Source organism: Impatiens glandulifera, chromosome 1 (genome assembly GCF_907164915.1).
Source record: "Impatiens glandulifera chromosome 1, dImpGla2.1, whole genome shotgun sequence".
In the NCBI taxonomy this organism is placed as follows: domain Eukaryota; kingdom Viridiplantae; phylum Streptophyta; class Magnoliopsida; order Ericales; family Balsaminaceae; genus Impatiens; species Impatiens glandulifera.
This window is the reverse complement of record NC_061862.1, coordinates 103,767,823-103,839,911: the sequence shown is the minus strand read 5'-3', so window position 1 is coordinate 103,839,911 and position 72,089 is coordinate 103,767,823. Positions and strand designations below refer to the sequence as shown.

Sequence of the window (72,089 nt, the reverse complement as noted above, 5' to 3'; positions counted from 1 at the left end):
GGATCCAAATGTATGAAGTTAAAAAAATGGTCCGAAGACTTGAACCTATTGAGTAAGCCAAAAGAAACTGCACAGATATGGTTCAAGCTCTGGAATATACCTACACATATGTACAATTCTGAAGCCCTTAGTCATTTTGCAGGTTTATTGGGTGGACCATTATACATGGATCCAATTACTGAAGGAGGAGAGCACCTAATATTTGCTGAAATTAGCATTGAGGTGCATCCTAGAAGCACACTGCCGAAAAGTATGACAGTAGTAAACAGAAAAGGAAAACCTACTGTCATGGAAATTACTTATGAGTGGAGGCCAGATAGATGCTCTTTCTGTAATATTTTCCAACATACAAGCCCAACATGTGATTTGTCTAAGGAAGAAGATCAGAAAATTCATAATGGTCAGAAAGTAAAGATACAGGAAGACAATACAAATGTGTCTATTTTTAAAGAGCAAAATGTGGTTAAAGAACAGGAAACGGAAAATAAAGAAAAGTATGTACAAGACGAAGAAGGAGGTGGATCCTCAACCTAATAATGTTGAAGAGATAGTTGATGATTCTCAATCAAATCAAGTTGAAGTGGTTGCTGATGAAAATAGAGAGGAAGATACTCAAGTTAATCAAGAGGAAGAAGAGAATTCCAATGTTGATATAGAGGAATCTAAAGTTGTTGAGGATTCTAAAGATGAAGCTGAAAGAATTAAAGACAATGATCTCGAAATTCAAGTTGAGAACAACAAGGTGAAGAGCTCAAAAATTCTGAAGAATGATTCTTTCTATCAAATAAGAACAAGTTCATATAAAGAAAGAAATCAAGATGAGAATATGCAGTATTCATCAACCTCTTCAGTTCATCCCCCGTTCATTGCAAGAGGAAAGGGAAGGGGAAGAGGAAGGACAAGGGGAAGAGGAAGACAATATGTTGAAATATCAGGTTGGTATGGAAATAAAAATCCTGATTGGGATAATTATGATTTGATACAGTTTATAATCTTTGTTTGTAATCTCTATTTATTGTATGTTTGATTGCTAAAACTTATCTAGCTTTGATTCTTGACCTCTCACTTTTGGGATTTTAATGAAATGATTTTAACCGTTTTTCCAAAAAAAAAATTAATTTACAAATAAAAGAAAATAACATCTAAAAAATCAAATTTAGACGTTACTTAAAATAAATTTGCAAAAATAAGATTCTAAGGAAAATAATTCACCAATCACACGATTTCTTTAGGGTAACTCCAAGGACAAACTCATTTGAATTCAATAACAATGAATGATGAATGAGAGAAAGATGAACAAACCAATTAAGCAGTGTAAGAAGAATCTTTATTCAGAATTATGAGCGGCAGTTAAATTTATCTTTGCTTGAGAGTTGGTAACCAACACCGGAAAAAGTTCTTCCAAATGATATCTAACCATATACAAATATGATTAAAATAGTGAGAAATTCATTGAAATCATTAGAAGACACATGTAAAAGAGTCTTAATATGAAAAAATAATTCCATAAACACCTTAAAATAAAATAAAAAAGAACTTCAGATCATAAAATCATTTCTTTTGATGCAAAGAAGGAGATGAATACAAACTCGATAAATGGTCACCAACAAAGTTGAAGGGTATAAGTAGCAGATAACTCACCAAAGATATTGAGTATCATTTGGATTACAAAAAAATTTGAGATGACTAATGCGATCTGGATAAATAGATTGTTGTACCAAACAAAACACAACATTAATTCAAATATGAGTGGTGGAAAAAGAAATAAGGCCCCTTTATGCTAAAAAAGTCACCGAATGCCATAAGTAAAATGATTTTTCAACTTTTCAAGAAATTTATTTTTTTTTCTAAAGAAAGAAAATTATAACTCCTAACATTTTGAATATTACCCACATTTGTTTTCAAACTATACATCGACAAATTCTACAATTTTCATGTTCATAAAAAGAATATAATACCTAATACAAAAATAATTCCTTTTAGTTTTAGTGATTTGTTTATAAGCTATCAATATTCATTCAACCACGCAAACAATAAAAATAAAGAGACACGAGCTTTAGGATGGAAAACCCCTTCAACAAGAGTAAAAAACCGCAGGACTCTTGCGTCGCTTAAACCATCCACTATAATATTGTTTATAATGAGTAATACAGAGTTCTTACAAGATAAGGTTTACAATCTGAAAGATTACTTAAACCTTTAAGAACTATCTATAAATAGAAGTGAAAGTAGTTGAAGAAAAAGAAGTTTTTCTTTCTAACGCAAGCCTTCGTCTTGCTCTTTCTGTCTTGTTTCCCTCAAACTTGTGTGTTATGATTGGAAACCCTTAATGTCTATTATAGTATAGAATACTATATAATAATATAGAATACTATATAATAATATATCAATATAATATAATATAATATAATATATAATATATCATTATAATATATAATAATATATAATATATATTATTAGTCCAAGCCCAATGGGCCAGACATCAAAAAAAATTCCCCTTCCGGCTTATATGGTGGGGTCCAACAAGCCGTTATTCGTTGACAAGCTTTAAGTTTTTCACTCGACAAAATCTTCGTCAACATGCCCGATTAATTCTTACTGGTGTGCACTTTTGCTAAGTGCAATTGCTTTGTTTCAAGCATGTCTCAAATCCAGTGATATCGCACATCAATATACTTCGATCTGGAATGAAATGACAAATTCTTGGAGAGGTGGATAGAGATTTGTTTATCGCTAAACACAACAAATTTCTCTTGGTTACAACCCAACTCTTCAAGAAATTTCTTCATCCACAAAGCTTATTTACAACCCTCAGTGATTGCAATGTACTCAACTTTTATGGTGGACAACGCAACACATATTTGCAGTTTTGATTGCCATGAAATAGCTCCCCCTGTAAAAGTCATTAGAAATCCTAAAATAGACTTCCTATAATCAATATCACCTACCATATATAAATTTGTATACCCAACTAGCATAGGATCACTATTGCCAAAACACAAACACACTCTAGAAGTACCTCTTAGATACTTAATATCCACTTCACACTTCCTAGTGCTCTTTACTAATATTTGAGAGAAATCGACTAACTACTCCAACAAAATAAGCAATATCAGGCCGAGTGCAAATCATGGCGTACATCAAACTACTGACAGTAGACGAGTATGAAACTCTACTCATTTATTCTTCCTCCTTCTCACTCTTAGGACATTGCTCAGAAGTGAGCTTGAAATGACATGTAAATGAAGAACAAACTATCTTGGCGTTACTCATCTAAATCTTTCAACAGCTTTCTCAATGTAGTCTTTTTGAGATAACCAAAGTTTTCTATTTTTTCTATCACAAGAAATATTCATGTCGGGTATCTTCTCGTCGGTCCCAAATCTTTCATTGCAAAAGATTTGCTCAACTCTCTCTTCAGCATATCAATTTTGGTAGTGTCATTGTTGATGATTAACATGTCGTCAAAAAATAAAAGAAGAATAATTAAGTCATCTTTCGAGTACCTTTTGACAAACACGCAGTGATCTGACGATGTCTTATTATACTCATGACTCATCATAAAAGAGTCAAATTATTTGTAGCATTTCCTTGGAGCTTGTTTGAGACACTGCAGGCTCTTTTTCAATTTGCACACAAGATGCTCTTTTCCCTTGACTTTGAATTCCTCTAGTTACTCTATATAAATTTCTTTTTCCAAATCACCACGAAGAAATGCAGTTATCACATCAAGTTGTTCTATCTCTATGTTCAAGCATGTTACTATACCAAGAGCAACTCAGATTGAGGACATCATCACAACCGGAGAGAATATCTCTTCAAAATCAATACTTTTCTTTTGACCAAACCCTTTAACAACCAACTGAGCATTGTATCTTGGTTGTGAATTGTTATTTTCGGTCTTAATCCTAAATTCATTTGTTCTTGGGAGTCTTCTTTCATTGTGGCAACATTACCAAGTCATAAGTGTGGTTCTCATGAAGTGATTGTATCTCATCTTTCATAGCTTTTAACCACGACCTTTTCTCATCAACAAAAATTGCCTCTTGGTAGGTTTTTGACTCCCATACATCTATGAGCATCACATGCTCACCTAAAGGGTACCTCGTCGAGGAATGGCGCTCTCTTCATATCTTCTAAAAAAAAGGTTCAACTGGTTCATTTTGAACTTCTTCATCAACATTTTCAGTTGGATCATTGGTCGGCGGAATTTCATCATTAGCGATACCATCACTATCATTTGACACATCCCCTATGATTAGGATGCGATGCATATGTAGGAACTGAATCTATCTCAATAGAATCATCGTTATACTTCTAAGATGTTTCTATTTTATAAATATCTGGTATGTTCTAGTTTTCGATAAACAGAGCATCTCGACTTTTAATGAGCTTTTTCCGAATTGGATCATAGGATCTGAAACCAAACTCATCCAACCCATAACTAGTGAATACACACTATCTCGTCTTTACATCAAACTTATATCGTTCAACTTTCGGAATATGAACAAAAATCATGCACCCAAACACACGTAGATGATCATAAAAAACTTCCTTTTTCGACCATATCTTGTCTGGAACCTCAAAATCCAAAGGAACGCATAGCGTGAAATTCAATACATGTACCATTGTATTCAAAGCCTCAGCCCAAAAGGATTTCGGAAGATGTGATTGCGAAATCAAATATCTCACTCTTTCAACTAGTGTTCAGTTCATCCTCTTAGCTAAACCATTTAATTGATGTGTCTTCAGAGGTGTTTTTTTATGTTGAATTCCTTGATTCTTGTAATACTCATCAAAAGGACAATATTACTCACCACCATTATCTGTCTGAATACACTTAAGTTTTGTACCAGTCTTCCTTTCTATAAGAGCATAAAATTGTTTGAAAATATCTAACACTTGATCTTTGGACTTTAAAGTATACACCCAATTCTTTGGTCGTCAATAAAAATAACAAAATATAAGGCACAACCAAGTGTCCTTGTTTTCATAGGACCACACACATCAGAATATACTAAATCAAGTATACCTGGTTTTAGCGAGTGAGGAACATTCTTGAATGAAACTCTAGTCTGCTTCCCCGCTAAACAATGAGTACACTTCTTCAAAGAATCATTCTTCACTCTAGAGAGAAGACTTTTCTTAGCCAATATCGTCAAGCCTTTTTTACTCATATGAGTAAGTCTGGTGTGCCAAAGCTCAACATTTTCTTCATCCTCAACTGCTTTGACTGAAGAATCTGCAATCGTTTCCCGCATCATATACAATGATGAGAACTTTTCTCCTTTTGTAAATATCAACGAGCCTTTAGGAAGCTTCCATTTCCCATCACGAAAAGTATTGCAAAATTCTTCATCATCGAGCTTCCTAGTAAAGATCAAATTCATACAGATGTCGGGGATGTGTTTCACATTCTTCAAAACCAACATGTTTCCATTTTCAAGCTTTTGGCACACGTTTCCAAAACCAATAACTTTGGCAATGCCATCATTACACATTCTAACACTTCCACAATCACTAGAAGTGTAGGATGTGAAGAAATCCCTCTACGATGTGGCATGTATTGAAGCGTCGCTATCAATCACCCAACTAGTCTCCTGGCAAACGAGATTAACATCATCGTCATACAAACTAAATAAATCATCGGTGATAACATTGACTTTCTCATGTTTGTCACCGTCATCGAATTTCCTTTCTTTATTATTTGTATTTTTGTTCTCTCTTAGGAACGTTCGGTAAAAAAATTTGATGCGCCCATTTTTGATATATTGATAAAACAAAGTATTAGAATTATTACCAGATCTACTTTTGCTTCTACTCTTCTAATTTAGGCCTCTACTCTTAGTCCTCCCTCTTCTTTTAGTAAGTATGACATCAGAATACGAAGAAGAACTTTGAGATTTTCTTTTCATCTCTTCATTGAGGACGCTACTCTTCACCACCTCCATAGTACAAATACTATTTACGGTTGAGTTAGACATTAACGTTTTGAACATCTCCCATGAATCTATAAGTGTACCAAGAATCCATAACTCTTGCACTTCATCATCGAACTTGATACCCATTTCAACTAGTTGATTAATGATCCCCTGAAATGTATTCAAGTGATCGGATATGGTGTTTCCATCTTGGTACTTCAAGCCCATCATTTGTTTGATCAGATACAATTTGTTGTTACCAGTCTTTAGAGCATATAACTCTTCAAGTTTTCTCCATAGACTCTTTGTGTGTATCTCTTCACTAACATGGTCAAGAACATTATCATCTACCTATTTTCTAATGTAGCCACACACCTAACGATGACTCAAGGTCCATTGCTAATTAGTTTTATCTTCTAGCTTTTTATCAGAAAACATAGGTAAATAATAATTTTTGACGTAAAGAAGATCTTACATCTTCCCTTTCCACACATGATAGTTAGAGTCATTACAAGTAATCATTCTACTCGTATTGCTCTCCATTATTATAAACAGTATAAAGACTACATCTCGCTCTAATATCACTTGTTGATAAAAGAACCTAATGCGGAAATGATTCTTTTTAGTTTTAGTGCTTTGTTTATAAGCTACCAATATTCATTCAACCAAGTAAACAATAAAAAGACAAAGACACAATCTTTAGCATGGAAAAACCCTTCAACAAAAGTAAAAACCATGAAACCCTTAGGTTTCTTAAATAAGTAATACATCGTTCTTATAAAATAGGTTTACAATCTGAAATATTACCTAAATCTTTAATAACTATTTAGAAAAGGAATTGAAAATAATTGAAGAAAATGAGTTTTTCTTCTTAATACCTACATTTGTCTTCTCTTTTTTTTTCAAATTTGTAAGTTGACTGAAAACCCTTAATATTCTAGATATAATATAGAATACTATATAATAATATATCATTATAATATATAATAGTAGTACAATCACATTTGACACTCCCGACAATTCAATCAATACGATTTTAAATTTAGTACTATATCCTATTTAATTTTTTTTTAGAATGACATATTTGCTGGTTATAAATTACACTGGTTTAATCTAACATAAAAACAATTGTATTAACTCAAAACACGACCATAAAATAACTCCTAACGGGAAATTCAAAACACTAACATATATATATATATATATATATATTATTTATATATATGTGTTAAGAATCTGAAAATATATGCCCCAACATTCAAACCAAATAAAAACAATGACAGTTTAAAAATTATATAAAAAAAAAATCCTTGGAAGTACTTAAAAGCGAACACATGTTGTGTATATATATATAAATATAATAAATAATAGTTTATGTTAATTTCATGATTTGGATTGGATTTTGGATCATGCAATGAAGACACATAACCCTCATGGAGGAAATCAAATTGAACACCTATCCGTTAAAATATAATTTTATATTTATTAGCTACATAATTTAGTACTAAGTATGCCTCTATCTGCATCATGCATGTATATAATAACTTCCATCTACTCAATTTCCTTAATTAATGAAGCATTATTGATCTTTTTATGTTTATTTAGTATGCTTGATGCATTTAGTTGTCCTTTGTTACTTTTATATATCTAAATCTTTTAAAACTTATATTTGACTTGTAATCAAGGAGATGTTAGGATGAACGTTCTAATGTATTCATATACAGTATTAGGTTTTCTGAATATCTAACCATATATATGCAATCATTTATATTAGAGGAGTGATAAGAGAAGGGAATTTAATAGAGGGAATGATGTGTCATTATCACTAGTTGGAAAAGGGATAAAAGGGAATGAGAGAGAAGAGAGAGAAATTTTGTTATTTTTTTGGCTAATCAAATTACGACACATTATTCTCTCCCTCAAATTTCCTCTCTCCCAATCATTTCTCTCTATATTATAGCATGTTTATAAAATAATTGTAACTAATTATACAAACAAAATTAAAAACAAAAACACAAGCATAATAACAACTTTTTAAAAAACTTTTATTAAACAAAGATAATAAAAATTAAATCTATAAATAATAATTGTTTAAAATAAGATTTTCTAGCTAAATAAATATAAGAATATATAAATAATCATTAAAAGAATAAAGTTTTTTAATTGAATAAAATTAATTAAATTACTTAACAAATATTATAACATTCAATAATAATTCAAAAACAATAAAAAAAATATAATTTTATTTTATTAATATACATACTTTTTCTCTCATATTTAAAATAATTTCTTTTATATAATAATAAAAATTTATATTTAACTAACTAGATGTTATAAATTTTAACTAAAAACAAAACATACAAATTTTAATGTTTTAAATTGATATATCTTCATTCATCACAAACTAAGTAATATATTTTGAGTATGAATTACATTGATTCAATTATTTAAATAAACTATGTATATCTGACAATTATATATTTATTTATTTTATATAAAAACTCTATATTTTGTTCTATATTCAATTAATTTGATGTTTTTAGGTTGGAATCGATTTGAATGATTCCCTCTATTCTGCATTTCAATTAAATTGTGAGAACTAATATTTGATAACCTAAATTGTATTTGATTTGTTTTTCCTCCTAAAAATGTGACTTTTATATCTATCGTAGATGAACAAAGAGTTCCCATCATAAAAAAAATAAAAATAAATTTGACATAGACATCTTACCAGATTCACATTTGTTAAATTGCAATCAATTACAAGGGATGGCGACACCATGATGGCATACATACAAGAAGGAAAAAAACAGCATAGGTGCCCATGTATATACATAAATTATAGATATGTTTGGATAAGGAAATTAAATTAATGATTTTTAATCTTAATTTCAAAAAAATCATGAATAAACTTCTCTTGTTTTCTCAAGTCTGACTGCCCTCTTCCACATGGGTGCTTATTGAGACATTTATAAATATTTTACTAGTAGTTTAAATCGTGTCATCATCCATTAATTCATTAATTATTAACAACCATATATATTTAATTTGTATCATCCCACATTTGCGGAATAATAAAAAGAATGATTAACCACCTGTCATGATAATATGATCATTTGGATTGAAAAATATTGTGAATTGTATAATTTGATGGGGTTGTGTTAGATAAATATGAATTTATATTTTAAATGTAATGAATATATATAAAGAGCCGGTGAGTTTATACGTTGTCATATTTATTAATTGATTGAGTCAATTATTTTTTATGGATTCTTATATATAACCTATCTTGGTGATTAAGAATTAAGAGATATCTTTTATTTTTATAAATAAACTCCAAATACTCTTCCATTCATTTTTCTATACTCCACATTCTTTTACACAAACATTTCCACAAAATAGTTTACACTACATTATATACATTATTTTGAGAGCAATTCCATACAAGTCGTTCTAAGATCTTGCCATCCAAGTGAAGTGCAAGCAAGATTAAATTGTTGAATCATAGAGATAACCGCCATAAAATCCACTGCAGCGAGTAATTTACTTGAGGATATAGAATCATTCTCAAGGACAATGTTTATTAGCATGCTTCAATCGATTAGTGTTTTTAAAGATAAGTCTTTTATTTCTTGTTAATTCTAATACAAATAATAATGATGTGATTTATGGGATTTGCAATATTATTTTCCAACAGGGTGTTGATAGGTTTAATATTTTGTTGAGATTTCTTCTTCTTTTTTAATGTTGGATAGCGATGTGGATGGAAGGAATTAAAGACTAAATAATGAATCGATATGGCTTGAAGATCAACAATGATATATATCCATTTGGCTGGAAGTTGATCTCAATGTTTATAATGATCTTGATCTTCTAAATGATTATTGATGTTTGTGTTTTTATTTCAGCCATGCACCAAATTATGGCATCTCGATATTGATATAGTACTTCCTTGTGATATTGTTGATTCTTTTATATTGCGACTTGTTTTGAGTGTTGTTTGTTATATCTAGATTAAAATAAATTAATGCATTTTATAAAGTAAAAGAATGCTAAAATTATAATCGCAGTTGAATACCTAAATTGGAGGACTAACCCGTTACAAATGATTGAAAGTTATTTCAATTGTTCAAAATGATTTTTTTTTTTCTTGTTTTTCTTAAACCACCTTTTTTTAAATGAGGCAAAACTTATTTATTTAACATGATTTAAATTAGTCCATAAAATTTGACAAATCAATCACACATGAATTACCTAGAATTATTTTAGATTTTTCAAAGATTCATAAAATTCATTAAGCTAAGTCATCCTTAAATAAATAAATTGGATTCATAGTGGGGACTTCAAAGATTTGAGCAGACTTTATAGAGAATTTCTTATGATATAGATCCACCTATCTTTTTAAATTTGTATTGAATGATGATATATATATATATAAAGATCTTGATCTACTAAATGAATAGAGATATTTGTGTTTTTATTATATTTTTCTATAATTACAAGGATTTTAATCAATGCACCAAATTATGGAAACGAGATATTGATGTCGAATTTTCTTATGATATTGTTGATTCTTTTGTTTCGCGACTTGTATGGAGTAATATTTGTCTTAATGTTTTATTCTTTATTGTATATTTCTTATCATCCTAATTTTTTAAAATTTTGATAGTAACAATACAATACTGATCCATTTGTAACTTACTGATAAATTATTTAAATTGTTTAAAATGATCCCCTTTTTATTGTTTAAATGATATTATGAATGAAATGAAACTTATTTTACAAAAATTATTTAAAATGATTCAAACTAATTGTGTTTTGTCATTAATTTGATGTCTTCCAATGATTTTCAACTAAAAGAAAGTACAAGTTAAGACTAATACCTTGGTCATGACATTTGCTAGCGAGGATGGCCTAATTCACCTCTTTAATCGTCATGAAACGAAGCTTAGATATGTTTAAAAGATCTTTAAAAAGATAAGTCGAGAAATCTTGAAATTTCAAGAAAAGGTTTTAGAAAAGGTATGTAATTTGAATATGAAAAGAGTAAAGTTGATAATCACATCATGTTTTACTATGGTCTATGGGTGCTAGTTTCTCGTGAACGGATTTAGAAATTTATATTGGGGTAGACTTTAAAAAATTTAGGATAGTCTTAAAAAATAATATATATGAAAATTATGAGTAAAACAAATAGATAAAAATAAATTTTGTCCCCATTTTATATAAATTAGAGAAAAAAAATAGTGAATTAAATTTAAAAAGTTTAAGAGATTTAGAGAATAGTCAAATTTTCACCTCAATAAAAGATAAATGGTTTTTTTTTGTAGTGGGCTGAATACGTAAATCCGCCTAGTTGCTTATGTGCAAACTCCACATTTTCCTCTACACCTTCTAGAATTTAATCTTTCGTTTAAGTTGTCACCTTCTAGAATTAAATCTTTCGTTTTAAGTTGTTTAAGATGGAAAAATTTCTTTGAATTTGAATTCAATACGATCATACAATGGGATTCAAAATATAAACTTTGTGAATTGCATCATTAACATTTCCATGATGCAAACACATGGTAAGATAGGACGAATATATGTAAGGAAGCTCACCCGAAAAAGAAAATTTACATTACAAATGTTAAATTAGCACCTAATTTTTTTTAAAAATTCAATATAATTAATTATTTTGATTATTTAATTATTAAAAAATGATAAATTTACTTTTATTCACTCATTTTATCCAAAAATTTCTCGTTATTTATTTAAGTTTAACTTAAATTTTTTCAAGTTCACCCCATTTCCGAATTCTGAGTCCGTCCCAACTAAGATCTTAATTATTGTAATAACTAGAAATTATGAACATATCTTCGTGTCTGCATTAACAAGAACATGACTATTTTCAAGAACAAAGAGACAAAATTTGGAAACAAAATTAACCGCATATTCTTGAATTGAATAAGGGAGATCTGTATCTAGTGCTCTTACAATAGAAACTTCAAGCTCCGCAACAGCAAGAAGACGGGAAGATGGATTACTGGATTCAGATAATCATCAAATTAAGTTATTAATCTGTTACAACACTTTTTTTTACTTATATTTTTTAGTATGGTTAACTTTTATATCAAACATTTACAAATATTCATATTTAAAATTATTGATATTTGTAGACATTTATTTTCTACTCCCCAATTATATAATTTATATAGTTTATATATTTTAATAAATTCCGAGTCTATACAAGCTCATTGCACGGATTAATAAACAAGTAATTACTTTTGGAGTATTGTCATGTCAATTTGACTACAAAATATTTAATTTCGAGGTTTAAATTAATTTTTCTTTATCTATTATTAATATATTTTGAGTCTACTAAATAATAATTGGTTTTGGAAAACTTTCCGTATTAACCGTCGTTCGGAAAAATATAATTTCAGTTAATAATTAATCAAAATATAAAAATAAAGGATATGTTAATATATATTTGGTGTTTTTGAATAAAATAAATAAATAAGAATGGTGTGACTTTTTAAGATCTAAAATTAAAGTTGAGGGGTTTTATCGTGTACAATATTGTTAGAAAATTTACATTTTTAATTTTGTTTTGGTATATTAATTGGCTTATTCAACTCAATTTTATGTTATTTTTAGCTGGGTTAATTTTTGGACTAGCACTATCTTCCAAAATTATCATATTTTAAATTTAAGTGTTTTATAGAAATGGAATATAAAATGTTTGATTTCTAAATTAAGACTCGTACCTAATTATTTTAATATATATATATATATATATATATATATATATATATATATATATATATATTCATTCATATTATGTAACTTCAAATCGCTCCACAATTGTACTAATCACTATCACCACTTTGCAAATCCAACAATCATATATACTAGCAATGGGTATATTTGCCCCTTCATCAACTAAGCTCTTATTATTTTGTTTGGTATGTTATTCTTGTTGTTTTCTCTTTATTTTCACTTTGCACTTTTGTCAATTATTTTCAGGTATGAAAATGTGTTTTGAGTTGGGTAGATCAATTATGAACCAAAAATTTTGGATCAAAATTGGGTCAGAACTAATTTTGGTTGGTACCCATTTATTGACTCAAATAGATAGGGGCCCAATTTTTTTAAAACAAATTATTCAATTCTAGTTTTGTTATAGGATGAAAAACTTTCATATTTATTTTTATAAATTAAAAAAAATATACATTTTTTATCTATGTTATATATATATATATATATATATATATATATATATATGTTTTATAGTTATATGTACTTCAAAATTTCAACCTTTATTTAAGATATATTTTAAGTGAGAATTGAATTTGTGAATTTTTATCTTTTAGAAATCATTCTTGTTATTTGAGTTATCTTAATAATAGGGTTATCATCATTTTTTTCGTTCATTCTTTATTTTTATTTTCCATCTCTAAAGAAAATATTTCTTTTTTTAAAAACAAATAAAGAGTTACATATATAAATTAAATTACAAAATAACATCAAGAAAATCAAAAACAACTAAATAGATATTTAGATGTTAAATAATATAAAATTTTATAATAATTAAATTAAAATGAAAAAATTCAACAATTTTATAATTTTTCAGAATGTCTCCAAAGATCCGTAACGATAAGTGATGAAGTAGAACAAACCGAACAAACTAATCAATCGGAATCCAAAGAATTTTTATCAAATAATAGAGCGCCAGTGAAAATTGTTCTTGATCGAAATTTAGTAAACAACGCGTCTTATGTCAAGTAATAACTAATCATCTATATATAGTTTAAAAAAAATGAGAAACTCATAAAATAATAGAATGATATCAGTAGGAGGCTTCCAATTGAAAGATTTGTTTTTATAACTCTTTGTTGAAAAAAAATTTAAATTCGATAACTTTATCTTTTTTTGGGGGTTAAAAAGAGAACAAACAAGAACTCGAGAAATGATCATGAAGACAATCGGAGGGTACGAGAAATAAATGATCCACCACTATATGAGAATATAATTCGAATTATAAAAATTCGGAAATAAAAATCCGATGTGACTAAAAAAATTCTGAATCGAACAAAACATAGGAAAGAAAAAAAAAATAGAATTTTTAACTTATTTTGAATGTTTTTTAGAGAGTGAAATATTTTTTTAGAAAATTAAAAAATATATATATTAATTAAATTATATTGTGAAGTAATTGAATTTTTTATATTATTATATTAATATTTTAAATATATATTAGGAAAGTTTTTTTAATTATATATTTTATTTTTATTAAAAAATTTAATCAGTATAATTTTTTTATTTATATAGGTCCAAAATATTTTTTAAATGGGACCTTCAACTCTCAGGGCGGGCCTGGGTATTGAGCAGACACACCCTAGGTCCAGTCCAAACTGTTGACTAGAATAATCCATTTATTCTTTTCCCCTTTTCTTTATATATCATTTAATATATAAACATTTATTTGTATTCATAATATGCAACATCTAATTCTAATCCCTCTACAATTTCTTATATATCAGGAATAAAACTCTGAAGAACAAACTGAAAGACATTACATTTGTACACTTAAATTTTGTAAAAAAACAGCAGTAATCAATGACTAAGAATTTCAGAACTCGAAAAAATTAAATGACAAAGAGTGTTTCAAAAGTAAGAACAGTGGAGTTTAGTTGTGGTGATTTCATTTATCCGAGGAAAAATATATACATTCCTGAGATTATCTTGATTCCATCCTAACATCTTTAGCAACCCTTGAAGCTTTGAATCTGCAAACAAAGACTAAAATCTTAGTGATCCAAATCTGACAAACATAGGCAAGACAAAACAAAAAAACCAATTATATATACCTTGGCAATAACCTTGGCTAGTGAGGATGGCCAAATTCACTTCTCTAGCCATCTTCTTTCGAAGGATAGATATGTCTAAAAGATCTTTAAAAGGACATGTCGATAAATCTTCATATGTCAACAATGTCATTGTCCTCTCTATATCTTCCAGACAGCTTGTCTGGATCATATAAAAAAAAACAGTTATTAAAGGCTAAAAATCATTCGAATGTCGAAAAGGTTACACTCGAAAATCACATGTTTTTCTCCTATTGGTACAAGTTTCTTATGAGCAAATTCCATAGCTTCCTCCACCTCTCCATCTAGAATTAAATCTATAGTTTTCAATTGTAGAAGATGAAAAAGCATCTCCTGATTGGAATCCATTATCTGCACATATATAATCAGATTCTAAATGAGGGTTCAATAACATATAATAAAGATGATGATCATACATTGGGATTCAAACAATTAGCTTTCTGAATTGCATCTTCAATATTTCCACATAGAACTGCTTGTTTTACTGCAATTCGTTCTTCAACTGTTGCAGGATCCATATCGACTAAATATACATAATGTAAAGAAGAAAAGCAGCAGTTTTCTAATCTCCAAGAAACAGTGAAAGGAATCAATATAATTCATGGAAGAAGAAGGATACGTTCTGTTCCTGTCTCTAAATGAAACATTTGAGCATTATCAAGAAAACCTTCAGTAAGAAAAAAATTCATCACTAACTTGTTCATATCTTCTTTCTTAATCTTGATAGCCTTAAGCTTTTCATCCCAATCCTGCAATGAATAACCTTTTGGCTTGGGCTCCTAGATGCAAACAAATGGTTAGATCCAGATTATGAACATCTCCAAAACTCATGAATGATACAAATCAAGCGATAGTTGAAACCTTGGGGTTTAGATGAGAAAAATCAAATGAGGGAGATATTTATCTATGTTCTTACCATAGCAGCTTCAAGGAGGACGATCAAGAACAATGAAATCAAAACATCTTGAAATTTAGTTAGAAGTTCTTCAAGTTCAAGAAATTCAAAGAAGAGGCAATCAAATCAAGTGATTAATCCGTTATAAATTAACTTCAAACCAAAACAAGAATTTGTAATTGCATAATTTTAAATATTCAATCACTTCACTAAACAGACCACACACTAGGATATAACAAAAAAAAAAAATCACTTGTTCAAAATTGAAATTAAATTCATTTTGTAAAGATTAACTTTATTTATGATTTTTTAATATCCAGTCAATAAATTTATTTAAAATATTTCTATACAAACTTATTCAACGTAAATTTAATAATTAATTTTATATTAATGTTGTATGACATTAAATTTATTATTATAAATATTACATAGTTAAATAAAATTGTATCACTTTTAAATATTTGAGAAAATATATATATATATAAACAAAAATAAATTAAGTAGATAAACAGAAAAATGGGTTTGGCCATGGTTTGTTTAAGGTGAGTTAAAAGCTAATAATTGTGTTATGTTGTATTATTTTAATCATGGAATTGTGTTTATATGATTCATTGTTTACTTGTGTTTTCAATTCATTCTTTTTTCCTTTGTTTGGGTCTTTTAATGAAATAATGATAAGACATTTTCCAAAATATTTATGAAAGATCTTTAAATATAAATCGGAAAAAACTAAAATCACATTATTATTTTTATAAAAAATATAATATGATAGAAAATTAGTATAACACCCTACAAAAATGAATTCATTTTCATTTAATAACTAAATCACATGATCAAAAGAATTTATCAGACTTTGAGCTTCAATAATCTTAAAAAAATATTTAATAAAAAAATTTGGGTAAAAATTAAGAAAAAAATAATTAAAACAAAAAATAATATCTATCAAAGTGAAATATTGAAATCCCTACATAAGACTCAATATTGATTATCAAAAGTGCAAGAACAAAAATATACTCCCTCTATTAAAATATCCCCGTTACAAAAGACAGATCATTAATAGTTGAAATATTGAAATTAATATTATAACGTCTTTTTTTAAAGGTAAAGAGATCTTTCAAATTAATTTTTAAAATTTTACTTATTATTTTTCTATTTTTAAAAAAAAAAATTAGAAATTTTTTATTTTTAATTTCTAACTGTTTAAATCATATAACTTACTATTCTCCTGTCGTATATTGCAAAAGAATGAGAAACGTGAAGGATAGATTTGACTAAAGAATATTTATTTTAAAATTAATTCAGCCATTTAATTTGTATTGCGTGCAAAAACGCATTTTCATAAAATAATGATTTGGTTTTATGTTCGTTGACAATCGGGAAATGGATGGTTTCCCAAAATAACTTTGTTTGGCGTTTCTTTTCCCAAACTAACCTAATTTGTTAATTCATTCTCAAACTAATCTAGTTTACTATTTAAACTTAGTTTTTTTTTTGTTTTTTTTTACATTTAAAATTCATTATATATAAACTAAATTATTTATATTTTGATATATATTTTAAATTATTATTTATATAAACTAAATTATTTATATTTTGATATATAATTTAAATTTAATTATTTATATTTTAATATATATATATATGTATATATATATATCAATTATTATTTATATAGTGTAATAAATATTAAATAATTTTAATAAATAATTAATAAAAACTAATAAATTTAAAAAAAAATTATCCATAACAATATAATAATTAAATATTTATAAAAATATTTTAAATTTATCAATTATTTATTAAATATAATAACAAGATTATTATAGAAATAGTTAAAATATGATAATAATCTTGTTATAATATTTAATTAAAAATGTTATTATATTTAATAAATAATTGATAATTAAATTTTTTTTTATGAATATTTAATTATTATATTGTTATAGTTAAAATATTTTAAATTTATTAGTATTTATTAATTATTTATTAGAATAATAAAAGGAATATTTATTACACTATATAAATAATAATTAAAAAGTAAATATATATATATATTAAAATATAAATAATCAAATTTATAAAAAAAATATTAAATTTAAATTATATATCAAAATATAAATAATCAAATTTATAATTTAAAATATATATCAAAATATAAATAATTTAAATTATATATCAAAATATAAATAATCAAATTTATAAAAATAATAATTTAAAATATATATCAAAATATAAATAATTTAATTTATATAAATAATAATTTAAAATATAAATCAAAAATATAAATAATTTAGTTTATATATAATGAATTTTAATTGTAAAAAAAAAATTGAGTTTGAATAGTAAACTAGGTTAGGAATAAATAAACAAACTATGTTAGTTCGGGAAAGTGAATGCAAAACAATGTTACTTTGAGAAACCATCCATCGGGAAATGGCGTTAGAGCTATGTCCTAATCCCTCGGGAAATGGCGTTAGAGCTATGTCCTATGTGCTCGTCCAAAGAATGGTCTCTACTTTAAAATTTTAGCCATTTAATAAAATTGATTTTTGCTTTTTATTTTAATAAATTATTTCCCAAAATTCTAAATATGTGTATAGGCTTGACATTTTAATTCTAAATAATGATTTGGTTTGATGTTGAATATAGTAAAAAAGGTATTTCAAAAATATCAATTAAAAATGTTAGATTTTACCGCAAATAAAACCAGTTCTTAATACAATATTTGTGTGTGTTTTTGTTTTCAAAATATTTTAAATTTATTTTGGATATTTTAAAGATCAAATACCACCTTTAAAATGCTAAAAACATTAAAAATAATTAAATTGTAAGCAAATAGGCCCAAAGGGTCGTTTGGATCTAAGTTCGTGGGTAGCGGGCTCTTGGACGCGGCCTGACCCGTGGTCAACACGGTTAATTGAGGGAGACAATGCGGGAGTCCTTCGGTGGGAAGAGGAGCTACGTGCACAGAAGCGGGCATTCTTCGGTCGAATTGGAGGCCAGGTGCACAAGAAACCTCGGTCGCTAGGGAAGTTTCTCGGTCCGAAGGCAAACAAGACTTCATCATCTTTAACCTAGGGATGGAAATGGGTACCAGTATGCCCGATGCCTATGGGTATCTGATAGTCGGGTTCAGGGTCGGGTTGGGCATGGGGAGGGGGAGAAGATACTCGGTCGGGTACGGGGTCGGGTATAGGGATTGTGCAAATCTCAAACCCAATACTCGATTATATTAATATTAAATTTTTTTTATTAAAGTTTAATGTGTGACTTTTCAAACGTTTCATCATTACAATTATATCATAAATATATCATTTTATTCTATCTTATACACATCGTCATAAATACATTGCACTCCAACTTTAAATTTCTTACATTTTCAAAAAGAATATTTTTTTTTATATTAATCTTCAACATCAATTTTTATTTTAATAAAAAAATATTACTTCTCTCGTATTTTTCATGTTCAATCTCTAATTTTTTTTTATTCTAATTTTTCTCCACTCTAGTTTATCTTCTTCAAGATTAGAAAAATAAGTATGTAGGTAAGTAATGTTTTTATTTTTTATTTGTATTTTTTGATAGAAAACAGAGAAAAGAGAAACTAGGGTTTTATTATACATTGAATATATATTTAAAATAGAAAACAATAAAAGACTTATTTATAAGCCAACAAAGGGACTAAATAATAAAATATATAAAAGTAAAGGTCTAAAATACTAATATCCCCCGTCAAACTCATGATGCAGCAACAATGAGCATTGAGAGTTTGGTAACAAAAAAACAAAAACGAGAAGAGGATAGAGCTTTGGTGAACAAGTCGGCGATCTGCACAGAGGAAGAAACAAATGGCAATGTGATGGTACCGATTGCAAAGTGATGTCGAACAACATGACAATCAATCTCAATGTGTTTCGTCCTCTCATGGAACACCGAATTACGAGCAATCTGGATGGCACTCTTATTATCACAGAACAACGAAGTAGGCTCATGAAGAAAGACTCCCATGTCGGCAAGTAACCATCGTAACCAAACAGTCTCACAGGTCGTAGAGGCCATAGCACGATACTCAGCTTCCGTGGAAGATCTAGAGATCACATCTTGTTTCTTGCTCTTCCATGAAATCAAAGAATCACCAAGAAATATACAAAACCCTGTGGTGGACTTGCGATCGGAGGGATCACCAGCCCAATCAGCATTAGAGAACACTCGAAGATCCAAGGAAGAAGAGGAAGAAAGGAGAAGGCTCTGAAACTGAGTTCCCCGAAGATACCGGAGAATAGGAAGGACAGCACTCCAATGAACTGTAGTAGGCGCAGTAACAAACTAACTAACAATGTGTACAACATGAGCAATATCAAGACGGGTGATGGTGAGGTAAACCAATCTGCCAACAATAGTACGATACAAGGCTGGATCTGGCAAAGGTGAGCCATCAGTTAGAGAATATCGAGCATTGTTTCAATTGGAGTATCCACAATCTTATTATCAGTAAGACGAGCACGATCAAATATATCACCTATATATTTTGACTGAGATAAAATATATCCCTTTGGAGATGAAGCAACCTCAATCCCAAGGAAATAACGTAACATCCCCAAATCTTTCATCGCAAAACTACGAGCCAACTCGGATTTCAAGAGCCCAATCCCGTCAATATCATCACCTGTAATAATCATATCATCAACGTATAAAGATAGAAGAATACGACCTCGATCTGTACACTTGATGAACAATGCCGAATCATGATGACTACGATGAAATCCTATTGAAGTGATCACAGAAGAGAATTTATCAAATCAAGCGCGTGGTGCTTGTTTAAGCCCATAGAGAGCTTTCCGGAGCTTACAAACTTCACCAGGTTTGTGAGGGACACCAGGTGGAGGAACCATAAAAACCTCTTCTTGAAGATCTCCATTGAGGAAAGCATTCTTAACATCCATCTGAGTTATATTCCACTTACGAACGGAAGCAACAACAATAAGAGTGCGAACTGTTGTCATTTTCGCAACTGGGGCAAAAGTTTCCTCGTAATCCATGCCATATTCCTGAGAAAAACCCCTCGCAACGACTCGGGCTTTATATCTCTCAATAGACCCATCAGACTTGGTTTTTATTTTGTATACCCATCGAGAACCAATAGGTCGTTTTCCTGATGGTAAGGAAACCAAATCCCAAGTATGTGTTTGATGTAGTGCTGCAAGTTCCTCAGCCATAGCAAACTGCCAAAGAGGATCAATAACAACTTCTCGATAGGACGATGGCTCATACAAACAATGAATAGATGCTAAAAAGGAAGCAAAAGATGTAGAGTAACACGAATAAGAAAAATCAGGAAGTTTGGTTAACTTACGTATACGGGTTGACTGACGAGGTGGAGGATCCACATAATCGGGAGGAGATTGAGAGACCGTGGAGGGAGGAAGATATGTGTCAGGAACTGCAGTACTAGAGTCTGTAGTAGGAGGTGTCACCTCTGTAGTACTAGAATCTGTAGTAGGAGGTGTCACCTCATCATCAACCGTAAAAGGATCAATTCTAACAAAGTCTAGGTGAGTCATATCATGAGAATTTATAGGAATGGAAAAAAATGGAATATGCTCAAGAAACGAAACATGACGGGAGACATATAATTTTTGACTGACGGGATCAAAACAACGATAACCTTTCTGTCCTATCCCGTACCCCAAGAAAACACACATTACAGATCGTGAAGTCAATTTGTTACGCTCAACGTGTGGACGTAATACAAAACAAGCGGAACCAAAGACACGTAATGAGGAATAAGCAGTAGCATATCCTTGAAGCTTTTCAAACGGTGACAAACCTGAGTTGTGAGATGTTGGAATCATATTAATAAGATGTACAGTAGTGAGGATGGCTTCACCCCAAAAGACACTAGGAACATTGGCAGACAATAAGAGAGAGCGAGCTGTTTCAACAATATGTCGATGTTTTCTTTCTGCAACGCCATTTTGTTGAGGGGTGTCTGAACAAGAACTCTGATGAAGAGTTCCGTCAGAAGCAAGTAACCTAGAGAAATCATTAAAGGTGTATTCCCCACCCAAATCACAACGAAAACATTTGATGACAGACGAATACTGAGTTTTGACAAGAGCTCTAAAAGTATGAAATATACCTAAAAATTCAGAACGACGTTTCATAAGAAAAACCCAAGTATAACGAGTACAATCATCAATAAACGAAACATAATAGCGGGAACCCCCTTTTGTAGGTAAAGGAGAAGGTCCCCACACATCAGAATGAATTAGATCAAATGGAGCAAAAGATGAAGATAAACTTATTTTAAAAGGCAAAGCCGAAAACTTAGCAAGTTTACAACCACTACAATCAGAAACATCATCAGTTTTCAAATCACCTAAAACTCCAGTAGAAGCCAAAAATTTTAAACGGGATCCCGAAATATGTCCTAAACGAGAATGCCATAAATAAAAGGTAGAAGAAGAGCGACTCAAATGAAAAGATGTCAAATCCACAGTAGAAGCAGCACTAGTAGCTATTTTTGGTACTTCGAGTTCATCCAACACATATAATCCTCCTCTCCTATGGCCTGTCCCAATCAGCTTCTGAGAATGTGGATCCTGCACATAACAAGTGGAATTAGAAAATAAGACGAAATATCCCAAGTCACACAATTGACTAACCGAGACAAGATTTAAGGTAAGACTTGGAATGTAATAGACATCTGAAAGAGTTAAATTGTGTGTATTAATAGAACCGACTCCTACTAATGGCATATGGGTACCATCAGCTGTTGCAACCGAGATAGACGAGTTTGGTGACAAAGAATCAAAAGAAGACAATTCAGGAGACATATGATGAGAGGCCCCAGAGTCTAGAACCCAAACAGAAGAATATATACCTGAGGGAGCAGAGGTATTGGAAGAAGACAAACCGACATGAGAAGACGCTGACATGGCATGAGGTTGCGAAGCGAGAAACCTTTGGAACTGCTCAATCATCGATGGATCTATAGGAGGTGGAGTCAATACACTACTAGCTTGGAATGCTTGACTTGTAGGTTTCCATGGGGGCAAATGAGATGATGATTGTGGAGGGCGTCTTTGTGATTGCTGTTGTGGTTGCGATTGTTGTTGTTGGTGCGGTTGTTTACCTTTATTGATTAACAAAGGACATTGGCCTTTCCAGTGACCCTTCGTTTTACAGAAAGCACATTCATCCATAGCCACTCGTGAGTTCAATCGATTCGGATGATTACTAGAGGGATTATGTGGAGTTGCAAGAACGAATGAAGTAGATGTTGGGTTATGCTCTTTGTCAAGTCGAGTCTTGATTCGTATCTCCTTAGCTATCAACTCATGGACAACCGAATCAACTGAAGGCAAAGGGTTCCGATGCAAGATTGATCCACGCAAAGTCTCAAAATCAGATCGAAGAGCAACCAAAAATTGAACTAAGCGTTGTTGCTCTCGATGTGTGATGTAAGGTGCCAATACCCGTAATTCCTCAGACTCGGTAAGAGCCAACTGATCCCACAAATCAGACATGGCGGAATAAAAATCTTGGATACACAAATCATTCTGCTTGAGTGCACGAATGTCCGTTTCCAACTGAAATTGTCGGGCAAAATTAGACTGTGTATAAAGACGAGCAAGATGGTCTCAAACGTGCTTGGATGTATCGTACTTTGCCAACTGAACCCCAATCGAATGTGTGACAGAATTGTTTATCCACGTGATGATCTTCGAGTTATCGGCCTCCCAAACATCGAGCATTGTTGCATAAGTCTCTGCAGCCTTATCAGTAGGTGGTATTTTTGTACCCGTAACATAACCCCACATCGATTTTCCCTTCAAAAAAATTTTCATCACATAGCTCCAATACGAATAATTTTTCCCATCCAACTGTACACTAATAGACTGAAGAGAATCGTCTTTACGAACAGCCATAACGAACAAGCAAATGAGATCCAAGCAACAAAGGAACCAAACAAACAAAATCCCCAATTCACAAGCCAACAAACAAACCCTAGGAGCTGTAATCAATCAGTGCGGAAGCAAAACAAGAGACATACCGTAACAGATTAATCCTTCGGTGTAGAAGCATAAGAATCGTTGCAAAAACCCTCGATCCCAACAAATCAAGCCCTATAAATGAATGGTAGCTCTAATACCATGATAGAAAACAGAGAAAAGAGAAACTAGGGTTTTATTATACATTGAATATATATTTAAAATAGAAAACAATAAAAGACTTATTTATAAGCCAACAAAGGGACTAAATAATAAAATATATAAAAGTAAAGGTCTAAAATACTAATATTTTTAACATTTCTATATTACAAATTTTAAAATTATTTATTAAAGTTGTGTTTTTTTTTTCAATCTTGATAATCTTTAATCGGGTATTGGGGTACCCGTCGGGATCGGGTACTTGACGAATCGGAAATGGGGATAGAAGTAGAGATACCCGTCGGATTCGGGGTCGAGTAGTGAAATGAAGGGTTTGGGGATGGGTACTTAACTACTCGTCGGGTAGGGTACCCGTTGTCATCATCCCTACTTCAACCTCCCGATGTCCTTTTTTCATTTTTCATTGGAACCTTCAATCCAAAAGCCAAACATATGGAAAGCTTCCTTTCGACATTTAGAACATGTTTACAACTTCCCGAGGCCATCATTCATGTTGTCAAGTCCTTGTCGGAGTTTCAATGGAAATCAAAATTTGACCTGAAAATGAGATTTCCCCAATTCAAATCAAAATCAATTTTCAAGCTTATAGGAAGCTTCATTTGATCAATTAGAACCAAAAGACAATCATAACAAGGAGTTTGACATTGTTTTTAATCGTTAAAAAAAACTCAAATCCTAAAGCTCTTTGATTTGTATGAATTCATTCAAAATTTCATCAAATCACTTGGGATTTATTTTAAAATGCTCCTTATAGCATTTAGAAACTATTATGATACTTCTTGAGTTTCTTTTCTTAAGCTAGAACTATAGGACAACAACCCGATTTTCTGAAATTTTAAAATTCAAATTGAATTAATTTTAATTTAAAATGATTAATCAAATTCAATTCAACAAAAAAATATTATAAATGATCTTAAGGTCAAATTCCAATCACGAAATTGAATAACAATGCGTTAGTGAAGAATACAAGAATTCAAATGCATAAATTTCGAGTTTTAATAGAGTGTTTGGCTAGATTAGAATCATGCTTTATAACTTCTCTAAATATTTTTAGAAAAATAGAAAAGCTCGAAGATTTTTTAGAATGGCGGATTTTGATTTAGGTATCATGGATTTGTAACCCCGAAAAACTCTTTTGTTCTGTGGCAAACTTGAGATTCGAGAATTTTAACATCGGTCTGCGTGTTAAAATTTTTTTTAAAATAAAATATTATTTTAAAAGATTTTTAAATAATTTCTAATTAGTTTTGAAATTAATTAAAAATAATTAATTTATGTTCAAATTTAAATAATTTGGGGATTTGCAGTATTTAAATTATAATTTGATTTTTTAAATCCTTTGTTTTAAATTAATTTAAAAAATTAATTTAAGAAAATTTTTATTTAAAAATAAAGTCGCCAATTGATTTTTGAAAATTAATAAACTGGCATACGTGTACAAAAGTATTTTTAGCTAGAGTTTCTTTCAGTTAGTAGTTTGGTAATACTCGGGAAAGATCTTTCGCGTTTCATCCTCTATACCCGTTTTAAAAATGGTCTCTCTTATAAATCTATTTTTAAAAACCAGTTGTATAACATTTTATATTAACCGATTATTCTTCATGTCTTAAACATGCGTAGGTTTATGCGTATTTAAAGAATTATAACAACAATTATTTAAATACTGATACCTATTACTAATGATGATTATGGAGGAAAATATTTGAAACACATCCGTTTAAAATGACATTAGAGTTTAAAAATAAATCATAAACGAACCTTTGTTAAAATACTTTTTTTAAAAATATTTAAAAAATATTTTGAAAATATTTTTTAATTTTTTAAAATTTTTAAAAAATAATTTAAGTTTCTAACATTAAAAAAATAATCTTCAATAATTAATATCATAAATATTCTATTTCATTCAAGCAAACTAGTTAAATTTATATAAAAATAAAAAAGAATATATATATATATATATACATATATATATATATATATATATATATATATATATATTTATATATATATATACATATATATATATATACATATATATATATAATTGAGATTATCTTAGTCTCGACAAAAAATAAAAATATTTTTTTTAAAAATTGATATTATTCTTTTTTTTAAATGGTATGAATAATTAAGAAGACAAAAAAAAAAAAAAAAAAAGTTATTAATATAATTCATGCAATTTACAACTACTTACTAGTAATTTATAAATTAACCAGAAGGGATTGAAGACCAATTTTTAAAAAAGTTGTGTAATAAATCAATTATATGGTATTTCAAGAACAATAGGAGCTTGATAAGTCAAATTTATTGACATCAAATTTTTTTGTTGAAAAAGAAATGATACGGACAGATTTTTATAAAATATTTAAATACAAACTCTATGGCTCTATGGTAGTTACTCATAACAAATAAAATATTTAAATACAAACTCTATGGTAGTTACTCTTAACAAATGGTTTAACGCCTAAAACATATGCTCATATGAGTGTGGTAGAGTTTGACGATATTTTAGTGGGAGTTTGTAATTTAATTGTTTTTCAGTTTTGTTGTTTTTTAGATGCTTATAAAGTTTTGTTCTGATTAGAAATTATATAATATTTAGTTCATTACACTTTGTATAATTATATTTAAAATATGATTTAAAATCAAGTAAAATCTGAAAATTAAGATCATGGTGCATAAAACTTTCATTATTTTATAGTAAGGAGAAATACAGTGATAAATTAAAGGTAATTTTATGAGTTTGAATCCTCACCTTAATTATATGATTTGTCAATTAATTGTATCAATTTATGTGATCATTGTTGGTCTAGTTGTGCTTAGATATAAACGACGAGTTTTTTGTCATATATTGATATAATTAGTTGATAAAATTGTTTATACAATATATGATTTAGTTGACACGAAATTTCATTTATTTTGTACATACGTAACCTAGTGAGGGATTGTTCAAATTTATGGGTCACTAGTATAATAATTAATTATGTAAATGTTATCTTTAATATAAACCAAAATAATTTGAAATCAAGTGTATGGTGTATTTGTCGTCAATATAAAGTAATGATATCTAAATGATATTTTTAATTTTATGGAAGGTTAAATTAGAAATAACCAAACCAAATTAACTAACATAATGTTGTTCATTTTATAAACATAATAATCTACCAATTAAAATATGGTTATTTCTTTATACGTCTCGATCAATATAGAGAAACAATTGACATACCTTTCAATTGAAAGAAATATTACCGAGAAGATTAAATGAAAGAGAATATTAAAAGAAAATGAATTCAAATAATTTTTTATTTATATTTAATTTTTCACAATTTAAATTATGACTTTGTTCGAATACATCTAACACGCAGAGATTTATATAATATAAATCTCTAACTTACCTCTCCTTTTAATTTGCACTCTTCCACCGCGACTTCTCCACGTACACATCTAACATAAATCTCCCTCTCGTAACTCCGCCATCCATGCACATTCAACCCTCTTTCGACGACGACCTCTCATGACTTTGACAACGGTGTTATTGATTCCCCCAACACTCACATACATTCGTCCCTCAAAAGCCATTCCCTTTGACAATGGTGGTGACTTCAGCGATTTCGTAGTTTCTACCATCAATCCTCATTTTAATTTCAGTTTTAGGTTTGATTCAAGTATGAAAGAGTTTCAATTCTCTGTTCATAAACTATTCAAATTGTTTAGGATTAAATTAAGGTTTAGGTTTCAATTTTGCCATTGAAATATGATTTAATGAATGATATACAGATAAATAGTGTTTTATACTCCTTTAAGAGAAAATGAGGCTGAAGTGCAACATGTTTCTCCTTAAATAGAACTCATTGAACTTGTTAAAGTGAATATTCAATTATCATGTCTTACATTTTTAGTTCATTTTTTATAAAAAATTATTGATTAATTAAAAATATTTTTATATTTATGACTGCATTTGTTACCGAAGAGTCTCCGTGGATACTGTTTTAAAGAAAAACTAGCATGTAACTCGTGCAAATGTAATGATATAAAAACTAATAAAAAAGTTAAGTTAAAAATGCGACTTTATAATTAATTCAATATATTGTTATCTAAATATTCAAAAATATGACAAAACTTACTTTTATTTACTCGTTTTATTTAAAATTGTTTTATTATTTTTTTAATCTTACCCAAAATTATATAAATTGAAAACATTCATTAGTTGAAATAAAAATAGTTTCGATAAAACAAAATTTCTTTCAAACATTGAATTTTGGATTAAATTATCAATCAAATATAAAGTTTGTGTTATTCAAGCCGACATTCTCACTTCTGCTTGCTTCATCTATCAATGTTCGCGCCCTCACATATAATTACTTTTTTAGAGAGATTTTGAACCCTGATTGTTAATATGAAATTTTAACTCTTTAACCGCTAAACCACTTATGATTGTTGAAATAATTTTATAACTTTTTTTTGTATATATTTATATATATTGTGAGTTTGATTTTGAATAATTATATAAATTATCTACTAGAGTCTAATATTACTTAATTATTTTCTTACTTATTTTTGTTAGGTCACAAATTCAAAACATACATATAACATTATTAATTTTATTTTTAACCGTTTAAGTTTATGGACGAGTCAATCCATAATCCGACCCAAATATCCATTTACTCTCACATGTATATTCAAATTAACCATAACTCTTAACCCGACAATCCGGACACTTTTAAAATTAAGCATCGTTATATATATAGAGATTTGACTACGATAAAATTATATAAAATAATGTTTATTATATAATATATAATAATATATTACAATCTAATATTATTATAAAAATAATAATTTAATATTTTTATAAAAAATGAAAATATAAGTGATTTATATATAATTATATTTTTATCTCAAAAAGTTACACAAAAAAATATTCCAAATAGAACAATTTAATAAGGCTGAGAAAAGCTAAAACAAAGCCCATTATATTCTCAATAAATAAAGACTCCCTATCCAATAAATACAAGCCCAATAACTTAAAAACCATTAGCCTCTTTTTCTATCTTCACAGAATTAGGAATTAGGTTAGTTCTCCACTCTCACGGTATATATGAAACGCCTCTTCCGCTTTCATTATACATCGATGTGAATGTGTTTTTATTCAATGATTATTCATAATTTTTGTAAGTATCGAAGGTATGTATTTGTTCCGATTTCTTTGTTGGATGTGATGATGTTTTCCCCAGATGATCGAAGCTGAAATTATCGAGCGCTCTTCTCATTTATTTGAGAAATCCAAGCCAGGAATCTTCTGATCCATGCATGATGTTTTTTCTTATTTAATGTATCTGGATATAGCGATTGATTTGAGATGGATGTGATGAATTTTTCCCCAGATGATCGAAACTGAAATTATCGAGCGCTGTTCTCATTTATTTTTGAGAAATCCAAGCCAGGAATCTTCTGATCCATCTCTATCAATCAGAATATTCAAGAAAGAATCATGCTTAGTTTTCAATTTGTCAATCAAACTGACTTGAATTGTTTTCATTTTTATTATTGTTTAGTTTTCTCTTTAAATATTTTCTTGGATCTCTGATGATGTTAATCTAAAAACTTTCGTTCTCCTGAGACAAACCATGCTGATAATCATGGAGACCTGAACTGAAGAGATGATTTTATGGCAAAGATGATTGATGCTTATTTCTGACACCTCTTGTATGAGAATTGGCTCTAATATTAGAGTCTCTTCTTTGAGCAAATTTAGCAACTTTCTGAGCTTAGTCTGTTTATTCTATGTAATTGCATTTTTCAAGATTGATTATTTAAAGTAATTGAATAGAAATTCAGGCAACCCCCTTTCATGATAATAAAAAGTAGAGATGGAGGTGTTAATCTGTTCATACATTGAATCTTTTAACTCTTCAGACTTGCCGAGATGTTCTTGTCTATGAAGTTGGTCTAGTAAGATGAAGTACATATATTAAATTATGTATGACCTAAGTTTTTCTTGTGCTATTCTTCCTAAAAAGACAAACATGTCCAAATGCATATGTATGTTTGCACTCAAACTTGTGCAAAATACAAATACTGAGGACAAAAGAAGATGCAGGTCTCAATTATTTTCTTAAAATTATGTTTGCTTGCCATGTGATTAAACCAAACTTCATACTTGTTTTGATCATTTTGAAAGTGTGTTCCGAATTTCAACTTTATCATGTTTAAATTAATAGATAATTTCACAGCTACAAGTGCTCAATAATAGTACATAAAGTCAACAATACACATACACTGGAGATTCAGCCTCGTGGAAGATTGTAGGAATAGTTTAGTTTGAGTTCATTAGTAATGTTAGAAGTAGTTAGTAGTGGATTGGTAGTTAGTTAATCAATAGTATGATTAGAGTAATAGATAGGAAAATATGATGTAATCTTTACTGATTTCTTCCTAATTGAATGGGCTCAGCCCTACTTTTATTCTTAGTCTCAATTCTGATTCAATCTATCTTGTCCATATTTCTTCTCTTTTATCATAATTCCCCCTCATCCTTGCTGATTCTGGTTACTATTAACGTTCCTTGTTTAATTTGTGTCATCTTTATAGATTGGGACACAACATGTGTTCGTATGATCATTTATCATGTTTTGCATTTTGATTACAGGCTTTTAGTTTTTATCTGAAAAGTGACAATATATGTGCAGACTAGCTGTTAGTAATTGCTTCAAGTTGAGAATTCAGATATTAACTATGTTGAATCTTTATTAATTTTCTCATCTATCTGTTCTTGTGGTCTTTTTTTCAGTTTATCATACTTTTTTGCACTGTAAACCTCCTCAGAATAAAACAAGATTTTCAAATATACAAAGCTGTATATTGAATATGTGCTTGAGGATGTAAAAGTTTAACCCAACTTCCATTTAAGGATGCAGTTTCCAGCAATGGCAAAACAATGCCTGAACTACCACTATTCCAACATGATAATCTTTTGTCAAATAGTTCAGACAATATCATTGTCTCAAATAGTTCAGACAATATCATTGTCTCAATAGTCAAATAGTTCAGACAATATCATTGTCTCAAATAGTTCAGACAATATCATTGTCTCAATAGTTCAGATAATTTTTTTATAGTGTTAGGTGAAATAAAATTGTGACAGAATTTCTGAATCTATCATCTTGGAATAAAGGTTTTTAACTTTTTAAAATGGTTATAAATTTTAGTAAGTTGTATAATTGAATTATAAGGATATTTTGTTTATTTTATTTGATCTTTTAACTGTAACATATGGTTTTTATAATGAAGTAGAGTATTAATTTATTTTTTTATTACAGTTTTGCCACTGGGGGATACTCAAGGAATAGAGAGAAAATGGTAACAGAAGATCCGAATTGGTTGTACGGTTCTAGTTATAAAACAAGGATAAATACAACATAAATAAATATATTTTATAAAATTATCTCCATAATCAAAGATAAATACAACATAAATAAATATATTTTATAAAATTATCTTCATAATAAATAGTCGTAAAACAAACATTACGCAAATCTTAAAATTTATTTTTCACATTTTATCATTTTAAATTTAAGAAGTTAGCAGAATCCTTATAATTACAATACACTTTAATTTAGAATATTTTTAATGTGATTTGAATATGTAACTTTATCCCTCAGCAACAATCAATTTCAACCGACCTGATATCTTATTCCTTATTTAAAAGTTGTGTCACCATATATTATATTTAATAATGCATTTTTTAACATTGATATCTCAAATATTTATAATACTCACTTTTAAATTTGTAATTTTTTTTAGAACTCTGGTCTTAGATATAAAATTTGAATACCTTAACCGGTAGACCACTTGAAATTGTTGGAATAATTTTATAATTTTGTGTATCTATATATTGTATTTAATATTTATTACCAAAGTTAATTAGTTAGCATATTGTGACTCACAATTTTTAATATTACTCTTTATCATATTTTCATACGTCTTTTATTCCACGGTAAACTAACCATCAATTTTAATCACATTTTTAAACGCTTGTAATTTCTTAGAAGTCTAACCACCAATCTCAATCATAATTTCACACGCCTAGGGGCGGAGCCAAGATTTCAAGTCTACCCGGGCTAAAATTATTTTCACAAAAACTAATATAACACGATATTTTTTTCAGCAGCAGTAACTAATGCTAGTTGTAGTCGATGGGCAAAGCAATGCACATAATACTCATAAGGGCAATCTTTAAGAAATAGAGCTTGCAAACAATTAAAAATACGTTACATATATCCTTCGCTTCATCCACCAAAATACAAAATTTGGAATCGCCAACTTCATCACGTATTTTATTTATGACCATGTTACCAATAATATGTAGGATTTCCTTTTGAACTTCGGGAGACGTATACTTTGCATTTCTTTGAGCTTTCTCTAAGATAACATTAGCAATATTATCATTCTATTTTTCCAAGAGTTTTAACATCTCAATAAAATTACCTCGATTTTGGGAATCTAAAGATTCATCATGACCTCTTAATGCACATGCTTGCAAACTTAGCCAACGAACACTCTCAATTGTTGCTGCAAGCCTTAATCGATTCTTTTGAATTTGTTCAGAAGATTCTCGATTCATAACTTTATCTATATGTCGAGTTACATTCATCAAATCAACAACCAAATTAGATTTAATTAGGAATAAATAAGTTAGAGACTTTTAATTAGAAAGTAATAAATTATATATTATTGTGTGAATTATTTATTTAGAAATTAATAAATTAAGATGTTTTTTAATTAGGAATAAATATAATTTTGAGTAGTAACGTTTTTTTATATTCTCTTAATAAATTAAATTTAGGTGGTTAAAATAGAATAAATATATTATAGAACATATGGGCGTCCGAGCTATAGTATATAATTTAGTCAATTAGATAGCTATATAATTTTATATTATATAATATTCTAGTACTAACAGAGTAAATCCCTCCGGGTTACAGCCCGGGTCAAGTTGGGTGTGGCTCCGCCCCTGCACACGCCTCTTATCCTTCAACAAACCAATCACCAATCTCAATCGACCTCTGACATCACGATCATTTGTTACCCACATCTCCCTTGGTAAAGCACATCTCAAGCACACTTTCACGCGTCTCTTATCCCTAGAAAAATAAATCGCTAATCTAAATTGATATTTAATCTCGTGACCTCATATTTTGGTTAATCAAATAATTGATTCATATTTTTTAATCACTCTAATTTGTTACCAACCTATTATCTCTCGAAAGACCACACCCAAATCATATTTGGTTAAATGATTGTACTTATTTTTGTTAGGTTGCAAATTCGAAACATACATATATCATTTTAAATTTTACTAGCATGAATCTGTGCATTTGCACGGATAAAATATATACAAAATATTATTTATCTATAAATATTTTAAATAAAATTAATATTATTTAAGTTTAATTAATTTAAAATTGGTTTTAGTTTGTAAAAATTAAGTTTAATCTAGACTTAATGTTAACATATATTTTATCCCATCTGCACTCACTTAACCGCCTTAATTGACCCGTCTTGTGACTCACACTTTTTCATATGCATATTTTATCCCCTCGGTAAACCACCCACCAATCTTAGTCGACCTCAATTGATTACACATTTTTTATCTCTCGTCAAACTCAATCATCAACCCTCATAACGTGACTCACACCTTTTCATATGCCTCTTTATCTTTTCGACAAACCACCCATTAACCCTAATTTTGTGACTCACACTTTTTCATATGTCTCTTTATCCTATGACAAACACTCACCAATCCTAGTTGACATTTCTTTTATTCTCACTTCAACAAATCAACAACCAATCTCAATTGATCACACACCTCTTATCCATCGTCAAAATCCAACCACCAACCCCCAAAACTGACCATCATCTTGTGACTCACACTTTTTCATATCTCTTTATCTCATCATATGTCTTTTTATCCTCTCGGTAAACCACTTACTAACCCTAATCTCGTGACTCACACTATTTTATACGTCTCTTTATCTCTCGACAAACCAATCACCAATCTTAGCCGACCTCTCTTTTACTTTCACTCCAACAAATTGACAACTAATCTCAATTGATCACACACCTCTTATCCATCATCAAAACCCAACCACTAACCCCAACTGACCCTCATCTTGTGACTCACACTTTTTCATGTCTCGTTATCCCCTTATATGCCTCTTTATTCTCTCAGCAAACCACCCACTAACCATAATCTTGTGACTCACACTTTTTCATTGACAAACCACTCACCATTCTTAGTCGACCTCTCTTTTACTCCCACTTCAACAAATCAACAATCAATCCCAATTGATCACAAATCTCTTATCCAACGTCAAACCAATCACTAACCCCCAATTGAGCCTCATCTTGTGACTCACACTTTTTTATATGCCTTTTTATCCCCTCGACCGACAAATCACCACCACTCGACCTCCATCCCGTGACCTTACTCTTTCAAATGTTCACTAAACCATCCACTAATTCCGACCTCACACTCACAAACCACCCACCATCCGACCTCTATCTCATTACCTCACACTTTCAAATGTTTGTCAAACCAACCACTAATTTTGATCTCCACATTATATTATAGTCAATAATACGTTATTGAAAATCTTAATTTATATTTTTTGGGATTCGAACACTGGTTTTAAGTATTAAATGTGAACACTTTAATTTCTAAACCATTTGAAATTGTTAAAATAATTTTATTATTTTGTGTATGTATATATTTTGTATTTAATATTTATTATCAATTATATATATATATATATATATTGAATTTTTTTTTGTCGATTGAGGATATATATAATATATATATAAATATATAATATATAATATGTATATAGTAAGGGGAAAATGTAATTAAGAAAGAAAGACTAAGAGAGATAGAAAACAGATGTTGAAGTGGAGTATTTTGGTGAGCTTAAATTTGAAGTGTTATATATATATCTATATAAATATATATAAATATATAAATATATATATATATATAAATATATATATATAAAATATATATATATATATATATATATATATTATATATATATATATATATATATATTTCAAGTTTATGGGTTCATTCTATCTTCTACCAAACAAATGATCGTAGGAGCTCCGATGATAAACTAAACAAATTCAAATTAATTATTATTTATTATTATTATATATAATAGATAATGTTTCATATTTATACAAATAAATATATATATATATATATAATAAAAATAAATATATCTCTTTACTATACAATATAAAGATATAAAATTATATATAATAAAATAATTAAATTTATTATCCTAATTTTTCTCTATACATAATAAATTATTTAATAAAATAATTTTTAATTTTTTTCTTTATTTTATATTATATATATATATATATATATATATATATATATATATATAGTATATATATTATTCTAATTAAAAATATTTCTCACCTAATTTATTTTTCATATATAATAATTATAGATGTTACATATTTATTTATTTAATTTTATTTTTAACATAATTATTCAAAAATAATTTTTTTTAATTATTAATTTTTTTTTATTATATATATTAATTATATGTATATAAATAGTTTGATTTAAAATATTAAATTTTTCTTTATATATAAATATAATAAAAGAATAAAAATATTTTTATAAAACTCAATGATAGAGAGATTATTTTTATTCTAATATTTATATATATATATATATTAATCATATAATATATTAAAATTATTTATATTCATATATGATATAAAAAATAAATAAATAAAATTAATTGTAAAAAAATATTGAAAATGAAAAATAATTTTTATAATGATTAATTTATATAATATTGTTATTTTCTTATTATTTTATATATAATAAAATTTTAACATAATTAATCATAATATTATATACATGTAACTTAAAAATAATAAAAAATGATACAATTATTTATATATAAAATTAATAATTATTATATATTGAAAAATAAATTAGTGAAGAATCTTTTTAATAAAATAATATATATATAATATATAATATATATATATATATGAGATAAAAAATAAAAAAAAATAATTTTTTATTATAATTTATAATAAGATTGAGAAAAATTAGGATATGAAGATTAAGTTATTTCACCTTCTTATTTCACTTTTTAATTAATTTTTTTATTTGAATATATAGATTATATATATCATTAATAGTTTCTTCCTCCTATATTCTTTCATAATTATTAGTTTTTATTTTCTATTTATATATATAATATATTATTTACTGTTATATTATATAGTATATATATATATATTTTGTAAGTAAAAGAAGAAAGAAATCTATTAATATATATATATATATGAGTTATAGTATATTTTAATATAAAATTTATTGATGAAAAAAATATATTATATATAGAGTAAAAAAAATTTGAAGAAAGAGAATATATATATTACGAGAGAAAAATAAATAAGATAAATAAATTATGAATAGAAATTATTTTGATAACGTGGATGATTGTAGGGATAACAATTAACATGCTATACACTTCTAACATTTTAAATTAAGATTGTTATATATACTAGCAACAATGTTCATACATTGTAAGGATAAATAAAATTTACATTTATAAAGTTGAAATATACAATACTCGTATCTTTGTCATCTCTATCATAATTATCATTTTCATCGTCTTCATCATCTTTTTCATCGACAATATCTATAGGTTTGAACATGAGAGACTTCAATGGTTGGGACCAATCTAGTGGTTGTCTTACTTCTCTCATTAAACAATATTTATTTATTCATCAAAAAAAGAGAAAATGATAACAATTTGATAAGGAGATATTCATTTATCTTTTTCTCATTAGTTCACTAATTTATCCTAAGTTCTCGATCAACCAAAAGTATCATTTTTTACATAATAGACATTTCATATTACTAATCTCGTAACCTCATTTTTGCACACAACTATCTTAATAGTACCAACAATTTTTTAATTTATTTTGACAAACTAACAATTCTTATCATATCATTAACTTTGTAGTAGACCAACAATCTCATTCATATATTTAACCACCAAGTCTCTCATATTACTAATCTTTTTTATTTCATTTTTGACAAACTAACACTCTTCTCATATCATTAACTTCTTTACTTTAACTTCTTTAATAGACCAACAATCCATGCATATATGTAACTACCAAATCTCTCTATTACTAATCTCTCAGCTTATTCCTTGACAACACCAAACCAACACAACATCCCTTCTCATTGACAACCCAATGTTCACGTGACCTCTTATCCCTTCGTTAAACCAACTACAAATCTTAATCCACTTCATACCTCTATCTATCGGCAAAAACCAACACCAACATCATTCACACTTGACACACATCCTTTATCCCTCGATAAACCACATCTCAATCTCACAATTTCACCATGTCTCTTATCTTGGCAAACCAATGTTCGGACACATCAACCATCAATTTAATCATTCCATTCTATGTATCAGTTCTATATCCTTCGGACAATCAACCATCAATCATATCCAACTGCATAATCAATGTACCAGACTCTTATCCCGACGTCAAATAAATCGACTCTCATTTATTACGGTCTTTATTCACACATATAATTACTTAATTTGCCTATTTGCAATGATTCGAACTCTTATCTCGAGTGTGGGCTTCTTATCCACAAATATAATTTACTTAAATTTGCATTTGCAAAGATTCGAACTTTTATCTCGAGTGTGAAAAATGATCACTTTAACCATTTAATTATTTATAACTTAAAAATTTTAATTTTCTATTTTTTTTTTGATAAAATTCACAATAACATTAAACCCATTTTAAAAACAATGGGACAACGAATTAAGTAAGTAGCCTTCCATTTAAGTTCGAACCCAAGAACTTAGGTTTAGTATCCACCTCTTATTGCCGTTAGGTTAGAAGAGGGAATTAGACTCATTTTATTATTAAGCTAAAACTATATTTTCAATATAAAAAAATATTATTTATCATTTTGTGTTAAATATAAAATATAGATAAATAATATTAAAGATTAATTAAAAAAATTCGTCAAATATAAATCATAGACAAATAATAATAAAAATAATTTTTTTTATTTAAATATATCGCAAATTAAATTATAAACAATCTTAATCGACCTCACAATATAATGTTATCAGACTTTTATCCCGCGTCAAATAACCACCTCTCATTTATTACCAGCCTTTTATCCACATATATAATTACTTAAATTTGCATTTACAAGAATTTGAACTCTTGTCTCGAGTGTGGGCCTCTTATACACAAATATAATTTACTTAAATTTGTATTTGCAAAAAATTCGAACTCTTGTCTCGAATGTGAAAGATGGTCATTTTAACTAGGGATGACAATGGGGCGGTTCGGGGCGGGGAAAGCAATTACCATCCCCGCCCCGTTCGGTTTTTTTTCGGTTTCGGGGAATCCCGCGGGACACCGTTAATAATTTTTATTTTAAATAAATAAATAAAAGTTATACAATAAAATTATATAAACGATTTTTTAATATAATATAAATTATAATATATTAAAATTTTATATTACTATAAACAAATAATTTTAATACTCTTATAAAATATAGTAAATAAATAATATAATGGTGATTTAATATATTTAATTATGTTTATGGTATTCGGGACAGAATCGGGGTGAAACGGTGGTGAATCGGGGGCGGGTCGGGGGCGGGGACACAAATACCATCCCCGCCCCATCCTCGTTCGGTTTCGGGAAAAACCGTCCCAAATTGGGCAATTCGGTTCGGTGTTGTCGCGGGGCGGTTTTAAATTGCCATCCGTAATTTTAACTATCTAATTATTTATAATTTTGTGTATGCATGTTGTTGTTTATATATATTTTTATAACTAATAAAAACTTATTAATTTTTAATTTTTTTTTGATAAAATTTACAAAGTAACATTGAACTTTTTTTATAATAAGTTAAAACTATATTTTTAATATAAAAAATATTATTTATCATTTGTGTTAAATATAAATATAGATAAATAATAAAAAAATTAATTATTTTTACTATTTTTTCAGTATAAAAAATATTATTTACCCGTCAATATAGACAAATATAAAAATAATAATTTATTTAATTTTAAATATATCGCAAATTAAGTTTTAAATAAATGTTTATATATAATATATAATTGTTAAAATGGTCCATATATATAATATAATAATATAAAAATAATAATACAAATAGAAAATAGAAGTAAAAAAATTTATACAAGAACACTTATTATGTTAATTATATAATTAAATAAATTTTTATTCTAAAATTGATTAATTCTTAAATGGTTAATGTTTTATTTATTTATTTAAAGATAAAAATAAAAAAAGAATTTTTTTTATATAATTTTAAAAAATAGTGTTGAATAATATATAGGAAAAAAAGTTCACTTAGACGTATGTATTTGTACAACTAGCTCACTTAGACGTATGTATAATAAAAGGCATTTAAACCTATGTACTATTAAAAAATTGGTTTATTTAGTCTCTTTAATAACATGGGTTAACTTTTATTGTTTAAATTTATATATTTATTAATTAAATATTAATATGTTTTTTCACTCCTTCTTTTTCATTAATTAAACTAGGTAATTTATTTTATTCTTAAATTTTGTTTATTATGTTAGTATTAATTTCTCTTTTATATTTCATATTTTTTTATTAATTTTTAGTTCTCATATTTCTTAAATTCTCATTTTTTTTTAAAAATTAACAACTTATTATGAATTTAGGTTTACTGTAATATTTTTTGAAATTTTTTTTCTTATTTAATTTAATACAATAAAAATGAAAAAAGGTGTTTTTTCTTATTTAGTTAATATAAATAAAAATAATAATTTTTTATTTAATTTATTCACGACTTATATTAGTAATCAATAAATTGTTTTGTCTAATATTTGATTATTACTCTTTTAGTGTCTCATATGAGTTTTTTTATTATTATTCAATTCGTTAATTCTTAAATAATTTATTTTTGTGTGAAGATTTTATTTTTGAAAAAAATTTCATTGTTATATTCAATTATTGGGATCAAACATTTATTAAATAATTAATAATTAATATGAATATAAAAAATTATATATAAAAAAAAGAAGAAATATATAGTTAAAATAATTAATGATGAATACTCATATATATAAATAAAATTAAAATAATTAATCATAAATACTCATATAAAAATAATAAAAAATAATAAAAATATAAAAATAGAGGGTTCATTTAATAGTAATAAATGAAATAATAATGAAAAGGAAAGAGAGAGAAATATATTAATATTTAATTAATAAATATATAAATTTAAAATAAAAGTTAATTATGGTTACTAAAAGAGGCTAAATGAGCCAATTTTGATAGTACATACGTTTAAATGACTTTTTATTAGTACATACGTTTAAGTGAGCTAGTTGTACAAGTACATACGCCTAAGTGAGCTTTTTTCCTTATATAATATATATATTAGCCGCTCCCGAGACTCGGGGGTAGAGTTCTAAATTAATAATTCGCTAAAATTATAAGATAATACATTTTGATAATTTCTTTAGACCCATATAAAATATAAATTACATTCTTTATGTATAGCATATTACATGAATGATTTATGAAAGTTTCTTGAAAAATGACTCAATTGTCTTTTGTTTTTTTGTTGAAATCAATTACCCTTTGAATGTCGTCTCTAATTTTTCCTAGCATGGTAGAACTTCTGGTGTTGTTTCTCATAGCTCAACAAGCAAATTGTTCAATGTCATTGCCGCTTTAATAGCTTCATTTCGCGAAGGGGGCTCCATGTAGAACTTAATAGAGAGATTTTCTAGGTCAGAAATTTTGTCGTTTGTGTCGCTAACATCGCCTCTTTTGGAGCAAGTGAGAGTACTCTAAAGATCGCTTAATTGTATTCGATATTGTCCTTTGACTCACCTGCAAACCATAGTTACTATGAACCCATTCTTGCAATTGCTTTTGAGTGAGACTTGGATTATCCTTGTTGTGCTTGCATAATGCTCTTCGAATATCGTCTATTATTGTTGTTTTTTTCACACCTTTAAGATGGGAAGTCATGTTATGTGTATGATTTGTTTGTGTTAACCTACAGTTTTTTGATCTTGTTTATATAGAAAATATTTTTAATGTTCATAAAGTGATACATTGAACATAAGAATCATAATAAGGTGGGAGATTGAAGGTTTCTTTCAAATTAGGCTATTCATTTGATTATACAGTGCATTGTATACAATAATTAAGTGGAAGCTAAAGGGTTTGTAAACTAAGTATTTTACTATAAATTAATAAAATATTAATTATTAATTATCGATAATTAATACCTTTTTAATTATAATTTGGTCGTCCCAAGTGTATTATTTTATAGAGTTTCGTATATATAATATAACGACTAATAATAATTAAGTTAAAATTTTATTTTTAAAATTTATTAAAATGTTCAATGTTAATTATACATCTCATTTAGTAATCTGTGAAATGAATCCGTTTTCTTATTAAAAACCGATCGGTTTTACCGTATGGTCTGTACCCAGTTACTTTCACGCTAAAATCCAATTAAAATTCGACAATCCAAATTTTAAGCATTATTAGTTATTATAGACGATAGATTAGATGATAGTTGAATGGATTAATGATTAAAGATATGACAACTAACTAACATTTTTTAGCTTGATATATTTAGATTGGTAATTTTTTTAACGACTTTAAGAAACGTCCAAATAATAAAAAATTAAATAAATAAAATGTTATGAGTTCTGATTAAACTAACAAAGCAATAATTAAAATATAGATGAAAATAAATTAAATATAAGAGAATAAAGTAAAGGAGAAAGAAGATAGATAATAGGTGAAAATGTGGGTTAATTATTTAAACCTAAGTTAGAAATATATCATTTTAGATAGAAACTCAATCAAAATAGTTTAGTGATAAAAGTTGGCTTAAAATATTAAGAGAAAATGAGGCAGAAGTGCAGCATGTTTCTCCTTAAATAGAACTCATTGTACTTGTTAAAGGGAATATTCAATTATTATATCTTACATTTTTTTGTTCATTTTTTATAAAAAATGATTGATTAATCAATTTTTTTTTATATTTATGACTCCATTTATTATTCTTGTTTGATGCCGCATTTGTTACCGAAGAGTCTCCGTGGATACTGTTTTAAATAAAAATTAGCATGTAACTCATACATTTACACGAGTAATATATAAAAACTAAGAAAAAAATGAGGTTAAAAATGTGATTTTATAATTTAATTCAATATATTGTTATCTAATTATTAAAAAAATAGACAAAACTTACTTTTATCCATTCGTTTTATTTAAAATTTTTATTTTTTATTTTTTTAATCTTACCGAAAATTATATAAATTGAAAACATTCATTATGTGAAATAAAAGTAGTTTCGATAAAATAAAATTCCTTTCAGACATTGAATTTTGGATTAAATTATCAATCAAATATAAAGTTTCATCTACCAATGTTCGTGCCTTCACATATAATAATTATTTTATTTTTGGAGAGATTTGAACCTGATTGTTATATCTGAATTTAATTTTTTAACCGCTAAACCACTTATAATTGTTGAAATAATTTTATAACTTTGTGTATATATTTATATATATTGTGAGTTTGATTTTAAATAATTATATAAATTATCTACTAGAGTCTAATATTACTTAATTATTTTCTTACTTGTTTTTGTTAGGTCACAAATTCAAAACATACATATAACATTATTAATTTTATTTTTAACCGTTTAAGTTTATGGACGAATCAATCCATAATCCGACCCAAATATCCATTTACTCTCACATGTATATTCAAATTAACCACAACTCTTAACCCGGCAATCCGGACACTTTTAAAATTAAGCATAGTTATATATATATATATTTGACTACGATAAAATTAATATAAAATAATGTTTATTATATAATATATAATAATATATTACTTATTATAAAAAAATAATAATTTAATATTTTTATAAAAAATAAAAATATCAGTGATTTATATATAATTATATTTTTATCTAAAAAGCTACACAAAAAATATTCCAAATAGAACAATTTAATAAGGCTGAGAAAAGCTAAAACAAAGCCCATTATATTCTCAATAAATAAAGACTCATTATCCAATAAATACAAGCCCAATAACTTGCAAACCATCAGCTTCTTTTTCTATCTTCACAGAATTAGGTTAGTTCTCCACTCTCATAGTATATATGACACGCCTCTTCGGTTTTCATTATACATCAATCTGTGAATGTGTTTTTATTCAATGATTATTCATAATTTTTGTAACGTTCCGCCTAATCGAAGGTATATATTTGTTCCGATTTCTTTGTTGGATGTGATGATGTTTTCCCCAGATGATCGAAGCTGAAATTATCGAGCGCTCTTCTCATTTATTTGAGAAATCCAAGCCAGGAATCTTCTGATCCATGTATGATGTTTTTCTCATTTAATGTAACTGGATATAGCGATTGATTTGAGATGGATGTGATGATCTTTTCCCCAGATGATCGAAACTGAAATTATTGAGCGCTGTTCTCATTTATTTTTGAGAAATCCAAGCCAGGAATTTTCTGATCCATCTCTATCCATTAGAATATTCTAGAAAGAACCATGCTTAGTTTTCAATTTGTCAATCTAACTGATTTGAATTGTTTTCATTTTCATTTTTTGTTTACTTTTCTCTTTAAACATCTTCTTGGACTGGATCTCTGATGATGTTAATTTAAAAACTTTCGTTCTCCTGAGACAAACCATGCTGATAATCATGGAGACCTGAACTGAAGAGATGATTTTATGGCAAAGATGACTGATGCTTATTTCTGACACCTCTTGTATGAGAATTGGCTCTAATATTAGAGTCTCTTCTTTGAGCAAATTTAGCAACTTTCTGAGCTTAGTCTGTTTATTCTAAGTAATTGCATTCTTCAAGATTGATTATTTAAAGTAATTGAATAGAAATTCAGGCAACCCCCTTTCATGATAATAAAAAGTAGAGAGGGAGGTGTTAATCTGTTCATACATTGAATCTTTTAACTCTTCAGACTTGCTGAGATGTTCTTGTCTATGAAGTTGGTCTAGTAAGATGAAGTACATATATTAAATGTATAATACCTAAGTTTTTCTTGTGCTATCATCCTGTTTCTTTAGAAAAAGACAAACATGTCCAAATGCACATGTATGTTTGCACTCAAACTTGTGCAAAATACAAATATTGAGGACAAAAGAAGATGCAGGTCTCAATTATTTTCTTAAAATTATGTTTGCTTGCCATGTGATTAAACCAAACTTCATACTTGTTCCTTTGTTTTGATCATTTTGAAAGTGTGTTCCGAATTTCAGCTGTATCATGTTTAAATTATAGATAATTTCACAGCTACAAAGTGCTCTGTAATGACCAGGGAAAAGTACATAAAGTCAACAATACACATACACTGGAGATTCAGCCTCATGGAAGATTGTAGAAATAGTTAGTAGTTGGATTGGTAGTTAGATAACCAATATGTAATACTAGTAGTATGATTAGAGTAACAGATAGGCAAAAATATGATATAAACGATTCTGATTTCTTCCTAATGGAATGGGCTCAGCCCTACTTTTATTTTTCGTCTCAATTCTGATTCAATCTATCTTGTCCATATTTCTTCTCTTTTATCATAATTCCCCTCATCCTTGCTGATTCTCGTTACTATTAACGTTCCTTGTTTAATTTGTGTCATCTTTATAGATTGGGACACAACAACTGTGCAGACTAGCTTCTGTTCTTGTGGTCTATTTTCAGTTTATCTAACATCCCTAATTTCCCTAATATAACAGAATCATACTTTTTTGCACTAAGTGACAAGTAAGTGTAAACATCCTCAGAATAAAACAATATTTTCAGATATACCAAGCTGTATATTGAATATGTGCTTGAGGATGGAAAAGTTTAACCCAACTTCCATTTAAGGATGCAGGCAAAGCAATGCCTGAAATACCACTATTCCAACATGATAATCTTTTGTCAAATTGTGTGACAGTATTTCTGAATCTATCCTCTTGGAATAAAGGTTTTTAACTTTGGAATTGTTTATTTACTTAGGATTAAAATTTTAAAATGGTTATATATTTTAGTAAGTTGTATAATTGGATTAGAAGGATATATTTTTTTATTTGATTTTTAATTATATCATATAGTTATTATAATGAAGTATAGTATTAATCAAGGTTTTAAAATACATTGCGGTCGGACCGAAACGAGTGATTAACTGTACCGCTTTGATACGTAAACTTTATGAACCGGTCAATATCCGGTTGAACTGGATGGTTCGAACAGAAAAATGATCCCGAAATTCCCGTTTGAAAATGTTTTCTTTATCCAAACACCAAAATTTCAATATGATTATGAATCTTTTTGAGGGATATAATTCTTATACGTCAAGTTTTTCCTCTTCCTCGCCTCCATCAACCACACACCATGTAAAAAATAACTGAATTAAAAGACCGGCATTTGGTTCCTTCGACCACGAGAATTATCTTAAAACCCTAGAATTAAAATGTTTGATTAGATTTGTTCTAAGTTAGTCTAATTAGATCTGTTCAGCTTAGATGAGAAGTCAAATAAAAGACATGGAGATTGAGCCTTTGTTTTACTTTCGCTTGTATAAAACGGTGACAATCAAAAGATGATATTTAGAGAAGATGATACTTGGAGGAGAGAGACAATAGATTGGAGAAGACAATACTTGGAGAGAGAAAATAAATTAAAGGTTAAAAATTAATCATAGTTAAGTTAAAAATAAATGGTTATTTATTACTTTTAAATAATCCTTTTTATTTATTTATTGGTTTCACCATACCGAAATTAAAATTTGGTCCAAGTGGTTCAACCGATTGAACCTGTCGGACTAAAGTCCGTCCAAAAAACCGGGTTGATGAGCGGAACTGTTTTTAAAACCTTAGTATAAATTTGGTTTTATTATAACTAGCTAATATACTATGTGTTGCAGAGTTATAATTATAAAACAAAGATAAAGACGATACAAATAAAAAATATATATTATAAAATTAAATCAATCATAAATAGTCATAAAACACGAACATTCACAAACTTTATAATTTATTTTTCACATACTTTTTTTTCAAATTTAAGAAGTTAGTCCAATACCCTCAATTTAAAATATCCAATTTTTGGGATTCAAACCTGGTCTTAAATATGAGATGTGAACGCTTTATCTTTAGATCACTTGATAGTGTTGAAATAAATTTATAATTTTGTGTATATATATATATTGTATTTAATATATATTAGCAATTATTTAACTAGTCGATATTTTGTGACTCACAATTTTTCATACGTCTCTTATTCTTTGGTAAACCAACTACCAATCTCAATCACATTTTCAAATGTTTGTTATTCTTTATACAACTAACCACCAATCTCAATCACAGTTTTACACGTCTCCTATTTTTCAACAAACCAACCACCAATTTCAATTGACCTTTAATCTTTTGACCTCACGATCCTTTGTTACTCATTTCTTATCTCTTGCCAAATCACATCTCAATCACTTTTTCACACGTCTCTTATCCATAGGAAATAAACCGTCAATCTCAATCGAAATTAACCTCGTGACCTCACATTTTGGTCAATCAAATATTTGATATATATTTTTTAACCACTCTCATTCGTTACTGACCTATTATCCTTCTGAAAACCACACATCAATCACACTTGATTAAAAGGTTGTACTTGTTTTTGTTAAGTTGAAAGTTTAAAATATACATATAACATCTTTTAATTTTATTTTTAATCGTTTTAAGTTTATAGGCGGGTCAACCCACGATTCGATCCAAATATAAATTACTCTCACATATATATCCAAATTAACCACAAGTCTCCATCTGACAAATAATTAATTCAATTAAGCATTATTATATTATTAGTTAATTAAAATTTTAAATTTATATTTTTAAATTATTTAACGTTAATCAAATTTGGTATTAAATTTAAAATAAAAGATTTTATTAGCTTAGTTGGTTGAGGGGTCGTACCCGTTTATGGGCAGGTCAACCCACGATCCGACCCAAATATCCATTTAAACTATGTTACGACTTGTTTCGTAAGGTGTGTTTATGAGTTTTTGATCTCAAGAATCAAGTTCTTGATCTCTAGGACCGGTGAAAATTCTGCAATTAAAGGGCAATGGAAGATTTTCAATAGAGAATTTGGGAGGAGGGGATAGAAGAACCAAGGGTGCGAAAAGAAATACTGTTGGTCTATACCAAACAGTCCATAGTAAATAATAATAGATGAATGGGGGAGAAGTTCATATCTTCATTATTCCATTCATGGTAATTGAGGAAGAAAGATCAGTCTTATATAGGTGATGTCTTGCCCCCAAAATATTCGGTTACAACAACTACTAAAAAATAATAGAATTTGGTTTGTAAAATAGAAAAGAAAAGCAAAAAACAAAATATTAAAACAACAAAATAGAAATCTGGCCCATGTGCACAATAGAACCCCCATGTGCACAATAGGACCGAAAACGAGTGCCGAGAAAAGTTGCTAGAATTATTTTAGGACCGATGCCTTGATTTGTGGACCCTAACACACTCATATATATATATATATATATATATATATAAATTAACCACAACTCTCGATCCGACAAACCAAGCAAATTAAAAGTAAGCATTATATATATTATATACTAATATAATGATATAACATTATACATAATCAAATTTATAATCATAATTTTTCTCAATATATTATATAAATTTATTAGAAAAAATAATTGTTGTTTTTTTATTTTATATATATATATATATATTATTTTTTCATTTTAAACCAACTACCAATCTCAATCACATTGTTTGTTATTCCTTATAAAACTAACCACCAATCTTAATCACAGTTTTACACGTCTCCTATTTTTCAACAAACCAACCACCAATTTCAATTGACCTTTAATCTTTTGACCTCACGATCCCTTGTTACTCACTTCTTATCTCTTGCCAAACCACATGTCAATCACTTTTTCACACGTCTCTTGTCCATAGGAAATAAACCGTCAATCTCAATCGACATTAACCTCGTGACCTCACATTTTGGTCAATCAAATATTTGATATATATTTTTTAACCACTCTCATTCGTTACCTACCTATTATCCTTCTGAAAACTACACATTAATCACACTTGATTAAAAGGTTGTACTTGTTTTTGTTAAGTTGAAAGTTCGAAATATACATATAAAATTTTTAATTTTATTTTTAACCGTTTTAAGTTTATAGGCGGGTCAATCCACGATTCGATCCAAATATAAATTACTCTCACATATATATCCAAATTAACCACAAGTCTCCATCTGGCAAACAAAATAATTCAATTTAAGCATTATTATATATATTAGTTAATTAAAATTTTAAATTTATATTTTTAAAATATTAACGTTAATCAAATTTGGTATTGAATTTAAAATAAAAGAATTATTAGCTTAGTTGATCGAGGGTCGTACCCGTTTATGGGCAGGACAACCCACGATCCGACCCAAATATCCATTTACATATATATATATATATATATATATATATATATATATATATATATATATAAATTAACCACAACTCTCGATCCCACAAACCAATCAAATTAAAAGTAAGCATTATATATATTATATACTATTATACATAATCAAATTTATAATCATAATTTTTTTTAATATATTATATAAATTTATTAAAAAAATAATTATTATATTTTCATTATATATATATATATTATTCTAATTAAAAATATTCTTACCTAATTTATTTTTCAATATATAAAAATTATATTATATTACATATTTATTTATTTAGTTTTATATATAAATATTTTTATATCTAACTAAATTTCTTTTCAACAAAAATCTTAAATTTTTTTTTTTTTTTTGTGTTTTATATATATATATAATTAATGGTGACAGGGATTATTTCTTCCTCTAATTTTTATTTTTCTTAATTTTTTTCTATATATATATATATAATATAATATTTAATTTAATATATTTATTTAATGATTATATATGCATAATCATCAAATAAATATATTATTTTATATATGATATAGAAAATAATAAAAAATTAATTAGTAAAAAGATATTAAGAGTAAAAAATATTCTCTGTCATTATTAATTTTACATAAATATTTTATTTTTTTATTATTGTATGTATAAATAAAATTTTAACATATTAAATTGTTATATTATATATAATTAATAAATATATAATTAGAAAATTATATATATATATATATAAGAGAGAGAAAAATTTTTAAAAAATATTATTTTTATTAATAAATTTATATAATATTGAAAAATTTAGGATATGAAATTAGGATAACTTTTCCTTCTTAATTTTTCTATTTTAAAAATATATATAATTATTAATAATTTCTCCCTCTTCATTTTTCTTTCATAATTTAATTTATTTTATTATTTTCTATATCATATATATATATATAATATAATATTTAATTTAATTTAATTTAATTTTATATATTTATATAATTAGAATATATATATAATATAAGTAAAAGAGAGAGAAATCTATTAATATATATAAATATATATATTATTATAAGAGATAAATTAATTAACAAAAATAAATAAATTATGAATGAGAAATTATTAAGTTTCAGATTAAATGTTATTATATATTGTTTTATTATATATATAAAAATATATATTATATAATATTATATATTTTAATATAAATTTATTAATGAAAAATAATTATATTATTAGTGTGGAAACAAATATATAAATTAAGAAAGATAAATTATTTGATGACGTGAATAATTATGGAGAGAAACGTTTTAAATTAAGAGTTATTATATATATATAGATATATATATATATATAATATATATAGATATATAATATAGATATATATATATCTATATTATATATCTATATATATTATATATATATATATATATATATATAATATAAATGTGTAGTTAAATAAACTAGTTATTGAAAAGTGATAACTATTGACTAACATTTTTTAACTTGATATATGTTGATTGGTAATTTTTAAATGATTTTAAGAAATGATATAATGGTAAAAAAAAATTTTTTGTTAGAATTATGATTTAAATTAACTAACAATAATAAAATATAGATGGAAAATAAATTAAATATAGGAGGAATAAAGTAAAGGTAAAGTCAATAAAGAAGGTAGACAAATACTATTTGAAAATGTGAGTTAATTATTTAAACATAAATTAGAAATATACCTTCTAAAAAGTTAGTTGCATAAAAATTCAATCTAGTTCAGAGTTTAAGATATTAAAAAAGTTAGAAAACATTTTAAATAAAAGCAAAAGAACATGTCCGTGGGTGGGGTGTTATTATAATTCTTAGAGTGTGCATTATTAGTTCATACAAAAATATGTTAACTAATAACATATTACACATGGCTATCATAATGAAGTTTAATAGGACAAAATAGGAAACACAAGTACACAATAAAAGTAATTTATTCCTCATACCTCCACAACTACTATTGACCAATCATCACTTTGGAAATCCACCCATCATACTAGCAAAGGTGAATTATTTGTCCATTCTATTTGGCCATTCATCTACTATCTTGTTTGTGTTTTTTTTGTGTGTGTATGTTATTCTTAGATTTTCTTGTCATTTTATCTTTGTTTTGTGTTTGATTTTATGGTTGTGTCCTTGTATTGTTTAAGTCTTCCATACTTTTGTTTTTTTAATGTCTTTTGTTTAGGATAGTTTACCTTTTATTGATTTCTTAATTTAGGAACATAAGTATTTTTTAGTGGGAAATTATGACATTTAAATATATTTAGGGAGAATTGAATTTATAACATTTAGACACGGTTCTTCTCACTTGATCTATGTATCTACCATTCTTTGTAGTATAATTAATTTTTTTCATTTAAAAATCCTAAGAAAAAAAGCTAAGCAAATTAACCTTAATATTTAAAATTTTATACAAATAGAGAAATGATATTTTGTGTTTTAATTAATAGTTTAAAATACGGAATAAAATAAAATAATGGAATAATTAAATTATTTAAAAATAATTACAAATAATCTGCATCAAACAAGCTCATCACCAAGTATAATGTAATACAATTCGTCTTTACAAAGATCAAATAACAAATAAAATCTATGCATGAGATAACTCTCAAACTTCTATTAAAAACACTTCCAACCAAAGATAAATGACAATTCTAAAACAAAGCAAACCTAATATATAATATTTAGATTGAGTATGTTCATCAAGATTCAAGGCCATTTGGTAAACTCAAAAACTTTTAAGACAATATCAAATCCAGTTGGGATTTGAGAAACGAAGAGAAGAACATTCAAAGCATTCAAAGCTATATGAAGACTCCTAGCGGTATCGTTCCCTTTTTGCATCGGGGGAACAAGAGCTGCTGCAGCGGCCCAAAGAACTGTTATGGCCGCCCCAGCATACAGATGAGGACCTGGAAATAGCTTTCCAGTTCTAAACCAAGTGTTGAATCCTCCAGCTACCGATTCCAGCACTCCAAAAGCTAACAATATTGATCCTGCATTAAAATGTCTATCCCTATATTGACCTTTCACCAATTCCTTCCTCTCCTGATCATTCAAGTATCATTCATCATCATCAAATTCAAAGGATAGTTATAACTAAGTATTCAATGTTGAATATTAAGTGTCAAACTAGATGCCTCTGAAAAATAAATATTAAATAACTTAATGAAAATAAGTAAACTTTAAGTATTTAGTATGTAAGTTCATTTGATAAGGTATGAAGCTAATGTTAAAAAAATATTTAGAGACTATTATACCTTATAGTAATGTAATTTATTTAATTTTAAAGATTAAAGTTGTCTTTTCTATGATTATATTATACTTCTGAGTTAAATTATTCATAATTTATCGAATTAAGTAAAACATTTTAAATTTGTAAGTTAACTAGATTACATGAGTTTTAACTACTTTGTCTATATAAAATATGAAACTAATATCAAAACAATAGTGTAACCTTGTATCAAGGAAATTTAAATAACCTTAGTTAAATTGACTTTTGTATGCTAATATATTAGTACCAAATTAAGTTTACTAAAAAAAATGGTCAAATTTAAATGGGATCATGCTTGTTGTGGATGTTCAAAGTAAAATGTACATGGTTCATTTTGAACAAGAATTAGTTATCATAAATGGTGTCGAGAATATGTGACAATACATGATTGAACTTAGAAAATGAAATTTATCTCTAATTAGATTTAAGTACATCACGTGTTGTCACATCATTATCGACATCATTCATAAAATCAAATTTTTACTAGAGCGAGCAACTTAACATTGTTTCTTAAACGGTCAGTTATTCGGTTTTTGGGTTACATGGATTTTGCTTATCACTATTTCTATTAGCAATAAACACCAATCAAAATTAAGAAGTTTTAAGTAATTAAACCAAAATTTGTGACCAACCCACCTCGGTAAGCTGCTTAATTTTGGATTCAACAGGGGATTGGGGAAGAAGATCGGCTGCAGGGGAACTTCCATCTGGTGTGACAGCAATTGGTTTAACCTCCTTCTTCAGTTCATTAATCTCATCTTGAACTGTTCTAACTCTCCTCCATTGCCAACCTAAATAACCAGCCCACAATGTATAGAAAAACAGACCACCCATTACTAATGGATGAATCAAAGCCGCTGTTCTTCCTTCCAATAACCCTAATTCTCCATTCACAGCTAACGCATCCTTAAAATGGAAAATGAAGAAGAACCCATTGAGAGATCTAGATACTATAGTCCAAATAAACACAAACAAACCCATGAAATTGAATTTGATTTTGATTTTACCTGTGAATCAAAGATGAATGGAAATGCAAGAGTTGCGAGAGGAATTGAGGCTGAGTTTAATCGATCGATTGTCTGAATGAAGATTTTGTGATGTGGGTTTGATTCTTCATTGGGATTGGGAAGATGGTATTGTTTGGATGATGTGATTCGGAGCTTTGATTGTGAATTCGAAGGTTTTTGGGGAAGAAATGGAAGTTTGAGTAGAGTAAGCGTGGCCGCCATATTCTCTTTTCCTTTCTTCTGCAAACAGAGAAAGAGAAAACAGAGATAAGGAAATTGAGATGACTGATTGGCTTTATTTTCATTGGTGAGGAAGTAAAGAAAGTTCTGGTATGGAATTTATTTTTATGTCTTATCTGTAATTATTTATAAGTTATAATATTTTTTTATCTCGTTGCAAATGCACGTGAACGATTAATAATATAAAAAATCGTGAAAAAAATATTATGATAAAATTTTTATGAGCGGGTCAACCCATAATCAGATCCAAATATCCATTTACTCTCATATATATCTAAATTAACCTCATATCTCGATTCGACAATCCGGACACTTTAAAAATTAAGCATTATATATATATAGATTGTTTAATCATTTATTCAAGTAAATATTTTTTTTAAATTGTCCATTTTTATTTTTATTTTGGTTGGTTAGAATTTAAGTTTAAGGGTTTGTTTAATCTTGGTTATTTTATGAATTCACAATCTTATTTAAATAAATAAATAAGTTGATTATTTAAAATTATTTGGATTATATTATTTAAATAATTTTGTATTTAAATTATAAACAAATATATAATAGAGGTATTTGATATTTTTGTTGAGAAATTGTGTGATTGAATTTTTAAGAAATAGGTGATGTTATAAAAGAGATAAAAATATTATATGTTTTTCAATAAAATGTTATATATTTGTTTTAAATGTGAAACTTATACGTTTAAGCAAACAATCAGATTAACAATTAGTCATAAAAGGTGATGATATGTCTTGATTTTATAAGATTTGTTGGATTTCTTTTAAGATAAAGATTATTTTGTATTTGGTCAAAAAAAAAATATAGGACTCTTTTGATTCGGGGTTTATAAGTCAGCCTCGTATAGGCGTTTGCGTAAACTTTATGTAATAAGTTTCGTTTAAAATTATAATCTCAACGTTTCTTTCTCTCATAATTTTTAAATAATTTTTTATTCATTCTCTCTCATCTATTTCATTCATTTCATTTATTCATTTTCTCTCATCTATTTAATATCTTTCTAATCATTTTATTAATTCCCTCTCATCTATTTCATATATTTATAATATTTTTATATATTTATATAAAATTATTATAATAAAAAAACATATATTTAAATATATTTTTATTTATTACTTATAATATATATATATATCTTAATATATAAAATAATTAAGCAAAATATGAAATATAAATACAATATAATATTTTTATTTATAATTATAATTTTATAAATTAAACTAGACTTAATTATTTAAAATTATTATTAAATTGAAATGAAAAGGACGAGAGAATTTAAAAATAAATTAAAAATTGAAAGATTTGATCAAGGAAAAAGGTAAAAATGTGAAAAATATATGTAATAATAATAAATTATTTATTTTATTCATATCATTTATTTTAAAATATATTATTTTTTAATTTAAGTCATTTATTAATATTTAAAATTATATATTAACAAAAAATTTATAAAAATGAATATATTAATATAATTTATTTTAAAATATATACTATTTTTTAATTTAAATTTAAATTAAATTAATAAATATATATAATATTATAAATATAATATTTTTATTAAATAATATTATAAATATAAAAAAATAAATAAACTGGGCGTATAGGCCGAATCAAACATACCCAAGTTAAGATCATATCAAACTTACCTGAAAATAAGCTAACGGCAATAAATTGTTTATTGAATCAAACTAGCCCATAGTTGGATTATAATTAATTTTTTTTTTTATTAAAAATGCTTTAAGATGAAATGAAGAGTCATATTAACTTTTTTTTTTCAAATATATTTTTGTTTCTAAAGTTGTAATTGATAATTAAGCATATAATGTTTAACTAAGTATCAATAGTTTCTTGATAATTTTGTGAGAAAAAACGGTCGGGTTGAATTAAAAATAATATATATATATTGAATTTACAACTAACCAAATATAATAGGTTCTATATTTCAAATTCAACAAAAAGTTGGATGAACCTATGAAATTGCATTGTATAAACTGTGTTTTATAAATTAAACAACATATAATTTCACATCAATAACATTATATTTTAATTAACGAGTTTTTAGGAATGAATGTTAAATATTTATCATTATTTTGAATCTTGTGTGAGGGTAAATAAACATGAATAACATGTTGGTATATATATATATATATTAATTAGTTGGTCAAAACTAAATACAAAATATATGCACATAAATAAAATTATAAATTAAATAATCATGGTCTAATAATATAAATCTTCACCGCGAATTTGACAAGTGCAAAGTTCTTCTTCAAGACTCAATAAACTCTTTCACTTAATATTTTCAGTTTGGGTTCCATTCTATTAAGAGAGATTCATCAAACTAGGCTTTATTCTCTTTGGGTTTTAAATAACTCAAATAAAATCAATTTTTCAATCAATCACTTCTTAATAATTATATTACTCATTTCATTAACAAAAATAATAAAATACCCTTTATTTTTAATTATTATTTTATTTATATATATCAATACTCTTTTTTATTAAAAATAATTATCATCTTCTTAAAATCATCGATAATTATTGTTTTTTTTACGAGCCTAATATTTTAAAAGTCCGATGATATGCTATTGATTGCAAAGTTTTGATTTGATTGAGTGATTTAGAAATCAATTGTGCAGTTTCATATAGTGATGTACTTGATTTAGTGATTTTTTTTTATCTAATTTGCAGTTTGAAGCAAATTGCTTGATTAGCTTGATTTATATTTTATAGTAGATATTTTAAAACCCTTTCCAGCCTTTAAACTAAGTAATTAGTACATTAATAATAGATATTTGAATATAGCTTAATTTATGTTAATAGCATATACTTGGAAATTTAGCTAATAATTATATATATTTTGATTCACTTCATTTATGTTGATTTCCAAATAGCAAGTTAACATATTTAATTTCATAAAAATTTTTTTGAAGATAGATGGAAGTTGGAAGCTCAATCTGAAATATGATATGTTCTATTTTTATAATACTTTAATTATTGAGTTTAGTTGTTAATTGTTGGCTGAATTTATATTAAACTATTGAAGTTGATAATTAATATGGTTTCTTTTTTTTTTTCTTTTCTAATTCTTAAATTAAATTGTTATTGTTTTTTTAATGGATAAAAGTTGTAATGTTTAATATATCTGATTGTTAGTTCGAAATGGGATTGTGTAAAAATGAGTAGTGAAAAAAAAAATTACGTTTGTTAATAAATTGAGTGATGCAACGAAAAAAAAAGAGTAAAATGATGTTTAATTTGTTTAGATTAGTGAAATTCCGAAATCGAACCAAGCCTTGAAAACAAATTTATAAATTCATATTTTAATATTGTGTTGCGACTTGTTTCGTAAGTTGTGTTTATGGGTTCTTGATTTCAAGAATCGAGTTCTTGATCTCTAGGACCGGGTGGAAATATATAATCAAAGGACAGCGAAAGAGTTTTGTAATAGAGCGTTTGAGATGAGGGGATAGAAGAACCAAGGGTGAGAAGAGAAATACTGGTCTATACTAAACAATCCAAAATAAATAATCAAAACATCATAGACAAATGAGGGGTGAAGAAGTGAAGAACTTTCACAAATAATTTCATATATTCATTATTCCATTCATGGGTCCTTAGGAAGAGTGATCAGCCTTTTATAGGTGATGTCTTGCCCCAGAATATTCGGTTACAACTATTTAGAAAATAACAGAATTCGGTTTGTAAAATAGAAAGAGAAAACAAAACAAAATATTAAAACAACAAACAGAAATATAACCCAAGTGCACACTAGGACCGATGGAGGGTGTTGGAATTGTATTTGGGACCGTGACATTTATTTCTAGACCGTAACATTTATCTCCCTCTTCAAAATTCGTCGCCCTCGACGAAAAGACCGTGACTTGGTTAACCTCTAATGCGCATGTCCCTATCTTCAAAGATAACTCTTTTCTCTTGTTGTACGGTCGAATTTCAGCAGGTCCAACAAGTGTCGGAGTGTAGGACCGCATTTCTTTAAAAACCTTCGGTAACACCTTTTCAATAGTGGAACTGGCTGGGACCTTGTACTCGTTAGCTTTGTCGGGTCATCAGTCTCCACTTCACCCATGTGAGAATTTTGTGTGCATCCAAAGTCGAGTTTTTTGTTACTAAGAGCTGACCTTTGTTGCTGCAATGTCTCCAGCACCTGGTGCAAAATAATTTATTCCAGCTCCGATCAAACACTAAGGTGTTATCAAAAATCCAGATCCAGTCCTTCCTTCGGCCCAGCACCCCAGGTGCAGCTAAATGACCATTTTCTTCCGATTATACTCTATAGTGTCTTCAAACAACCAAGCCCAGTCATTTTTACGGACTAGCAACACAGGTGCAACAAAATAGTCATGTCTTCTAATTACCTTCCTGGATGGTGGTCGGTTGTTGGGTTGCTGGAATAGCTGATTGAACTCTTTGATTATGTGCTGAAAATTTTCAGAGTGTCTTCCAAAACAAGTGAAAGGAATTTGACTTTCGTGCTTACTCTTTATTTGCACCATCACAATAACATTATAACTTTCCAAGGTCTTTTCCAGCTGATTGCCTTGTATTATGTTGACCTGCGACCGAGGAGTACCTTACAAGACCGTGAATGTGTGCAAAGAAATTGTTGGTTCATCCCTTGTCTCAAGTAGCAAAGGTGGATCATTATAAACTAGTTCTTGGGTGGGTTCTTGAACTTCTTGATGATTAACCGAGTTCATGAACAATTTGGATTTGCTGCTTGGCCAGGTCGTGTTAACATTGAATGGCTTGGGCAGCAACGGCGGTTCAGCGCTATACAAGGGCTTGCTTCTCATTAGGGATGCATATGTTGCTTCTTGAGTAGTGCTGACCTACTTCAAGTTCATCCATTTTCTCATGGGGGTGTCATGTATAGGAGGACCAAATCGCAGCAAGAGATCTCTCTTGAATACATCCCACGACAAGGCTTCCATATGGTTGCGGTTCTGCAAATATGAGCCATGCCACATTCTTACCTCTTTTGAAAAGTGAGTGCTGACAATGTCCAGTTTCGTGGCATCATTCGTCTTGCCCACCCTAAAGAATTGCTCGGCAAATATGAGCCAGCCCTCCAAATTAGTCCCATCAAATTCAGGAATATCAACCTTGGGAGGAACATAGTGTTGGTCGCGGTTCTGGCCAGAGTGTTGGGGTCGATATAGAGGACCGTGGCAAGAAGGCTCATCATCATAGGGGCCGGTGCGGGGATCTTGGCCATTTCCAGACGCACCACTTTCAATCGCTGCAAGTCTTTCTTCAACGGTATTGAATCTTCTGTCCATGTTATTACTTAATTCGGTCATCTGCTGTTTAAGGGCAGCGTTCATAGCAGCCAATTCAGTCATGTGTTGGTACAAAATGGCCTGTGTAGCTGCTGATTGTTGGGACAAACCATCGATTAGGAACTTTAGCGCCTCCACTTCTGTCTGCTGGCGGGTTTCTACCATTTGGAGAATTGCCTAGCTCTGATACCAAGAATGTTACGACTTGTTTCGTAAGTTGTGTTTATGGGTTCTGGATTTCAAGAATCGAGTTCTTGATCTCTAGGACCGGGTGGAAATATATAATCAAAGGGCAGCGAAAGAGTTTTGTAATAGAGAGTTTGGGATGAGGGGATACAATAACCAAATGTGAGAAGAGAAATACTGTTGGTTTATACCTAACAGTCCAAAATAAATAATCAAAACATCATAGACAAATGGGGGGTGAAGAAGTGAAGAACTTTCACAAGTAACTTCATATATTCATTATTTTATTCATGGGTCCTTGGAGAAGAGTGACCAGCCTTTTATAGGTGATGTCTTGCCCCAGAATATTCGGTTACAACTATTTAGAAAATAACAGAATTCAGTTTGTAAAATAGAAAGGGAAAACAAAACAAAATATTAAAACAACAAACAGAAATCTAGCCCAAGTGCACACTAGGACCGAGGGAGGGTACTAAAATTGTATTTGAGACCGTGACATTTATTTATAGACCGCATCATATTGTTAACAAATCTCTTTTACCATAATGTATATAAATGATGTCACACTCTTAAATAATAATAATATCATTATTGTCTATTTATAAAATTCATTTATTTAAATAAATATAATTAAGAAAATAACTTAAGAGTTGACATAATTTTTATTTTAAAATATTGTCAACATTTTTGTGATATTAATTTTACGGTCATATTATTAATAATATATTTTAACATTAACCCATGTCTACCTTCATAATAATTTATAGTTAATTTTATAACTTCAAATTTTATATAAAAAAAAATATTAATAATTCCTTTCACAATTGCCCCCGCCCTTTTCCCAGCAGGTGAGAGAAAATTTAGCGGCTATTTCTTGATTTTTCCATTTTCAAATTGTGGAATGGCTAACGAAGTTCAAGACAACTCCATGGTGGCGCCGAAGACGGAAGAACCCCAAGCTTCATCCGGAGAAGTAACGATTTCCCATGATCTGCCGATGAGTGTTCATGGAGCTGGCGAACCTTCCACCTTGATATATGATGGAGACGATGAGAAGAAGCTAGAAGATAAAGAAGATGATACGGAAGATCATCCAAATACACTTGAATATGCGGATGTCTTGATGGCAAAGGGTTCTACTGCATTAGATGAAAAGGATTTTTTTGAAGCCGCCGAATGTTTCAGTCGCGCCCTAGAAATTCGGTTAATGTTTTCACTTATCTTCATTTTGATCACTGGCATTTTGATTTTGGTCTGGTTAGTGATATATGACTTAGCTATATTGAAAGATTAGGAGGAAAATGAAGGACCCTTCTATGGTTTTGCATAAAGCAAATGGGAAGCAACAATTTATCTGTAGTTTGTTTGCAGGGTGCTTCAAATAGGGATAGAATCTTGTGTCTTAGTGTCTAAGGTTCGATTCTCAATAAGAACTTGAAGTGGGAGGTCATGACTAGGGTCGTGTTAACTTTCTCTAATGAATGATCTCTGGTTTCAAAAAGAAACAAAAACCATTAGCATCTCCTACTCCAAATTGAAGGAGAAAGTATGAAAACATGATATTCATAATTTCTTTACTTATATAGGACTTCCTTTTTATTGGACAATTGTTAATGCTTATTATTCTTCTAGAGAGGCCGCAATTACTATAAGAACTCTAAGCTGTGAATCGATGTCTTCCTTACATTTCCTTTTTCTTTGATTTTTCACTTTACCAGGGTGGCTAATTTTGGAGAGCTTGATAAAGATAGATTTAATGCATATTATTTCTATGGATATGCATTGCTACGTCATGTTCTAGATGATGGAACAACTCAAGTATCGAATGAAGATGGTACCACTCAGGCTGAATCCACTTGTGTTTCTAGTGATGTGGAAAATGATGAGAGTTCTGATGCTGATGATAGTGCAACAGGTAATGGTAAGCTTTCAAAGTTCATTGTTTGATTCTTTTAGAATATTTAGGTTTGCTCCATATAAAATATATTGACTTAAGCATGAATAGTTAATTGATTATCTTTTAACTTCAAACCTTGATATTGGCATGGCATTGTATAAGTATCTATGATGGGAATAGAAGATGCTTGCAGAGAAAAAGAAATGAAACATGTCAACTTCTTTGAAGTCATTTTTTTTTGTTCTAATCCCTAGTTTGTAACAGATAAAGGTAGTTTTTGAGAATATGCATTTAGATTAACTATAATTCTATGTGTTAGGACAGGTTTAAACGAGGAAGAAAATGATGAAATTGAAATTGATACTGATGATACATCTAATAACGATGAGGATGAGGATGAAAATGAGCTGGATCTGGCATGGCAAATACTCGATTTTGCAAGGGTAATTTCTGAGACAAGACCAACTCAGTCCATGAGTAATGTGTATATTCTGTGTGCACTGGGTGAAGTTAATTGTTACAGAGGTTTGCTGCCTTCTTTGTGCATCTTTCTGATTTCAGATGAAATCAATCCCCCACTCATATATTTTATCTTCATTCCTCTTGCAGAGGATCTCAAAACTAGCCTCGAGGATTATCTCAAGGCATCACAGATTTTGGAGAGTCTAGTTGAACCAAACTTAATGGATAGAGCTAGTCTGTATCCATTATATTGAGTGTTTTTTTTGTATGATTTGTGGTAAAATTCTTGGATATTATAGATATTTTTTACCTTAATACTAGAATCCAGATACTTTAATATGGGTTTGTGTCTTGAAGTGGCAGTGATGATAAAAGATGCTACATTGTTTTTTGATAAAGCTCTAAATTGTTGCTGCTCTGTGTTGCCGCTCCTTGTGAGTCAGTTATGTAGTTTGTCATCACCAAGAGTAACTTTGTCTGAATCAGGTGAAGAAGTTGTTGACACTGGTACCATTTCACACCAATCTGAGAATTCAAATTTAATCAGTAAAATAGAGAAAGATATTGCCCAAATCCGTGACTACTCTATAATGCTGGAATATAAGGTAAACAATTTCTCTTCACTTTCCAATAGTGATCTCATTTGAACACATAAAAATGAGATGAAAGCATGAATGCTACATTTTGTTTGTTTTAATCTTCTTATACAGTTGAAAGAACTTGATGAGATTCAGAATACACCTAAGGCTAGCCTTGAAGAAGCAATTGATGCACTATCTAACAAGGTGAGACAAGTTGAGGAGAATGTTTCCACCAGCAGTACTACTACTAGTACAGATCTCCAAGTAAGACACTTTGGGAAATTGGGTGGATCTGTGAAGAAGATTAGTGCTGGTATGTACTCAGATTCAATCAAATCAGGTTCCTCAAAATAACCCAAATTGGGCTATCCCGAGGAGGCAGAGGAAAGCGATTATTCTCGTATGTGAATACATTTTTGCAATAAGTAGTTGTTTCGTCGTACATGTATATAGAACGAAATGTTGATATGATGAAATAGAACAAAAAGGAGTATTATGGAAATGTGATTTAGTGAATTCAACCTAGTTGATATGCTTTATAGAAATGATTACTCTTTTGGAAATGGTATAGTTACTTCAAAATTGTTGTTTTGATAAATTTGTTTAGTTATATAGTCTCTAATCTTATTTGCATTCACCCTTTTAATTAGGATTACAAAAGTTGTGCAATGACCCATGAAAACTTCGAACAATTTTAAATTAATTTTTTTTTGAAACATGTGTTTATTTTTTTGAAGTAGGATAGCATATTATCCCCCATCACCTTAGTCAAGATGTTTTCAGTAATTCATAAGATCTCAAACTTTCTTTATTAACTCCTTTGTCAACTTATTTTTGTTCGATTTAATTTTTATATGTTTCATAATCAACCCAACCAAGATAGTTTAAGTGAAAAAATCTTGTTTAAGGAACATGTATCAAGTTTATTTTTTATTAAAATAGTTTAAGTGAAAAGAATTTTATCTATAAACCAAATGTTTCAAGTTCGATTATTCATAATAAAGTAGTGCCAATGATAAAATGTGTTAAAAAAAAAAAGTTGAGATGGTCCTTCCTAAATTAAAATGGTTATATTTTCAAACAATTTATTTGTATATGAACCAAAACAACCTAAGTTATTATCATCAATTTAGTATAGAGAAGAAGAAAGAGATAAGGCACAAATATTGGGAATTTCATCCCAGAATGAAAGAATGAATTTAGCCAAAAATATCAAATAACAATATTTTTCACTTAACAATATATAAGCCAGCCTTGTTTGGTAGAAATTCTCTCTCAAATTGAATCACTTCTTTGAAAAAAAAATATCAAAGAAAAATATTTTTTACTTAACATGTCTTTTATTGTTATTATAGTCCCATGACCTGCTTAATACAAATATTTTCTAATTAATTAAATTTTTAATAACTTTAAATCTTAACCTCTCTGAGTTATCCACGTGGTTGTTGCTAGTCCCATCGTTTTGATTCTCCAATTCATGAAAATGATTTCTCAGATTTGTTTATATTAAAAAAAGTAATTGTAATTAGACAAACCTCCTCTAAGATTAATGACTATAAATTGTTCACGAAAGTTCTTCATACAAAATAAATTCTTTTAATTCACTAGTGTATTAAGCGAAAAAAGTCATGTCTATTTCACCGAGTAGTGCTAATTTCTTGATTTCGATTTTTATTAAAATCGTCATTGTCAATGTTGAAGTAGGGCTGCAAATGAGCCGAGTCCAGCTCGAACCAGCTTGAGCTCGAGCTCGACTCGATTTAGTATTTATTAGCTCGACTCGAACTCGAACGAGTTTATAAATTTGAGCTCGAACTCAAGCTCGACTATTAACCTACAACCTCGGCTCAACTCGAAAAGTATGAACTAAAATTAAATTTTCAAACTCAAGCTCGAGCTCGAACTCGAGCTCGAACTCAAACCCAAACCCAAACCCAAATTTATTTTCAAAATGAGAATATCAAACTTTCATACATATTCAACATTTAAAACATTATATTTCAAAATAAAATATTAAACAATCATAATTATTCAAAAATGATAGTCCAAACTCCAAAGTCTAAACTTTAAAAACATCAAACCACCCTTACTAATCAAAATTCTAAAACATAAAATTTTAAAATTAAAGTACAAAATAATATAAATTATTTGAACAATCAATATATTAATCTTTTTTAAGTCTGTTCTTTAAACATAACACACATACTTATCTGCAGTTAATAATATGAAATGTTTAAGTTTAAAAATAATTAATATAAAAATACATGTTAAAAAATATCTAAAATTTAACTAATATATTAAGGAGTAGATACTGCCAAAAATATATTTATAAACTTATTTATAGCTAGAATCTACTAATTTTTTTATATATACATATATATTATAATATACTATTAATCTTATAAATTCATTTTTTTTCAACATATTATATATAATATATATACTATAATTTTTTTATCCCTTCATATAATATATAAAATATATACTAACATTTTTAAAATTTTTATTATATATAATATATTAACATTTTTTTTTTTATCTCTGTATATAATATATTAACAATTATTATATCTTTATTTACGCATTATTTCTATCATTAATCCAACCATAATATAAATTGAAAATCATTATATATAGGGAAATTTGATCAAATAACCTCAAAGATGAGGTTATTTGATCTGATGGTAATTTATTATTTTATTTGCGCTCGTGGTGCTCTATTTTTTTTATACGATTTTGCCCTTGTCGCGAAACGCTAAGTGGATTAGGGGTTTGTATAAATACTCAAATATTTTCATTTCCTTAAATTTCTTTCTCTCTCTTCTCCAATTCTCTCCTTCACTTCACGGTGGCCGGCGACGACGGCGGTCGGCGGGACGACGGCGACGGAGTTTCCTTCACTCCATACAAATCTATACAGATCAGATTTACAAGCTCTTCTAACCTAACTAATTCATTTATATTTATCTATTGCCGATTTCTAACCCTAAATCTATTTTGCATGCAGGTTTTCGATTCTAGGGTTTATGTGTAGGTCTCCGATTCTAACTATTTGAAGGTCGTCGAGGTAGATCTTCATTTCAGATGTGATAAACCTTTTCAAAAACCTTTTCATATTTCAAAAACCTTGTTTACATTTTCTTAATTTCAAAAACCTTTTCATATTTCGTTTTGGTCGTATTTGTTGATTCTTATTTGTTATATGGTTCATATTGGTTCATGTTTGAGCATTTCGTTAGGTTATCTTTTGTTATTCGTTCATATATGCAGAAAATCTCTGTCTGATTATAGCGTATGTGTTTCCGTTTCAGATCTGCTTACCGTTTCACTACGGACTTACCGTTTCGCTACGGACTTACCGTTTCGCTACGGACTTACCGTTTCGCTAAGTAGTACCTCGCGATTCGCTAAGTGTCAATATTTTTTGTTATTTATAGTTAATCATGAACTTCATTTGAAAAGGTATCTACATCACTTCATGGTTATGAAGAGAACCTGTGTTAACAAAAACAAACCTTCTAATTTTACATTGGAAACATTTAGATTCTTCACAAAATGCCTTTGAAGAATCTATCATTGACCTCCAGATAAGCAAAGATTGGCTGACTTTGATTTCGTTAGTCATTAAGCTAAAGAAATAAATTTCAAACAATTTTCTCTTATCTGGATTTCAATTATAGCTTCTTCAAAGGCATTTTCTAAAGAATCTAAATGTTTTCATGTAAAATTATAAGGTTTGTTTTGTTAACACATGTTCTTTTCAAAACCATGACTTTGTTGTTGATACCTTGTCAAACGAGATAGATTACCTATGAAACCAATAAAATTTTTTGTACTTGACGATTCGCTAAGTACTACGAGCTCCAGCTAGGAGAATGGTTTGAATTCGATTTCGTTATTAAAATATAGTAGCGAAAACGTATTCAAACTATCCTCTCTTAGCTGGAGCTCGTTGACCTCGCGATTCGCTAAGTACCTCCCGATTCGCTAAGTGCCTCCCGATTCGCTAAGTGCCTCCCGATTCGCTAAGTGCCTCCCGATTCGCTAAGTGCCTCCCGATTCGCTAAGTGCCTCCCGATTCGCTAAGTACCTCACGACTCGCTACGGAAGTTGAAGAGACGTGCGTACGCACACGCGCTAGACCTTATATATTCAAAAATTTCAGAACATTTCATTTCAACCGTCCGACTCTCTCTCTCTAACCAATTTTCTCTTCACTGAATCTTGTCAAGGCCGATCATTTCTGCTTTCTTCTCGTTCGTCATTAAGGTTTGTTCATTCTTCTCCCCGCCTATCATTTTCTGCTTTTTTGTTCATGGGTTTCGGTTTTTGCATGTTAAGTGTAATGTTAAGTGTTTCTATTCAGTATATTTTTTTGCCATTAGGGTTTCTGTTCAGTATATTTTTTTGCCATTAGGGTTTCGCTAGGTACCTCCCGATTCGGTAAGTACCTAGCGATTCGCTAAATACCTAGTGGTGGCCGATCATTTTCTGGTTTTTGTTTATGGATTTTGGTCTTTGCATGTTAAGTTTAGGTGTTTGTTTCAGATTTTTTGTTTAGGGTTTTTGCATGTTAGGTTTTATTGTTTGTTTCTGATTAGTTATGTATGGTTAATGCTGTCTTATGTTCAGTTAACGGTTTCGCTAGGTACCTCTCAATTCGCTAAGTACCTCCCGATTCGCTAAGTACCTAGCGATTCGCTAAGTACCTCCTGATTCGCTAAGTATTCGCTAAGTACCTCCCGATTCGCTAAGTACTTAGCGAATCGGGAGGTTCTTAGCGAATCGAGAGGTACCTCCCGATTCGCTAAGTTCTTACGGTGTATGTGTTTGTTCTTACATTTTTGATGATGTTGTTCCTTTTGTAGATGGCAGAAACAACTGTTACTGAGTTTCCCGGTCGGATTTCGTGGAAAAGTGCCCTCACCCTGAAGAAGATTGTTAATAAGTTCGAGGAAATGGATCTTCTGGAGAGTGTGTACAATACCTAGTTCAGATCATTATTCATAGCCCCCTCTTGCAGTTCTCAGGAACTATTGTACATCATATGTTGATGAGGAGGTTAAGCTCAAACTCCAAGGAGATAACTTTCATGGTGAATGGGCAAAAGCTTGTATTTGGTATGAAGGAGTATGCGTTGGTTACCGGCCTATGTTTCGGCATTTATCCTGAGTTGGACCAAGAAAAATTGCGCTGTTGTCCACCTCTCTCGGTGAAATACTTTAAAGAGAGCATGAGTGTGAAAATGTGCGACTTCGAGAAAGCTTTTTTCAAATGCAAAGACAAGGAAGATGCATTCAAGATGGGGCTGGTATGCCTGATTTGCCAGTACTTATTCACATTTGACCCAAAAAGAGTTATATTTCCAAAAATACTCAACATGGTGGAAGACAAGGACACTTTCCTCCAATATCCATGGGGGAAGGTCACCTTTAGAGCCACCCTCAAGGGTTTAAACAAGAACATGAAACATCTCAGTACCTCATATTTTGACAAGAAGGAGAAGGCTGAAGATCCTTATGCTCCTTTTGCATATGACATCTATGGGTTCGCATTGGCACTTCAAGTGTGGACGTATGAGGTCATCGAAAACTTTATCCCTAAATTCGCCAGAAGGAATCAGATTAATGACCCTCTATGCCCAAGGTTGTTACTCTATCATTCCAACAGGAAAAACACATCGATCGAGGTAAAGACTGCCTTAGAGACCACGGATGTGACTGAGATGGAAGAGTCCTCCATGGAGAAGAGGTTATACAGTGGTGAGGTATTTGAGCAAATCGACGAGACAACTGATGATTTTTTTGAGGGATTTACTGATGGGAAGGTAATAAAAGATGATTTTGATGAAGATGAAGAAAGTGAACATGAAGAAGTTACTCCGAATCCCCCCAAACCTGCCACGAGGAAGAGAAAGGCTGATGCTACTCTTAAAGAAGCAGCCAACTTGAAGAAGAAGCTTGCTTATGAATCGATTCCGGCCCGCATTCTTACTCCCCCCTCCGCGACCACAAGTCCTCGGGCTGAGACACCTCCTCATCGGGCTAAGACACCTTCTCCTCGGGCTCCAACACCTTCTATTGGATGTGAATTTAATGAGATGAAGGAGGAGCTGAAAATAGAGATGAAAGAGGAGATGAAAAAGCTGAAAACAGAGCTCATCAAAGATCTAAAAATCACAATCCAAGAAACTCAAGAAACTCACCTTGAGTCGTTCAAGAAGATGGTTTTTAATATGTCCAAACAGTTGTTAGATAAATCCAACAAAAGGATGTCCATATTATTAATCAGATTAGATGATATGGAGGAGAATATAAAGAAGAAGAAGAGTAAGAAGAAGGATTCTAAGAAGGCTGTGAAGGTCGAAGAGGAAAAGACTACTAAGGTATGGAGATATTGAATTTTGCACTTTACATTTCATTTCGCTAAGTACATATCTGATCTGACCAGTACCTATTTTGCAGGTTAAGGATTCTAAGAAGGATGTCGAAGTTGAGAAGAGCAAGGTTGAACAGGAGGAGGAGAAGAAAGAGGTATTTTGCGTACTTGTCGTTTCGCTAAGTTAGTACTTGTCGTTTCGCCAAGTACTTGTCGTTTCGCCAAGTACTTATCGATTCGCTAAGTACTTGTCGTTTCACTAAGTACTTGTCGTTTCGCTAAGTTAGTACTTGTCGATTCGCTAAGTTAGTACTTGTCGTTTCGCAAAGTACTTGTCGATTCGCTAAGTTAGTACTTGTCGTTTCGCATAGTACTTGTCGATTCGCTAAGTTTGTACTGACCAGAATTTTGCCTATTTTGTAGGAGATGATAGCGATGCAGGAGACTGTGGGGGATGATGAGAAGGTGAATGATGGGAATGATGGGAAGAAAGACGATGTAAAGGAGGACAATGAGAAGGTGGAGGATGAACAAAAAGAGGACGGTGAGAAGGTGGAGGACGAACAGAAGGTGGAGAACGATGAGAAAGTGGATGATGATGAGAAGATGGATGAGGCTAAGGTGGAGAACGATGAGAAGGTGGATGATGATGAGAAGATGGAGGATGAACGAAAAGAGAACGATGCGAAGGTGGAGGACGTAAAGATGGAGGATGAGGCTAAAGTGGAGGACGGTGAGAAGCTGGATGGTGTGGCTAAGGTGGATGATGTGGAGGTTGATCTGAAACTGAAGGTGAAGGATTTGAAAGTGAAGGATGAGAAGAGTGTGGATGTGAAGGCACAGACAAATGAGGAAATTATGGGAGGAGATGACAATGATGACAACGATGATTTCCAGTTATACAATACTCCTCCTAAAGGAAATTATGGGAGGAGAGTGAGGAAGCCGAAAAAAGATGACTCGTACACCAACCCTTCCTTGTCAAAAATGCCCAAGACAAAGGATCCAATGAAAGTGAATCACCTTCAAAAATTTGAAGATGAGCTGCTGGATAAAGTAAAGGCGTGGTTGGTTGATCCAGAAACCGATAATTTGACAACGGATGTACATACTTGCCAAGCAAAGAAGGATGTGTTTGTTAGAGTTTTAACAAGGTTGACATGGTTTGAAGACACTGTAAGTTGTGCAAATCAATTCATTATTCATTAATACTCATCGTTTTGCCAAGTACTTATCGATTCACTAAGTACCTCTCATTTCGCCAAGTACTTATCGATTTGCTAAGTACCTCTCGTTTCGCCAAGTACTTATCGATTCGCTAAGTACCTCTCGTTTCGCTAAGTACTTATCGATTCGCTAAGTACTTAGTCAATGTTGTTTGATATATACTGAATGTATGTTGTATGCTCCCATTGTGCAGGAAATCGATGCATTCTACCATCTTTTGCGGAAAAGGATTTCCTACTATCCCAAGACATATAAAAATTCACTAAGTGGGGGTCATCGTTTCGCTAAGTTAGTAGCCTTCGTTTCGCTAAGTTAGTACTCTTTGATTCGCTAAGTGCCTCCCGATTCGCGAAGTACCTCCCGATTCGCGAAGTACCTCCCGTTTCGCTAAGTACTCTTCGTTTCTCTAAGTTATTACTCATCGTTTCCCTACTCATATACTACTACTAGAACATACAACATAAACTTTAAACCTGAATTAACAACACAGTATCTTACGCATAGTATCTTACCAGTACCATAGTTCAATTAACAACATATATTACAACATAGTATCTATCAAGCTAAAGGTTCATATTGTTGAGATGATGAGTCATGCTACTTAGATGATGAAGCTCGTGCAGTAGATGGTGCAGGCATCACTACTTTGCATGTTGCCCTATTATGTCCAAGCCCAACACATGAGCTGCATCGTCTCGGGACCTTATGGACCTCACCCTGGGATGACCTACGCTTTTTTTGTGGCCTGCCTTTCTTAAGCTTCACATTTGGTTTAAGACACGAACGTTACTTGATATGTTCAGGAACATCCCAATTTTCTTCATCACCGGGAGGATAACATGTCTCGGCATATGAATTTATCCAACACTCAGTTGTGTAATACCTGTGTGCAGGGAAAATATAACGAATTATTAATTGGTTAAACAGAATGAACACGTGAGCTAAATATTAATACCTTGAACAGAAGTCATAAGAAACCAAATTCCGACTACGGGCAGCAGCCATTGCATGCGTACAAGGAAGACCCGAAACTTCGAATACTCTACAAGTGCAGTTCATGTCTTTCAAATTGACTTTGAAATGGGACTGATTGTCATGCACATAAAACTCGAATCGGTTAAGCGATTGGACTGTATAGAATCTGGCCTTCTCGAATCCCTCACGTAACACCTTCTCATAATTTGGAGATAAAACTTCTTCGTGATTAGACGCTCTTTCTCTTCTATCGTTAAACCAATGTTGTATTGTGAATCTTAAATACTCAGCCATTTATGAAATGGGATACTTTCTGGCTTCCCTGCTCTGACTATTGAAACTCTCAGCATAATTGCTTGTGAGTTGATTGTATCGCTTACCGGGAAAAAATGCTCTACTCCATCTTTGGAACCCAATTTCTTCCAAATAGGCAGCAATCCTGTGATCTTTAACCTTGATCTTGTCAAACCACCGATTAAATTCGTGGATAGTGTACGCCCTTGAAGCCGAATAAAACTCCGCATGACACTTATCACTTTTGAATTTGGCAACAATATTCATTTTTATGTGATATGTGCACGCACCGTGGTCTGCTTCTAGGAAAACAACACACAAGGCATTAGCGATGCTTGAATGTCTGTCGGATACGAAGACGAGATCATCAACTAATCCAATTGCGTCTCTCAGTTTTTGCATGAAATAAGTCCAGGAGTTATTATTCTCTGAATCAACAACGCCGAATGCGACAGGATATAGTTGCTCATTCGCATCCAATGCAATAGCCACCAATAATTGACCACCCACCTTGTTCTTAAGAAAACTAGCATCAACACATAATACAGGACGACAAAAGGATTTGAAACCCCTAATTGAGAGGCCTAGGGACATGAACATATACTTGAAGTGACCGAGCTCGTCTGTCTGTATGTCGGTTATGGTACCAGGATTACACTTCTCCAACATGTAAAGGTATGATGGCAGTATTCCATAGGAATCCTCTACCGTTCCTCGCACAGCTATTAAAGCATTTTCCCTTTCCCTCCATGCCTTATTATAAGTAAAAAAATATCCCATAAGTTGTCTGCATGTCTTCAATTATTTTCTTAGGCAAGTGGTTATGATGATGGTCCATGTACTTGCTCTTCACGCACTGCCCAATAACCCATGCTGGTGTTTGCATTTTTTTCTTGGGCCTCGACAAAACTGAGCATGAGTGTTGTTGCTCAAATGTCCGGATCTCAAACATCTCAGAAAACTTACCTTTCACAGCCCGCAAGCTCCACTTGCATGTCTCATCCAAACATTTGAGTTCCCAAAGATTTTTTCTTGACTTCTCCACTTTGAATTCAAAATGATTGGTCATCCGCATATTTATATAGAGCAAGTTGAAGTTCTTTTTTATTTTCAAACAACGAACCGACTTCCAATACGGTTTCACTAGTTAATGCCATCGCAAATGTGGGGTCTGGCGGTGATGTGTCTGTCGGGTCTGTCGATGGTGTACCCATTGAAGATCGTCTTGCACTAGATGGTGTACCCATTGATGATCTTCTTGCCCTTGTTGGTTTACCATTTGATGCCTTTCTTGCACTAGTTGGTGTACCCAATGATGATCTTCTTGCACTTGGTTGTATAGGTATTGATGCTTTTTCACCACTATTAACATGCAAGTCCTGAGTAAGTGGGATGTGAGGCAAAGAGGTTTCTCCGGCTTCATTTTGACTTTCAACAAAGAATTCCGAGGGTACAATAGGTGGAACAAATTTCTGAGTAAGTTGTGGTGGTAGTATACTTTCTTGAGTTGGGTATGTAAGTAGTGGTATCTTTTCTTTAGTAAATACTGACTTCTCCACTACAGATACACACAATGGTGACACTGTTCGACCCAAAATCAAGCGTGATAGATATGTGTTCAAATCCCCATCATTATCAATAAAAACAGGTTTTGGATTTCTGATATTCGGAATATCATACTTCACTTGGAGCACTAAATCGTATGTTGATATCTGGAGATTAAG

General features: G+C 29.3%; 2 protein-coding genes and 10 non-coding genes across 12 annotated transcripts; 11 read left to right on the top strand and 1 right to left on the bottom strand.

Moving 5' to 3' along the window:
• The first annotated feature begins 29,069 nt into the window (after nt 1-29,069).
• On the top strand, nt 29,070-29,168 carry LOC124923082. The gene has a single exon (XR_007098102.1). It is a non-coding gene; the product is annotated as a small nucleolar RNA Z103 (small nucleolar RNA).
• A 51-nt stretch (nt 29,169-29,219) lies between these two features.
• On the top strand, nt 29,220-29,320 carry LOC124923071. Its single transcript, XR_007098093.1, has one exon. It is a non-coding gene; the product is annotated as a small nucleolar RNA Z103 (small nucleolar RNA).
• A 119-nt stretch (nt 29,321-29,439) lies between these two features.
• Nucleotides 29,440-29,522, top strand: LOC124923102. The gene has a single exon (XR_007098121.1). It is a non-coding gene; the product is annotated as a small nucleolar RNA Z159/U59 (small nucleolar RNA).
• Nucleotides 29,523-29,530: 8 nt separating this feature from the next.
• On the top strand, nt 29,531-29,629 carry LOC124923146. Its single transcript, XR_007098159.1, has one exon. It is a non-coding gene; the product is annotated as a small nucleolar RNA snoR1 (small nucleolar RNA).
• Nucleotides 29,630-29,696: 67 nt separating this feature from the next.
• Nucleotides 29,697-29,829, top strand: LOC124923178. Its single transcript, XR_007098187.1, has one exon. It is a non-coding gene; the product is annotated as a small nucleolar RNA snoR77 (small nucleolar RNA).
• A 13,453-nt stretch (nt 29,830-43,282) lies between these two features.
• Nucleotides 43,283-43,381, top strand: LOC124923081. The gene has a single exon (XR_007098101.1). It is a non-coding gene; the product is annotated as a small nucleolar RNA Z103 (small nucleolar RNA).
• A 50-nt stretch (nt 43,382-43,431) lies between these two features.
• Nucleotides 43,432-43,532, top strand: LOC124923067. The gene has a single exon (XR_007098089.1). It is a non-coding gene; the product is annotated as a small nucleolar RNA Z103 (small nucleolar RNA).
• A 125-nt stretch (nt 43,533-43,657) lies between these two features.
• On the top strand, nt 43,658-43,740 carry LOC124923101. The gene has a single exon (XR_007098120.1). It is a non-coding gene; the product is annotated as a small nucleolar RNA Z159/U59 (small nucleolar RNA).
• Nucleotides 43,741-43,748: 8 nt separating this feature from the next.
• LOC124923150 lies at nt 43,749-43,847 on the top strand. Its single transcript, XR_007098161.1, has one exon. It is a non-coding gene; the product is annotated as a small nucleolar RNA snoR1 (small nucleolar RNA).
• A 67-nt stretch (nt 43,848-43,914) lies between these two features.
• LOC124923169 lies at nt 43,915-44,047 on the top strand. The gene has a single exon (XR_007098179.1). It is a non-coding gene; the product is annotated as a small nucleolar RNA snoR77 (small nucleolar RNA).
• A 7,073-nt stretch (nt 44,048-51,120) lies between these two features.
• On the bottom strand, nt 51,121-53,091 carry LOC124922690. The gene is made up of 3 exons (XM_047463406.1): nt 52,811-53,091; nt 52,440-52,709; nt 51,121-51,577 (listed from the first exon to the last, which is right to left on the bottom strand). The coding sequence occupies exons 1-3, from the start codon at nt 53,030-53,032 to the stop codon at nt 51,239-51,241; spliced, it is 831 nt and encodes a 276-aa protein (XP_047319362.1). The 5' UTR covers nt 53,033-53,091; the 3' UTR covers nt 51,121-51,238.
• Nucleotides 53,092-59,452: 6,361 nt separating this feature from the next.
• Nucleotides 59,453-61,872, top strand: LOC124939105 (protein NASP homolog 1-like). Its single transcript, XM_047479619.1, has 6 exons — nt 59,453-59,808; nt 60,270-60,466; nt 60,773-60,973; nt 61,058-61,148; nt 61,239-61,515; nt 61,621-61,872. Exons 1-6 carry the CDS (start codon nt 59,453-59,455, stop codon nt 61,843-61,845), a joined length of 1,347 nt encoding a protein of 448 aa, XP_047335575.1. The 3' UTR covers nt 61,846-61,872.
• The last annotated feature ends 10,217 nt before the right edge of the window (nt 61,873-72,089 follow it).

Bases quoted from the DNA above. Each gene is read 5' to 3' on its own strand.
- LOC124922690 (XM_047463406.1), bottom strand. From the start codon at position 53,032: ATGGCGGCCACGCTTACTCTACTCAAACTTCCATTTCTTCCCCAAAAA. The intron at 52,710-52,810 runs GTAAAATCAAAA...TTCCATTTTAAG, and splicing joins CATTCATCTTTGATTCACAG to GATGCGTTAGCTGTGAATGG. The intron at 51,578-52,439 runs GTGGGTTGGTCA...TTGAATGATCAG, and splicing joins AAATTAAGCAGCTTACCGAG to GAGAGGAAGGAATTGGTGAA.
- LOC124939105 (XM_047479619.1), top strand. From the start codon at position 59,453: ATGGCTAACGAAGTTCAAGACAACTCCATGGTGGCGCCGAAGACGGAA. The intron at 59,809-60,269 runs GTTAGTGATATA...TCACTTTACCAG, and splicing joins GGCATTTTGATTTTGGTCTG to GGTGGCTAATTTTGGAGAGC. The intron at 60,974-61,057 runs GTTTGCTGCCTT...TTCCTCTTGCAG, and splicing joins TGAAGTTAATTGTTACAGAG to AGGATCTCAAAACTAGCCTC.